Source organism: Anabrus simplex, chromosome 6, assembly GCF_040414725.1.
Source record: "Anabrus simplex isolate iqAnaSimp1 chromosome 6, ASM4041472v1, whole genome shotgun sequence".
Lineage (NCBI taxonomy): Eukaryota > Metazoa > Arthropoda > Insecta > Orthoptera > Tettigoniidae > Anabrus > Anabrus simplex.
The window spans coordinates 251,709,098-251,781,186 of NC_090270.1; positions in this window are offsets into that span (position 1 = coordinate 251,709,098).

Genomic DNA, 72,089 nt, shown 5'->3' on the forward strand with positions numbered 1-72,089 from the left:
GTTGGCCGGCAGAGTAGGGGAGGTGGTGATATACAATTTCTAATCACTAGATTGTGTGCAAAAAGCCTGGATTAAATTCCCCTCTCCACAGTGCTCATAAGGAGTGAGGGTATCTGACACTGTTGATGGTGATTCGTCCGTGGGGTGGAGCCTTGAGCAGACCGCTTGGTGCTATTCGGCAAGAGTAAGCTATGTGCCGGCACCAGGTTTCACCCTCTCCCTTCCTACTGTCTTACATCACGTCATTCGTTTCATCTCATTAACTCCTCTGATGAAGTTGATGTCAGGAAGGGCATCCGGTCATAAAAACCCGCCATGGCAGATTCATCTCACCTCACACCCGACCCCGCAGAGAAACGGGACAAAGTGGGACAAACAATTATTATTATTATTATTATTATTATTATTATTATTATTATTATTATTATTATTATTATTATTATTAGCGTATGGCTTCTTTAGTGCCGGGAATGTTCGAGGAAATGATGGCTCTCCTGGTGCAGGTCTGGGTGTAGGACGAAGATGAAAATGAGTTAGGGAGAGGTGAAACCCGGTGACGTCACATAGCCTACTCCTGTCGAAAAACACCAAGGGATCTGCTCAAGGCTTAACCTCCCCATCCAACGGACGATTCCCCATCAACAGCGTCAAACGCTCTTACTCCATAAGAACACTGCGGAGAAGTTTGGAATTGAATCCATGCTTTTGGAACGTAATCTGGTGGTTACAAATTGTATACCACCACCTCTCCCACTCTGCCGGCCAACATTCTAATGGCGAAAAAAAAAATCCAGCAAAGGTCTTGAATCGAGCGAGTTGGTTACGCGATTTGGGTCACGTACAATGATGTAGGTTACGTAGCTATGAGCTTGTATTTGGGAGATAGTGGGTTCAAACCCCACTGTCGGCAGCCGTGAAGATGGTTTACCGTGGTTTCCCGTTTTCACACTCGGTAAATGCTGGGGCTGCACCTTAATTAAGGCCACGGCCGCTTCCTTCGCACTCCTAGCCATTTCGTGTCCCATCATCGCCATAAGACCTATCTGTGTCGGTGCGAAGTAAAGCAAATTGCAAAAAAGAAAAAACTTAGTTTGTATATGTATACTATGTTTTTAATTTGTTTGACAATATAATGAAATGGCGTATGGCTTTTAGTGACGGGAGTGTACGAGGACAAGTTCGGCTCACCAGATGCAGGTCTTTTGATTTGACTCCCGTAGGCGACCAGCGCGTCTTGATGAGGATGAAATGACGATGAAGATGACACGTACACCCAGCCCCCATGCCAGCGAAATTAACCAATAAAGGTTAAAATTCCCGACCCTGCTGGGAATCGAACCCGAGACCCCTATGGCCAAAGGCCAGCACGCTAACCACCTAGCTATGGAGCCGGACTTTGACAATGTATATTGTATGTAACACACTTAATGACTTATTAAATGATATTCTGTTCTGTATGGGAAGGTACATTAAAATTGCGTGGTTAAGAATAAGACACGCGGTGACATTTAAAGTAATATAAATGTTAAATAAATCGATGGGACAGAAATGATGTCGCTCAAGGAAAATGAGCTCATGGTATTGTAGGGTCCTCGAATTTAATATTTTATCAGACTTATTTTTAATGTATAGGTTCCCTCTCCACTTCTTTGCAAGTTTATATATAACAAATAATACAGGAATTTGGAAAGGGAATTACAATCCAAGGACAGGAAATTAAAATACTTAGATTTGCCGGTGTTGTAATTTTACATCAGACTGCAGAAGATCTGGAGACACTGTTGAATGATATGGACACACTCTTGAGGAAGGAGTACAAGATGAAAATAAATAAGTCCAAAACAAAATGTAATGGAGTGAAATCGAACAAAATCCGGTGATGCAGGTAATATTAGATTAGGAAATGATTATAATAATGCTATTAGCTTTAGGTCCCGCTAACTACTTTTACGGCTTACGGAGACACCGCGGTGCCGGAATTTAGTCCCGTAGAAGTTCTTTTACTGCCAGTAAATCTACCGACATGAGGCTGACGTATCGAGCACCTTCAAATACCACCGGACTGAGCCAGGATTGAACCTGCCAAGTTGGGGTCAGAAGGCCAGCGCCTCAACCGTCTGAACCACTCAGCGCGGCTAATACGTTAGGAAAATGAAGTCTTAAAGGAAGTAGATGATTATTGTTACTTGGGTAGTAAAATAACTAACGATGGCAGAAGTAAGGAGGACATAAAATGGAGACTAGCACAAGCAAAGAAAGTCTTTCTTATGAAAAGAAATTTGCTCACTTCGAAAATTGATATAGGAATTAGAAAGGTGTTTTTGAAGACTTTCGGCTGGAGCGTGGCATTATATGGAAGTGAAACATGGATAATAACTAACTCAGAAAGAAAGATAATAGAAGAGTTTGAAACGTGGTGTTGCAGAAGAATGCTGAAGGTAAGTTGGATAGATCGAATCACGAATGAAGAGATACTGAATCGAATTAGTGAGAGGAGAAGAAGAGATAGAATGATTGAGCACATCTTAAGACATCCAGGACTTGTTCAGTTGGTTTTTGAGGGAGGTCTAGGTGGTAAGAACGGTAGGGGTAGACCAAGGTAGGAATATGACAAGCAGATTAGATTAGATGAAGGATGCAGTAGTTACGTAGAAGTGAAAAGTTTAGTACAGGATAGGGTGGCATGGAGCGCTGCATCAAACCAGTTTATGGACGAATGACTTAAACAAATAAATAGGTATAATTCAGCTCCCAGGGGGATAAAAACCCTGTAGATACACCCGACAAATGTTCTACGTATAGGTTCAAAATGTTTGTGAGGAAAGCACCCGACAATGTTCTACGTATAGGTTCAAAATGTTTGTGAGGAAAGTGCGCCCTCGGGGAGCTTATACAGGTACAATTAGAGGTACAATAGTTCAGGGATGACAAACTTTACCGACCACCGTTTTTATTTAAGGTCTTGTTTATTACCTTCATTGTCTAGCATGCCATCGGTTATTTTCTTAAAAAATCATCACGGAAACCCCTTATTTGACTTCATCTAAGTATTGGATTGTATTGCATATAAATCCATTCAACTGGATGTTTCTAGATTTTATTTTTAAACATCACTTTAACGTTACATTTTTTTAAACAGGCAAATGTTAAGAATAAGGTATATTTCTTATTTAACCTAATGCCGATACATTTTGTAAAAAATATGGCCTTAGAATTAATTGAGATTACATCTTTATTAAAGTGTAATGTTAAAATATGCCATGTTGCTAGGTTTTAGACTTTTTTATTACACGTTAAAAACATTAAAATATGTCAGTATGTTGTGCGGCGTGTCGCAGGAGACGTCATCCCTGCAATAATCTTATCATGTACTCATTTTTTGAGCTACTGTTCATTATTTTAAGGAATGTTTATTTGAGGAATCCGATGCACCACTCCCACCTGTTTACTGATATTATTATGTTATATGGTCCATTCCGTTACAATTTAACATTTTTCTTACAACATTTTGCGAGGGATATGTGTAGCTTTCGAATCTCACCGTCGGCAGCCCTGAAGATAGATGGTTTTTCATGGCTTCCCATTTTCACACCATCGTATGTTAGGTATTCAGCCCGAAGGCTGGTTTGATCCTCATAGCTCTGCCAACAGCTATAATGATAGCCTAGACATCACTGACGAGGCAGTGAAATGAGGGGTGGGTTAGTTTCCCGTTGCTTTCCCCCACCAAGCTAGAAGTTGCTATTACATATGAGTCTGCCAAGCCCACTGAAATGCATACACCAACTGACCCTCTGAGCGATATTTTCACACCATTCATAACAGGGTCTAGTTGTATTACCAGCATCGCTCATACCTCGGCCACTTTCATACTGTCAAAGCCAAAGATGAGACTGAGGCAGGTCAATGAAAGTAAGAACTTTATTCTAGCCCGTAACAGAAGATATATCGCACTGTAAACACTACATCTCGCTAGCAAAGGCATTTCACACCATCACACCAGGCAAATGCTGGGGGCTGTTCTTTAATCGAGGTTACAGTCACTAGCTTCTCAATCTTAGCCCTGGAGTTACCTTTTGTCCGTCTTTCGCCCGTGACTTTCCCTTTCAGAAGGGTTTCTATTGGCGTTCCGCAAAGGTATGGAACTCGCTGTCAGGAACTTGTCACTTCCAAAATTTCAAATGTATATAAAGAAAAATGTAATTTAATGGAACTGCCTCCTGTGCCTGTGAGTGTGTGAATGATCGATAGAGTGAAAGGAAGTATGCGAGCACATGAATGATTGAATGAATAAATTAATGAATGAATTAATGAATGAATGAATGAATGAATGAATGAATGAATGATCAGCTAACTATCGATAGACAGAATGGACGAATAGTAAGAAATATATATCTTCCACAGTACTATTTAAATATATTGTAAACTGTGTAGTCCGCCTCTGTGGTGTAGTGGTTAGCGTGATTAGCTGCCACTCCCGGAGATCCGGGTTCGATTCCCGCTCTGCCACGAAATTTGAAAAGTGGTACGAGGGCTAGAACGGGGTCCAATCAGCCTCGGGAGGAGTTTTCCGTGGTTTCCCACTTCTCCTCCAGGCAAATGGTACCTAACTTAAGGCCACGGCCGCTTCCTTCCCTCTTCCTTGCCTGTCCCATTCAATATTCCCATCCCTCCACAAGGCCCCGTCAACATAGCAGGTGAGGCCGCCTGGGCGAGGTACTGGTCATTCTTCCCAGTTGTATCCCCCGACCCAATGTCTGAAGAGGCGGGATCCCTCGCTGAGTCCGAGGGAAAAAAACAGACCTTGGAAGGTAAACAGATTAAGAAGGAGAAGATGAAAAAGAAGAAGAAGAAGAAGAAGTGAACTGTGTAAATAATATCACATCATAAACAACAATAATAATAATAATAATAATAATAATAATAATAATAATAATTATTATTATTATTATTATTATTTTGAGCAGCTATTTCTAGCCGGGTGCAGCCCTTGTAAGGCAGACCCTCCGATGAGGGTGGGTGGCATATGCCATGTGTAGGTAACTGCGTGTTATTGTGGTGGAGGATAGTGTTATGTCTGGTGTGTGAGTTGCAGGGATGTTGGGGACAGCACGAACACCCATTCCCCGAGCCAAGGGAATTAACCATTTAAGGTTAAAATCTCCGACCCGGCCGGGAATCGAACCCGGGGCCATCTGAACCGAAGACAACTGCGCTAGGTCTAGGGAATATTTTATATGTGCATGGGGGCTCACCCTTTTTCTATAAACCTTCCATATTTCTGAACAGAATTGTGGTAAATAAATAATACTGGTACAAGCTCTTTCCCATTTCTGTGTCGCCGAAAACCTTCGATGTGTTAGTGCGAAGTTAAACCACTAGCAAAAACAGTACGTGTAGCGAGGCGTCCATGTACAGCTAGTTCTCTACTCTTCTACACTCTAACTACGCAACAGGGAACGTTGTGGCTTCGAAACAAACAAGGGAAATTTTCCATGGTTATGTCGCTAGGACATTAAATTCAAGAGAAACGTAACACTTTCAGTATCTGTGGATTTAAACTTTTACTTGCGATCTATCTCTGGCTCAGGTGGGAGCGCGCCGGCCTCTCATCACTCGGTTCCATGGTTCAAACCCGGTCAATCCATGTGCGATTTGTGCTGGATAAAGAGGAGGTGGGACAGGTTTTTCTCCGGGTACTTCGGTTTTCCCTGTCGTATTCCATTCCAGCAACACTCTCCATTAACATTTCATTTCATCTGTCATTTATTTATCAGTGCCCCAGAGGAGTGCGACAGGCTTCGGCAGCCGGCACATTTCCCATCCTCGCCACTAGATGGGGGCATCATTCATTCCATTCCTGACCCGGTCGCATGACTGGAAACAGGTTGTGGATTTTCATTTTCACTCTGGTTTTCCCTGTCATATTTCATCCTAGCAAAACTCTCCAATGCCATTTAATTTAATCTCTCAGTCATTAATCAGTGCCCCAGGAGTGCGACAGACTTCGGCAGCTGGCACAATTTCTATCCTCGCCGCTAGATTCCTTCCATCCCTGACTCAGTCGAATGACTGGAAACAGGCTGTGGATTTTCACTTGCGGTCTGTTTTAGAAACACGCTGAGGAATGTACTACACTCTCAAATAGCAACACCTGCTTCAACCCTTCGGGTCATGCCAAGGTCAAACCTACAGTTACATCCCTTCGTCCCTTCCAAAGCTATTATAGGACAGTCTGCTACAGTGATGGGTCCAGAGACGGTTATGTTAAGCTCCTGGACAAAAACCCAATCCCTAATTATTGTTGGATTTACCAACATAGACACCTGCAAGAAGTTCAGTGGTCTTACCGGGCAGGTACACACCTCATTATTTCTGTTTCGCTAAATCTGAAACAATTCACAACGGGAAACCTGTTCACAAAGAGAAAACTAAATATAGGAAATATCTCGAGAAGAATCCACAAAAATACGGTACAAGTCTCCACAGATTACAAGAAGTTAAGTTTCTTTCTTCAGCGAATCCAAATATTAACACTTATAGGACAACTGGAAATGAAGCGTCCTACTCAAAAGTCTGGACACAAAAGAGATAATAATAATAATAATAATAATAATAATAATAATAATAATAATAATAACACCGGGCGAGATGGCCGTGCGGTTAGAGGCGTGCGGCTGTGAGCTTGCATCCGGGAGATAGTGGGTTCGAATCCCACTGTTGGCAGCCCTGAAGATGGTTTTCCGTGGTTTCCCATTTTCACACCAGGCAAATGCCGGGGCTCTACCTTAACTAAGGCCACGGCCGCTTCCTTCCAACTCCTAGGCCTTTCCTCTCCCATCGTCGCCATAAGACCTATCTGTGTCGGTGCGACGTAAAGCCACTAGCAAAGATAATAATAATAATAATAATAATAATAATAATAATAATAATAATAATAATAATAATAATAATAATAATAGACAGAGGGAGTAAGGATGAAAAGGAAATCTCATGAAATTTATTGCCATACTGAAAAAAAATCTCAGATAATATCAGGAAAAGGAGGTTGAAATTCTATGGTCACATTCTCAGAATGTTGTTTGTTTTTTGTTTTTTTTAGCTACTGGCTTTACGTCGCACCGACACAGATAGGACTTATGGCGACGATGGAACAGGAAAGCGCTAGGCCTAGGACTGGGAAGGAAGCGGTCGTGGCCTTAATTAAGGTACAGCCCAGCATTTGCCTGGTGTGAAAATAGAAACCAAGGAAAACCATCTTCAGGGCTGCCGACAGTGGGGTTCGAACCCACTATCTCCCGAATACTGGAGTCTCAGAATGAACAATGATGGACTGACCAAAAGGATTCTAAATCTTGCCCTCACACTGAAAGTAAAGAACAACTGGCTAAATGAAATAGAATCAGATCTTCAGGAAATCAACATCAACCAGAAAACTGTGAAGAACCGATCTGCTTTCAGAACACTAATCATTGTTTCGCGGAGCCAAAAGCTAGAACTAATAAAACCTGGACAGAAGAACGTAAGAAGAATTTCAGTGAGAGGATGAAGAAATTTTGGGAAGAGAAGAAGGCAAAATCATCAGCTGAATAAGTTCAAGCGTGCTCGTCAGTTGGGCATAACGATGAAATAATAATAATAATAATAATAATAATAATAATAATAATAATAATAATAATAATAATAATAATAATAATAATAATAATAATAATAATAATGTGATACAATTGGCATCAACAATTATAGATGTATCTCCTTGGTATCAGTTGCCTACAAAATTTCCTCCAAGACTTGAAAGACAAACAGATCACCTCATCGGAGAATACCAGGCAGGTTTCAGAAAGGGCAGATCATGCACAGAACAAATACTCAATCTCACAACTATCTTACAAATGCCCAAAACTAGACAAACAGTGATCACCTTCGCAGACTACTCTACTGACCGACAGACACTTTTCAAAGTACTCAAAGTATTTAAAGTAGACAGAAATACAAGAGAATTGATCAGAAAAAACATTAACTGACACTACTTCCAGAGTTAAATTCTTAGGAGAAATATCTGAGCGTTTTGATGTCAACACAGGGGTTCGACAAGGAGATGGACTGTCATCTCTCTTGTTCAATCTTGTTTTAGAAAAAGTAATCAGAACCTGGGAAATAGAAATTAAAGGAATAACTCTTGGTAGACGGCAGGACCTAGTGTTTACAGTGCACTATGTCTTCTGGTATAGGCTAGAGCAATTTTGTTACTTTCATTGATCTGTCTCTGTCTTATCCTTGGCTTTGACAATATAAAAGTGACTGAGGTATGAGCGATGCTAGTAATGCCATTCCTTGTGCAGCCAGTCCCTGCTATGAATGGTGTGAAAGTGTTGCTCATAGGGTCGGTTGGTGCAGACATTTCAGTGGGCTTGGCAGACTGATATGTGATAGCAACTTCTGGCTCGGTGAGGAAAGCAACGGGAAACTACGTCACACCTCATTTCCCTAGTACGCCTCTTCAGTGATGCCTAGGCCATCTATGACAGCTGATGGCAGAGCTGTTGAGGATCCAACCAGCCTTAGGGCTGAGGACTGAACACAGACAACTGAAAACCCGAATTCACGTGCAGTGTCTAGCTTTTGCAGACGACCTGGCAATTATTTCTAATAATAGGCAAGAAGCATTCCACTCCCTCGAAAACCTACATGAAATTGCAGCCAAAACCGGACTTCAAAAAAACGTGTACATGGAAGGAGCCTCTCGATTTCTAGATGGGCAAGCTATGAGGACTAAATTTGGATGAATTTCCCAAGTAAATAAATTCAATTAACTTACCTTGGAGAAATTATTCAACCTTCTGGATTAAATCGTGAAGCAAATAAGGAGAGAATTAGTAAATTACAGAAAGCATATCGAATCACTTGAAACACATGTATAACAAAAAATAATTATCTCGGAAAACAAAACTAAGACATAATACAGTAGTAAAACCTGAAGCATTGTACGCATCGGAAACCTTAATCATTGGCGGTAGATCACTCATAAAAGATAGAGAAAAGCAAGAAAGAAAAATGTTACGGAAAATTTTCGGCCCAGTCTGCACAAGAGGGAGTATGGATGAAAAGGAAACCTCATGAAATTGATTGCCATACCGTACTGAAAAAATCTCAGACACTATGAAGGAAAAGGAGGTTGATATTCTATGGTCACATTCTCGGAATGAACAATGATAGACTGACCAATAGGGTTCTAAATCTTGCCCTCACACTGAAAGCCAAGAACAACTGGAAAAATGAAATAGAATCATATCTTCAGGAAATCAACATCAACCAGGAAACTGTGAAGAACCGTTCTGCTTTCAGAACACTAATCATTGTTTCGCGGAGCCAAAAGCTAGAACTAATAAAACCTGGACAGAAGAACGTAAGAAGAATTTCAGTGAGAGAATGAAGATATTTTGGGAAGAGAAGAAGGCAAAATCATCAGCTGAATAAGTTGTGCTCCTCAGTAGGGCATAACGATGTGAAAAATGATAATAATAATGATGATGATAATAATAATGTTGATAATAATAAATGTCATATGGCGTCGACTACTAAGGACAGGTAGTTTAATTAATTTGATGCCATCTGTCTGCTTGCTCGTCAATTTCGATGTTCCGTTTTACTCTAGGCCTACTAGAGGGCAGAGTAAACTGAAATTCTCTTGGGCGTCTGGGGCTGAGTTGTAATGTGTTATGTCGCGTAAACACCAAATGTGTCATCAGAGATCTTTTACATTGCTGGATGCTATGGACACAGTCTTGGGAAAGTAGTACAAGATGAAAATAAATAAGTCCAAAACAAAAGTAATGGAGTGTAATCGATCGAAGTCAGGTGATGCAGGAATTATTAGATTAGGAAATGAAGTCTTAAAGGAAGCAGATGAATATTGTTACTTGGGTTGTAAAATAACTAACGATGGCAGAAGTAAGGAGAACATAAAATGCAGACTAGCACAAGCAAGGAAGGCTTTCTTCAGAAAAGAAATTTTCTCACTTCGATCATTGATATAGGAATTAGAAGGATGGTGTTGAAGACTTTAGTCTGGAGCGTGGCATTGTACGGAAGTGAAACATGGACGATAACTAGTTCAGAAAGAAAGAGAATAGAAACTTTGGAAATGTGGTGTTACAGAAGAATGGTGAAGGTGAGATGGGTAGATATAATCATGAATGAAGAGGTACTGAATAGACCTGCATCGATGTGGCTTAATTTGGAGAGAAGGAAGAATGAAAGGACACATCTGCTGTGAATTCTTAATTTCTCATTGAACACGGTCAGCTGAAATATAACATTTATTGTAAAGTTTATATTACAGAGAACAATAATTATAAATAATACTTGTTCAGTTGACTTTTGATGGAAGTGTCTAACTCCATGGCTAAATGGTTAGCGTGCTGGCCTTTGGTCACAGGGTTCCCGCGTTCGATTCCCGGCAGGGTCGGGAATTTTAACCATCATTGGTATGTCGTCTTCATCATCATTTCATCCTCATCACGATGCGCAGGTTGACTATGGGAGTCAAATCAAAAAACCTGCACCTGGTGAGCCGAACATGTCCTCGGACACTCCCGGCACTAAAAGCCATACGCCATTTCGTTTCATTTGATGGAAGTGTAGATGGTAAGAACGGTAGTGGTATACCAAGGTATGAATATGACTAGCAGATTAGAGCAGATGTAGGATGCGGTAGTTACGTAGAAATGAAAAGGTTAGCTCAGGATAGGGTGACATGGAGAGCTGCATCAAACCAGTCCATGGACTAATGACTCAGACAACATCGTACAACATGGAGCGTCGAATAGACTTTTTCTCGCCCTTCAAAAATCTGACTACTTCGGTTTGAATCCGCTATCTTGCGATCCAAAGGCCAGCACTCTCCCACTGATCCACAGATAATAATAATAATAATAATAATAATGATAATAATAATAATAATAATGTCCGCCTCTGTGGTGTAGTGGTTAGTGTGATGAGGTGCACGCCCCAAGGCTCGAATTCGATTCCCGGCTCTGCCACGCAATTTGAAAAGAGGTACGAGGGCAGGGACGGGGTGCACTCAGCCTCGGGAGGTCAACTGAGTCGAGGGCCTCGATTTCCTTCTCAACCATCCTCGAAGTGGTTGTCCGTGGATTCCCACTTCTTCTCCAGGCAAATGCCGTGATGGTACCTAATTTACGTTCCAGGACACTGCACTTGTGGCGATAGAGGTGGGATATCTCGCTGAGTGCGAGGTTAAAACCAACCCTGGAGAGTAAATAAATAAATAAATAAATAAATAAATAAATAAATAAATAAATAAATAAATAAATAAAACAATGGTTTACAATAACTACTAACTTTTAATGATTTTCAGAGTCCCACGCGAATACTTTTACGTGTCAATAAATCTGTCAACACGAGAGTGGCGTATTTGAGCCCTTTCAAATACCAGCGGACCGAGCCGGGATCGAAGCCAGCTACCTGAGTGGAATGCCTACGGAGCTACTCAACCCAGCAAGTTGATAGATAAAAGCGCAGTTTTAATAGCAATCATGTTATTGGCTTTACGTTCCACCAACCACTTTTAAGTTTTTCGGAGACGCCGAGTTGTCGAAATTTAGTCCCTCTTACTTGCCAGTAAATCTACCAATTCGAGGCTGACGTAATTAAGCACCTTCAAATACCACCTGTCTGAGTCAGGATGGAACCTGCCAAGTTGGTATCAGAAGGCCAGCGTCTTAACCGTCTGAACCATTCAGCCCGGTAAAAGCGCAGTTTTCTCATACCGTATATGTACAAGAGCACTTTCGCACAGAAGGATGTACTGCCAGGAAGTCGAGGAGTTTAGAAAAATAATCCACATTCTAGTGACTTTCGTTGCCCAGGGATTCCACTCAGCCTTCAACAGAAATGAGTACCAGGTAGGTTCCTGGAGAAGAAAGGCATTCGGAATGACAAGTAAGAGCGCTATCCTGTCTGGTAAGGCAGACAAGGACTGTGGAATTAATTTTTCATCTTTGCAGGTTCCTTTGTGGCCTGGAGTGACCATCTTTCACACAGAACTTAAGGGAGGTTTTAACATGATCACATTGGCATGCTTTATTTATTTATTTATTTATTTATTTATTTATTTATTTACCAGGTGGAGTGTTGCCCGTGTTAACGTGCTGCGGCTATGGAGCCAAGTTCTGAATTCGTGAGACGCGTGGATTCGAAATCCACCGTGGGCTGTCCTGAGAATTGTTTGTCATGGTTTCCCATTTTACTTCCAGGCAAATGCCAGGACAGTTAATATTCGTAGTCTACAACCGATTCCTTCCACCTCCTTACCCAATTTCATTCACCGTCATGTCATATCCATTAGCTCGTCAACTGCGGTTGGCGTCAGAACACGCATCCGGCCGTTAAAACATGCTGTAGAAATTCATCTCACCACATCGCCGACCACGTCTCAAGGAACAGGACTATCGAGTAGATAAACACCAAGATTTATTTATTTTTATTTACAGCTCATCTGCATCGCCCAGGTAGCAGATTCCCTGTCAATTATTCACCTAGTTCTTTTTAAATAAATACGAAAACCTTGGATTATTCCAGTCTCTATTATTTTGTCTTCCTATGAACGAATACTTGCTCCAATTTGTCCTCTTGAATTCAAACTTGATCTTCATATTATGATCTTTCCTACGTTTAATTAAAAAGCTCCACTCAAGCTTTTTCGTCTGCTAAATGGCATTACACGCTAGGGTTGCCACCTGTCTCGTATTGTACGGGACATCCCGTATTTGAGGTGAAAATTTTGGGTCCCGTATTATGAACTGTTTTCCCGTAAAAACGATCGTTTGTCTTTTTTGTCACTAAATATTTTAAAATTCGTATTTGATTTGATCGCCTTTGAAGTTCAAAGTAGCTCCATCATTTTTTTCTCTTTGGAGCCTCAGAAGAAGGAAATCTCGTGATGTCTCCCCATTTGCTGGTAAGGTTGAGCATGCTGGGTTTATTTGCCTCGTCTTCTGTCGCGTCCTTCCGTACGACTTCCTTTCCAATTTCTAACGTGATTGTTCGTGCTGTTTGAGACTAAATCTACGTAGGCCTAAATTGTGAAATTATCAAAGCTCATCGGAGATATCAGTGTTACGATGTCAGATGCATTGTACTGTATGTACTGCTAAAAGAGTGTTAGTTTATTTTACGAATTTCAATAATTGTATTATTCTGTTAATGGAACGAATTATAATCTAATTGAAATTGATACCTAACGTTTGATTTTCCAGTATTTATGAACTGTCCCTTATTTTTGTGAAAAATCCCGTATTTTTAGGTAAATGTTCCTTATTTCTTATATCAAAAAGTGGCAACCCTATTCCACGCCATCTCCCCGCTGACATCCCGGAACATACCGCTTAGTCGAGCAGCTCGTCTCCTTACTCCCAAATCTTCCCAGTTCAAAAGATTGTAACATTTTTGTAACACTATTCGTTTGTCTGAAATCGCCCAGAGCAAATCGTGCTGCTTTTCTTTCTATCACTTCCAGTTCTCGAACCAAGTAATCATGATGTGGGTCCATACACTGGAACCCAAGGGCGTTGGGGGGGGATACTGGGGTTAAAACCCTTCCCCCCCATGGAATTTTTAGAAAGGAAAATAAAGAGAAAGTGATAATAAATAAGTTACAGTCGACTCTTTTGAACTTTCGCAGAGACATAATTGCAAAGAACAACAGATCTGTTGAATATATTTTCTGAGAAGCATAGAAAGTTACATTTTAGACTGTAACTTGAACATACCATTCCTTGTAAAACTGTTCACCTTGATCATACTGTTCCTGTTCTTCATTTTAATGTAAGATTTTGTAGTGTACTGCAATCTGAATATCAACATAATTTACTTGAATCATTGTCATTATAATGACACTCACACATGCACTCACCACACACGCGTAAGCACCTTCATCATTTTCGATGATCATTTTATAACACCCCCATCGGTCGATTCTGGCAACGCTAACGCTGGAGGCATACTCTAATTGGGGTCTTACTAGAGACATACGCCCCCTCTTTTAATCCTAACTACATCTCCTCAATACCTGCATATCCATATGAAGAGAACTGTAACCTTTATTTGCAACATTGTTAATATAATTACCCCAATGAAGATCTTTCCTTTAATTCATACTTACCGGTACGTACTTACAGCAGTTGCATGATGTATATTCAGTAGCGACGATTAGGGGGGAAGGGGCGAGGGGGGCAGTCGCACCCCCCCCCCCCACTTTGTGGAGAAAATATCACGTTTTTATTCCATTCTAGCCGGCTGAAACTAGGAATTATAGGAATTACTTTAAAGAGCAATGTTTACAGGCACTTATGTCTTATCGCATAATTCTTTCCTTTATTTTACTTTATTATTATCAAAATTATTAGCGGAAATATGCACAAAATTATGTTCGTCGGGGATATAAATGATTTTAATTGTATATTCACACCGTACTCCTATTTAATTGTAATACAACTCTAAACTTGTTCCTATTGTGAAAGTTTTATTGTAGCCTATAGTAACCAAACCAAACCAAACCCCATGGCACTACAGCCCTTGAAGGGCCTTGGCCTACCAAGCGACCGCTGCTCAGCCCGAAGGCCTGCAGATTACGAGCTGTCGTGTGGTCAGCACGACGAATCCTCTCGGCCGTTATTTTTGGCTTTCTGAACCAGGGCCACTATCTCACCGTCAGATAGCTACCTACTCAATTCTAACCACGTAGGCTGAGTGGACCTCGAACCAGCCCTCAGGTCCAGGTAAAAATCCCTGACCTGGCCGGGAATCGAACCCGGGACCTCCGGGTAAGAGGCAGGCACGCTACCCCTACACCACGGGGCCGGTTTTATTGTATAGCATTGAATCAATATCTCAAGAAAACTATTATTACCGCACAAAAGTAGATAGACTGTCAATTTTCACCTCTCTGACGAAATTCGCTCAGAGACCATCAAAGAACTTACATTTTGTAGCCTTTTAATTATTTCAGTTTTGATGTAAATACACCGCCCACTATATCCCACAAGCCCGGGTACTTCTTGTTGTCTGTACATTTATTGCCCTCTCACTTCTAATTCCCAATCGCCGCTACTGGGTATAATCACTCCATCAATACAGTGATTAAGGGTTCTTGGGCGGTATGATCTGTCGACAACACAGGAGGGCAAGAGGCGAGGAGATACACTACACAGCACGCATCGCTTCTTCGTCTCATCCTTTATTTTTGATCGGCCGAGGGGACGCCACATCTATACTTCGTCCTTCGCCGAGCTAATTAGCATATCGGCTGTCCCCAAGTTGGGTTGACGGCCATCCCCAGCCATGTATACTCTCCTAGTCAGTGATGTTGACCCAGCTCTATCGGTTGAAGACATTGCTACTGAACTTCGCCCGCTCGGTGTCTTCAGTGTCACTCGTCTTTATTACGGCTCTGTTCCCGCACCGGAGATACTTCTTCACTTCCACTCTGCCAGTACATGCAACTCTGTCCAAACTATCGGCGTGGTTATCCAGCGCAGACGTCATCGAGTATCGCCTGCCCCAGCAAACATCAGCGCTCAAACACCTGCTCCACCTGCCACTCGCTTGCCTCCTCCATATAATCCACCCCCACTTCCATCGCCTTCTTGTTGCCTCACTACCATTTCTCCCAACATTTCGCCTACCGTACCGGTCCCTACCACGACAACTCCCACTATCACTGTTACTTCTACGCAACTTTATCCCATCATTTCTATTACTACTACTACCTCGTCCCATCCATCTCCTCTCCTGACCTCTCTTCCTCTCCCTCCCAACTCTGAGCAGACAAGTCACCAGGAAACGTCTCAACCACCATCTACCGAGGGAACTTCTACCGATCCTTCTGAAAATGCGGCACATCCATCTTCGCCATTACCGCCATCTGATCGTACCTCAACTTACAGCTGTGTTCTGCGCGGTATGGACCCTAACGTACCGCCTGCTGCCATCACACGTGCACTTCGCCAGGCAGGAGTACCTGTCAAGCAAGCATCCCGTATTTATAACTCCGACGGTCCCACATTTCTGGTGAGACTCCAGCTGCCGACGCACGCCGACGTTCAGCGCCTCATCGATCAAGGAATCCACATCTATGGCCGCTATCATCGGGTTGAACCCTCCCATTCTTCTCCACTCCCTTCGCACCGTATGCCCACGCCACGCGGCCGTCCTCGGCCCGTTCCATCACCCCAATCTCCTCGTCCTCATCTCACCACTCCACCACCTCTCAACTACTTTACGCCTCCCTTACCCAACCCGGACCTTTTCACCCTTATCCTCACTTCCCTTCTTAACTTCTCCTCTTTTTACAATCTTCTAGCCCTCCATCTTTTCCGTCACACCGTCATGTAAAGCTCTGTATCTAATATATTGTATATTTGTCAATAAAGCACAGCAAATGCAAATCTGCCAATAAAGCGCTAGAGAACCTACACTTCCTTTATCCCATCTCCTTTACTATTTCAAACCACCTTTTCCCCATCTCCCTCTTTTTTCACTCCTTCTCAACCCCGTCATCTCTCCTGGCCAGAGAGAGGGCGACACCCTCTAGGTGGCCCGCCCCACCCCTTCAGGGTGGGGAATGAAAACATTGAAGCAGCAGCAGCAGTGATTAAAACTGAAGGCAGTTGTCCTGTTGGTGAAACTTACAACCTGACTTTTCACCCTGATTACCAACATATCATCATTGTCTGCCACCCATCTCACTACTTCGTCAATGTCGTTTTGGAGTCGCCCACAATCATGTAAATTATTTATTGCTCTAACATCATCTGCAAAAAAGCCTTACTTGCGATTCCAGTTCCTTACTCATCACTCATGACATTTATGCATATAAGAAAATATAAAGGTCCAATAACACTGCCTTGCGGAACCCCATTTCCTCTTAAAACATTACTTGGTGATATAATGCTTTACCTACTTTCCCTAGAAATGTAGCCACCATTTCAATCATTCTTTTCTGTAATCCAAAAGCCCTCATTTTCGTCAGTAGTCTCCCATGATTTTCCCTATCGAGGGCTCATGGAGATGCTAAACAAAGGAATCAAAAATATACAGAATCACAATACATTAGAAGAATTTGCAAAATTAACATGGTTCTTAGTGGCGGTGTTTTAAGAGAAAACGGTTAGATCGAGCTCCATCATCTTCAGCATTGAGTGTGGTTTTCCGTGGTTTCCCATTTTCACACCACGCAAATGCTAAGGCTGTATCTGAAAGCCATTTCCGCTACCTTCTCAGTCCTAGTTCTTTCCTATCCCCTCACCATCGAAAACCTGCCTGAGTTACCTAGACGTTAAATTACTTGCATAATAATAATAATAATAATAATAATAATAATAATAATACGTCTCTTTTACCACTTTTCACAGAACCTTATGCAGTGGCAAACTCCTTATTAGACAACGGAGTAATTCGACCTGAAGCTCTGCACGCAGCAATGAATGCCTCACAATGAATAAGAAAGGTCTGGCAGAACTACTATAGGAAGGCAAAAAAGGAAGATTATAAGGAAGATGTTGGGCCCAGTAACGGAAAATACAGAATATATGAGAAGGCACAATCATGAAGTATGGAGAAAAGAAGTATTTCTTTGTATGGTCACTTAAGACGAATGAGTCCAGAAAGACTGTTCCTCCGGGCTGAGTGGCTCAGACGGTTAAGGCGCTGGCCTTCTGACCCCAACTTGGCAGGGTCGATCCTGGCTCAGTCCGGTGGTATTTGAAGGTGCTCAAATACGTCAGCCTCGTATCGGTAGATTTACTGGCACGCAAAAGAACTCCTGCGGGACTAAATTCCGGCACCTCGGCGTCTCCGAAAACCGTAAAAGAGTAGTTAGTGGGACGTAAAACAAATAGCATTATTATTATTAAAGACTGTTCACTCGATCTTTGCCTACTTTTTGAATAAGAAAACTAAAGGTGGTTCACGGAGGTGGAAAACGATTTACAAGAATTGGGATCTTACGTGATGACATCTTGCAACTTGACCCTTTAAAGAAGAAACTTGAAGGTCTACAGAGTTTTTGAACAAAACCTAAAATGAAGACAGGCAAGACGTAGAGCGAAGAACGGAGGTAAGCTCACAGAAGAAGGATGCGGGAGTGCTGGGCGTATTCAAGTTCAAGGCAGAAAATGGTTCAAATTGCGTGGTCCATAGCTGGCTGAAACGAAATAATAATAATAATAATAATAATAATAATAATAATAATAATAATAATAATAATAATAATAATAATAATAATAATAATAATAATAATAATAATAATAATAATTGCTACTATAAACTATGACTGAATTCATTCTATTGTGCATGGATTTCTTTGATGTTGGTGCTCAAAAGTCTGAGATGCTTAGAAAAAAGGATCTTGTTAAGATGTATAACTTTAATGTTAAGATTCTTTCTTAAATCACTCCTTATATCACCCAACTTTGTTCTTTACTTCTTGTTTTTACCACTTTTGACAGCACCAGCTCAAAGTGTTCTGGGTTCGATTTCCAGCCGGGTTGGAGATTTTAATCCTGTTAATTCCCTTCGATCGGGACTGGGTGTTTGTGCTGATAACAAAATCTCTGCAACTCATATATCACACCAAAATAACACACAATTTTTCATACAGCAGATGACACACCCCCCTATTTCGAAGTGTGAGCCTTAGAATGGCTGCGCCAGTGCGGCGATAGCCTTACGAATATTTTTTTTTAAAGTTGCTTTACGTCGCACCGACACAGATAGACCTTACGGCGAGGATGGGATAGGAAAGAACTAGGAGTGGGAAGGAAGAGGCCGTAGCCTCAATTACGGTACAGCCCCAGCATTTGCCTGGTGTGAAAATTGGAAACCATGGAAAACCATCTTGAGGTCATACGTAATTAATTAAATGTGTTGTTTGGAATGGCATATAATGTAAATTTTGGATTACTGATCCTTAATGAAACAAAGAGAGGGATAAAAGATCAATGCACAAACAAGGAGGATCTAAAAATGGTATAACAATCAATCAATCAATCAATCAATCAATCAATCAATCAATCAATCAATCAATCAATCAATTATCAGCGTTTACGGCTATCGCTCGCGTGGTAGATTCCCTATCAATTGTTTCTCTAGCTCTTTCTTAATCGTTTTGAAATAAGAAATTTATCGAACATTTCCCTTGAAAAATTATTCCAATCCTTTACTTCTCATCCTAAAAATGAATATATGCCCCAATTTGTCCTCTTGAAATCCAACCTTATCTTCACATCTTTCCTACGCAAGCTTATTCGTCGTCTAATGTCATTTCAGATATGACACGATATCCCAACACATAGCATATAATATATCCCTAGAAACCTTATCATCTCAGCTGCTTTTTTCTAGCTTTCAACTTTTGTATCTGTTTTTAAATGTCTTTATTAACATAGGTAAATTTCAGTAGTATGCCAGTATTAATCGCTTCCTGTATCTGGACATTATCTTTATATCGAGATTCCTGTACATACTGCTGATTGAATATTTCTGCCTTCTGTAAATTTAATAATAGTAATAATAATAATAATAATAATAATAATAATAATAATAATAATAATAATAATAATAATAATAATAATAATAATAATAATAATAATCATAATAATAAAATGTTATTGGTTTTACGTCCCATTAATTACTTTGACGGGTTTCGGAGACGCCGAGGTGCCGGAATTTTGTACCTCAGGATTTCTTTTACGTGCCAGTACATCTACCGAAGGTTGACGTAATTGAGTACCTTTAAATATACCACCGGACTGAGCCAGGACCGAACCTGCCAAGTTGGGCTCAGAAGACCAGCGTTCTACGTCTGAGCTACTCAGCCCGGCTTCTGTAAGTTCTCACATATGCACTCCCCTTGTTCTTTAATGATCCCTGGAATGTCCTTCCTGGAACCTGTTTCTGCCTGAAAGTATTTATGCATATCCTTATATTGCTCCCTGAAATTCATATGACTGCCAATTATGTTTGCCATCGTGTTACCCTAGGCTGAATTTTTTCGATAAATTCAATTTCCCAGTGTAGTGTATGTAGAATTACTTAATTACGGTTGCCAAGTGATATTCTGTTTATGTTTTCGTCCTATTGTTTTTACTCCGTACCTCGTTCTCATTAAAGAAGTTATGTAAAGAAGGTTGTTATTGATATCGGTATTACATGTGGTGATCAGAATAAAAAAATATTTTATTCTGATGAATTTTAGATGCACTGAAACTATACTGCACCAAGTATGACTTCACCAGTTGGAAACGCGGAAACTGAGATTGTGGACGATCGTGGACACACGTCAAGTGTCATGCTTGTTTCAGGTAACTGTATTAGCCCCTTATCTCAATATCACTGCAAAGATGATTGGAATACCTACCAGGAAAGAATGGAACAGTATTTTATAGCGAATTATGTTAATGACGATCGGTGAGTAGCAGTATTGCTAACACTAGTTGAGGAGGAGGCGTATAAAGTATTGAAGGATTTGTGTGATCCGACACTCTCTAAAGATAAAACATAATAATAATAATAATAATAATAATAATAATAATAATAATAATAATAATAATAATAATAATAATAATAATAATAATTATTTAATTAGAATAATAGCCTGTTGGCCTGTTGGGTGGTTTTATAACCCTGCGAGATTTTGACAATGCGTTACGCAGACGAGTTCCATTAGTCTTCGCAGCACCCTTTCTCCGCTTTTCGTCCTTCATTTGCGGATTAACTGGTGTCTTAAATTCGAAGGCACACTGATCAGATTATTAGAATAGAAAAATTTTGCAGTGATGTTAAACTGCCAAATAAAGGTGATGATGATGATAACGGTAATCCAAAGGGCGCTGGAATTGCTGAAGTGGGTACAAAAGGTCATTACCATTCCTTATCACTTTTAAAGGTACATATTATATGTTTTCACACTCCTTAAATTAACAATTGCTGTAAACCCTTCCCGTAAGCTGTTTACATTTTTATTTACCATTTTCCATTGACCACAATTTCGTTTAAAAAAATTTCCACATACTACTCTCGTCAACCATACGGTATTGCCTAATAGTCCTACTTTTGCTACGTTCGTTTATAACACATTTATTTTTAACTCCGACACAGGAGTTTCCAGTTAATACGGAAGAGTTGGTTACCTTATCTGTACGTTGGCTACATTATATGGCTTTGTTCCACGTACCGAGCTCGATAGCTGCAGTCGCTTAAGTGCGGGCAGTATCCAGTATTCGGGAGATAGTAGGTTCGAACCCCACTGTCGGCAGCCCTGAAGATGGTTTTCCGTGGTTTCCCATTTTCACACCAGGCAAATGCGGGGCTGTACCTTAATTAAGGCCACGGCCGCTTCCTTCCCACTCCTAGCCCTTTCCTGTCCCATCGTCGCCGTAAGACCTATCTGTGTCGGTGCGACGTAAAAAACAACTAGCAAAAAAAATGTTCCACGTTGATTACGAATTTACAATCTCAGCTCCAGCAGTATGGACGGATTATCACTATTTGAAACTGTGGTGACGAGACATAACCTGGCTAAGAGATAAGGATATGTCTTTCGGTTCCATAATTTGGTTTAGGAAGATGTGCAAAATGGAACAAGGTGAAGATGACATCACACTACTAGCGTCACCAACTCAGCTGCCTTTCGGCCATCAATACCTCGTCGCATCACAGCGGAATAAACATTCTCGCAAGTGTTTAAGATAAGTGGCTGATTGCATTTGGACAGAATTAGTACTTGGAAGTAAATATTTTAGTCTTATGATTTGTAAGGAAAGCAATCATATGTTACTAGGAAGGTGAGGACTTAAAAAATAAATGAATATAAGCCTTTACTGTACGTCGCGGATTATATTTGCATATGATCTGCATTCAGGGATGTCTCCCAGGTGGCAGATTACTTATGAAGTGTTTACCTAACATTTTCTTATTAATTTTAAATAATTTTTAAATTAACAAACATATTCTTTAGTAAAATATTCCAATCCTTAGTTTCTCTTCCTATGCACCTGAACTTTCCCCAGTTAGTCCTCTTGAAATCCAACTTTATTTTCATACTTTCCTACTTTTAAAACCTCCACTCCTTTTCTAATGCCGTTCCACGCCATCTCTCCACCGACAGCCCAGAACATACCACGTAAGGAGTCGAACAGCTCGTCTCCTTATTCTAGGCGTTACCATATTACCCGTTTTGACCAAGGTCCACCCATTTTTTAGACCCTTCCCCAGTATCCCGCTCAGTTTTGCTATATTACCGGTTTCTTCGCCTACAATAAAATTATTTAATATATTTATGATTGTAAGTTATGTTGATACCTGGCAGTCAATACAGGGGAATACAACTACTGTAGCTACGGTCATCTAGCCTTCTAGGTAATTCTTCACACTATGTATTTTACTCTACCCAAGAACGGCGATCGTGTTTTAACAATTTGGATGTGAATTCCTGCAGATTTTAAACTTTAGAGTGTAAGTGTTGATTGTTTCATTTTGAAATATGGTAATCGTACCTTATTCCCGATCTTACCAGCCCAAAGAAAGATTTTCGTCACACCTGTTTCCTTTGGGTCTTTTCCAGTTGTCGAATCAAGTAATCCTGGTGAGGCTCTTATACATTGGAACCATACTCTAATTGGGGTCTTACCAGAGACTTACATGCCTTCTCTCTTACATCGTTAGTATAGTCCCTAAATACTTTCATAACCATATGAAGAGATATGTAACATTCGTTTACAACTTTAACGTGATTACCCCAATGAAGATCTTCCTAGGTACTGTTACCTTTCTTTGATGATAATAATAAATAAAATCATAATAAAATAAATCATGAATAAAAATATATAAATAAAATTACTCAAAAACTTAATAAAATTAATAAGCATAATTAACCGAAATGTCCGTAGTATGGGCGCCAGAGTTCACCAGAATGGATCCCTCGAATTTAGATAAGAGCATGATAAACTGTATATCCCAGGGCGTGTACATAATGCTGCGTACTGGTACATCTGCTGCAGGCCTTACCTAACCTCCTGAAAACGACTAATTAGGTAGGAACTGCACCTAGGTTCATCAATAACACTGATTCTAAAATAGCTAACTATATTCTTAACAAATTCCGTGCATGAGCACGTCATCAACATACAACATTATACATATAATACACACATAAAATATTGCTGGAAGACTCCATATTTACAACAACAACAATAATGAAAACCGTGGGAAAACGAAAGCGAGAACTAAGCTACCATTTGTAGATGGTCCAATGAACAATGTACATGTATGAAGATAAATACCCTTCACTGTCTCTATATCAATTCGACTTACCGATTCTCATAATCGGCAGTTATCACATCACACAAATACTGTACCTTGTACTACTGTGTTCACATATTTTAACACTTGTTGTAAAGATATATACACACGTCTGTCGATCCTCAACATAAATTATGGAAAGTCTGAGATAGCTTTCACCAACATATAATGCTAGGCCGCCACAAGTGCTACAATACTTAATGCGCAAGCACTCTCCACAATCGTCCACTTTCTACGAACATAACAAGACTACGCTCCACAAACGTTTGAAGTCCAGTCAATTGCAGCCGTGTCACTCCAGTACCGTGTATCAGCACCACTTCCTTCCCGTACAGTGCGTCAGTTGTAGTTGTAGTTATCTTCCTTCTCGTTCCTTTACAATCACCTCTACAATCACCTTTACAATGTCCCTTACAATGTCCTTGGTTGCCGCCGTATCATCAACCTTTATAGACATCAACACCCCCCTCCTCTCAGATGATACGTCTGGATTGGTGCTTGCCAGCCAATCATGAGTAAACCTCTTCTTTCTCCCAAGTTATAAACAAACACTCGGGAGTTTTACATGAATCATCAAATTTCCCTGGTACAACAACGAGCTCATCTCATCAGGCTGGGATATATACTTGACTAATGGAATTTCCTGACACAAGTACATCAACAAACACTGGGGTAGCCAGATGACTCATTCAAATTACCAGAGTTATTAAAGCAATGTTTTCCCACTCGTGCAAAACAAATTACTCATACCTACATATGTGGATATCTTCCAGCTTACCAATATAAATGGCAAAATATATAAATGAAATAATAATAATAATAATAATAATAATAATAATAATAATAATAATAATAATAAATCGAATACTGACAATAATATCTCTAACTTCTACATATAATTCGGGGGTGTGATATATGTACTATCACAGTACTTACAGCATTCCCCGTGAGGTAGGCTACACTCACTCCATCAACACTGTAATTTTGATGTAGAGATACAATAATTGTTTACTGCGACATCGCTTTTAACGACGTATTGGATATAACGGCAAAATCTACCGGTCCGGTCTAATCACTGTATTTAAAAAAATCGCTTATTGCGACATGTCATGTAAAACAGCGTAATTTTATCACATTTTCTGAAAAATGCATCCACTATAGAGGCTCTGCGCGGATGCGAATGCGGATATCCACGGATGTATCCTCTACTACTACTAAAATGTTGTCATTCCTCCCCTGAGGGGGAGGCGGGCCTCTTAGACGGTGACGCCGTCTCTCAGGCCGGGAGATTTGTTACGGTGAAGGAGATACACGGGGAATGTGAGAGGTTTGGCGGCCGTGTCCTATACTGGGAACTGTCCCGGCATTCACCTTAGTGCAGGAGAATGGAAAACCATTCTCAGGACAGTCGACGGTTGGGGCCAGACGTGAGGTCCAGCCTTGTCCCGTCTTCCGAATGCAGAGGCGTAGAGCCACAGTAGAACTGTGGCCACCCCTCCTCTGCTCTTGTACTACAGACCAACCGTGGCCACATGAGGCCGAGACCCGCTCTGCATCTATACCGACCATTTATCCTCGGATATCCGCGGAGTTAGTATCTTGGCGGATGCAAACTGTATGGCAGTGCGGATAATGTACAAATAATGAAGTTTATTGAATTTTACTCAGGTATACTCTTATTTTTGCTTGTGGTCAGGTGACCTTGAAAGTGGTATGAAAGAATGGTTATATATAAATAGCCATAAAGACATAAAGCTGTAAATCTGACCTAAGCCCAAACGGCTCCTGCCCGGAATTAATGTCAGGAAGGAACAAAGACAGTTGTCGCAAGAGAAAATCCCTCATGAACCTGTGACTGTAGGGGTTCTGGTGCCAGGTAACAGGTCTAATGTATTGTGTTAACAGATCTATTCGTTTCAATACCTTGGGTGTAGTATAGTGCAGTTAAATATTTACAATATCTAACTAACCCCAGCCGTGAAGGGCGTTGGCCTACCAAGCGACCGCTACTCAGCCCGAAGGCCTGCAGATTACGAGGTGTCGTGTGGTCAGCACGACGAGTCCTCTCGGCCGTTATTCTTGGATTTCTAGACACGGGCCGCTATCTCACCGTCAGATAGCTCTTCAAATCTAATCACGTAGGCTGAGTGGACCTCGAACGAGCCCTCAGATCCAGGTAAAAATCTCTGACCTGGCCGGGAATCGAACGCGGCGCCTGCGTGTAAGAGGCAGGCACGCTACCCCTACACCACGGGGCCGGCTCATTTACAATATCCGCGGATACACATTTGCTAATAGTGCTAATCTTTACGCGACGGCGGTGGACCTTATGGCGAGAAAACATGCCATGTCATTTTCATCTCACCTCATCCTTGACCCCGTATCAGAAAACGGGGTGCACTTAGGAGAGAAATGCAGGTAATATATAGCAGGAATAATATTTTTTCTTTTACAATATTGACTTTTGCTTGTTACTCATTTGGGAATTGCTGACAACAATGTTAAGCTTATTTTCAAAATGTTCTTTTCTGTAGATTGTAGATTTCAAATCAGTCTGTCTTTTAAATACAGTACAGTAGTTAAGGCAAGCGCCGCTTTTTTTTTTTACGTCGTACCGTCACAGATAGGTCTTATGGCGACAATTGGAAAGGAAAGGGCTAGGAGTGGGAAGGAAGCGACCGTGGCCTTACTTAAGGTTCAGTCCCAGCAATTTCCTGGTGTGAAAATGGGAAACCACGGAAAATCATCTTCAGGGCTGCCGACAGTGGGGTTCGAACCCACTATCTCCCGAATGTAAGCTCACAGCTGCGCGCCCCTAACCGCACGGCCAATCGCTTGGAAAGCGTCGCTGTGAAGATATCGCAAAAGATGGGGAAAGTGTTTAATACTGAAGAAAAATCACAAATACGATGGCGATTTCAACGTCAGCGACACTTAGGGATTGGGAGTATCATACTCAAGGAAGGGCAGAGACAACATCTGATTCATTACCCAAGACCGTGTGCGACATTATTGATCAATTTACATTCTTGCTACTTCCTTCTTTCTTCCTTAATCTGTTTACCCTCCAGGGTTGGTTTCTCCCTCGGACTCAGCGAGGGTTCCCACCTCTACCCCCTCAAGGGCAGTGTCCTGGACCTTCAGACTCTGGGTCGAGGGATACAACTGGGGACGATGATCAGTACCTCGCCCAGGCGGCCTCACCTGCCATGCTGAACAGGAACCTTGGTGGGAGACAGGAAGACTGGAAGGGATAGACAAGGAAGCGGTAAGGAAGCGGCCGTGGCATTAAGTTAGGTACCATCCCATCATTTGCCTGGAGGAGAAGTGGGAAACCACGGAAAACCACTTCCAGGATGGCTGAAGTGGGAATCGAACCCATCCCTATTCAGATGACCTCCCAAGGTTGAGTGGACCCCGTTCCAGCTCTCGTACCACTATTCAAATTTCGTGGCAGAGTCGGGAATTGAATCCGGGCCTCCGGGGGTGGCAGCTAATCACACTAACCACTAGACAACAGAGGCGGACTGCTACTTCCTTCCTCACTTATTATTTTATATTTTGCTGACATGTTACTGCTGTACGCACTCATCGTCAGTCCCACTCCACAAATACAGTACTTGTTTCACTTTTGCTGTTCGACTCTTGGCTGAATAGTCAGCGTACTGGCCTTCGGTTCAGAGGGTCCCAGGTTCGATTCGCGGCCGGGTCAGGGATTTTAAACTTCATTGGTTTATTCCAATGGCCCGGGGGCTGGGTGTTTGTGCTGTCCCCAACATCCCTGCAACTCACACACCACACTTAACACTATCCTCCACCACAATAACACGCAGTTACCTACACATGACAGATGCCGCCCACCCTCATCGGAGGGTCTGCCTTACAAGGGCTGCACTCGGCTAGAAATAGCCACACGAAATTAAAAACTATGCTTTGTGAAGTTTGAACTTTATTCTGTGCAAGCTAAAACTCACAGATTTTACTCGTACACTTTTAGAAACAAAAACAAAATAACAGTGTGCGACTGTTGCCTATAACGACCGTTAATTGGCGGTCTTTATAACAGCTTTCGACTCTATAAGTATTATTTTATTTACCACAATTCTGCACAGAAATATTAAAGGTCTAGAGGAAAGGGCAAGTCCCATGTACACATAAAATGTTCCCTAGACCTATGCTTAAAATTGTGCCAGACGGCTAACGAGCGCCGTACTTTTTACTTATAAATGTCCCGCATGCACGAGTGATGAATGGGATATCTAACAACTGATTTTCACAGGGGTACTGCTGCCAGCAGGTAGGTTACGTCCGATTATGAAGAGATAACAACCGGATGGTCGCTCGCAGCATGTTTCTCAGAGCAACCCGTCTAATGCAACCCCTTGGATTAGTAAACCTCATTTACAAACGCATAGTACTATACTGAACCCTTAACTTACCATTCCATCGTTGGTCGGCCACAGCTGCTACAGCAGAGCAATATTGAACTCTTAAATCTTGGGGTCGTTGCGGGAAGAAATTCGGTCACGATCTTAACCAAACGATGGGGTTCAGAAGAGAGCCTAACTACTTGAAATGAGGAGCAAATATGTGCTTGCCAACTTTTACTGAAACATTAATTGCACACAAAAAAATATATAAATCCTTGACCAAAAATTAATTATTAATTATTAAATGTGTCAAACGCAGTCACATTGCATAGCGTTAATTTTCTTTTACAATATCGAAGAATTTTCTTCGGGGAAAGTAGGAACCTCATAAATTAGTGGACAGCGAAATTGAAAAAGTGAAAGAAAACCTGAAAATCGGGCACCTATTGATCCAAACGATAACTGAGAATTAATCCACACGATCCGTGGAAAATCTGACCTTCAACAAGTAGATTGCCTGATTTACTCTGAATTAAGGTTATCCACCAGTCGAATACCCTTTCGGATATGGAAACACCCGCCGAATGTACCCTTAATCGAACCAAATTGACTATCAGTTGCTTTGGATAGGTTGCGAAATATTATTGGAAAGCATTGTGTTCACTACCAGTTAGCAGCATTCACAATTGAAACAAAAATTCCACCATGGATTGTCATTTCATGACACCCTTAAGTTATACAATAATCCCGATGCTAAACGTGCATCACCCCAAACAGCTGTTCAGAAGGAACCAACAACCACACGATCCGAGAGGACCTTACGTTACGTCGTTCTGAAGGAACAAAACTGCGAAATGCAGGAAACACTTATTCATCACGCATTTAGAAGAAATGCCAAACACTGAATTTAATTAAAAAGTGGTAAATCACTTGAAAATATTATTATAAAACCGACTTTCAGGTTATAAATGGTTACGTTACGCTTAATAAAATTACAAGTCTACATGGTAAAATAAAATAAAATTATAGAATTATTTCCTATTTGACAATGACTACCATCGCAGATCCATCTACTTATTGTTTGTCCCAACACACTACCTACAAAGTTATCAATTTGACCAAACTCAACTACGTGTAAAATGAAAGAACGACAAAAATTGAAAATAAAATGTATTACCGGCTGACGAATCGAACTCGCATTCGTAGCTCAAGTCTCACACTAATACGCTGAGTGTCAGCACGCACACTGCCAAAGCAAAAATGGACGTCATAACGACAGAACAATTAAGTCCGTAAAATAAAATAAAATAAAATACTGAAGTTCATTGAACTCAAACATGCATGGCGAACTGCAGTAAATATTCAATCACCGCTAGCTCAGTACCCAATATTGGACAACCCTCATGTTCAAGCTATTAGTGATTCCATAATCTTAAGTAAACACCTTCCAGCTGTTGAGGGCTGCACGCAAGGTTGGCCTCATTATTACTGAGCTAACACTCTTCACATTGCATACACTACTGCAGACACTACCATCGCTCAAGTCACTTCGCAAAAACATCTAATCTAAGACTTGAGTATGTACAGCTGACATCCCAGACCTATCGTCGGGCCAACCTAATGTCTACACACCCTAGCACTAACCTCTATGTACACATACCTTCCTAACCCTATCGTTGAGTGTGAACTAGGACGTCTCTTCATCAATATACTCCTAGGAAAACATGTGACGTCCTAAATCTATTGTCGAGCGGAAATTGGGTCGTATACGCTTCCTCTAGCATATCAGGCGAAATCGTAATTTCTAACACACTCTTAGATATTTCGGCTGTAAACCTGGTCGAAACTAATAACACACAACGAAACAAATCTTGCCACAAAATGAACGCAAGTCGGGAAATGCAACTAAGTCCCTATCTTGTTACTAAACGTGAAATTGAAAATAATTAACCCGTGGTGAGCAATCCACAACTCAAACACGATCCCAGCATGCGCAATGAAGTTTGGAAAAATAATATTGACTTCCAACACACGTCTAACACTACTTGACTATCGCCCAACAATAATAATCATCACCACCGCAAAAATCCACACTGTAATTTTAGGGTGAAGCCCTCAAATCGCCTACCGTCATTTTTCCAAATATTTATATCGATGACTATCTAGTGAAACGCAATTCAATAAATTTACACAGCCAAACATATCGCTTTAATAACGTCCAATATCTCATCCCACAATGTTTCCGATTTAATGATAAATTACCGCCTTGTAATTTATCAACTTTACTGATTGGAAACTCGTCATTACAGTCAAACAACACCAAATGCGTATTCAGAATGCTCTTCTATCCTTGAGATCATATTACTCTAATATTCATTATACTAACTTTACGTAACTAGTCACTTGATTTTTACTACCAAGATTTGCAATCTTCACCAGAAATCGTTTTTCACTTGGGATCTTACTTGAAATTTACTGTGCCTCACACAATAACCATCTCAAACCAACCTTCTCCAGGTCTCAGTTTTCGGATTGTTAGCGGAATATACTACAGCCTGCCACATAAATCTCATATTTAATATACAGCCTGTCTCAAAAATTCTTCGCTCTCGGCAAATATAGCCTGTCTCAAAAATTCATTCTAATCGCCTTCTCATGGCGGTATTATATGAAATATACAGGCTTCCTCTGCCTTCAACATCTCTACAACTCTTATTTCCACATATATAAATTCTTCACCCTCAATCCATTTTCTTATATTTCAAGACTTTTCCAACCTCAATCCTCTCGTGACAAACAACTTCTATAAAAATATACCTTTTTATTTTATTGTTACTACAACATTCGGACCTCAAGAATACAACAACACACCGTGACTTTCCATATCATCGACATACACGATGTCACAAAATTTTACTTCCCATGAACAAAACATTATCAGATTTCACTGGAATTTTCTAGACACCCACAAACCTTGTAGAACATACCTGTAAAATCCACTTTTAACATAGAAAATTTTATCTTGCGGTAAATATTATTATTATTATTATTATTTCGACAAAAAATTCTGAATTCGAACGATATTCGAAATTTAAGACATTCACCACGACTACGTTATCACCTTCCTAATTTTTCTCAATTCGGACAATATCTCAAAGAATATTAACACAATATTTAAACTTCGCATTTTACAGTTTCTTGACGCAAATTTTACAACACTGAAGAGTTTCACACGATGACCAGAAATATAATACCTTCGCCTGATCATTACTAAATATCAACCCGACATACGCGATGAAATTTGGTTGGGACAAACAATAATCTAACTACAACATTGATACAAAATATTCACAGACCTGAAATAGTAGCCACCATCCTGGATTTCTGGCTGCATCTAGCCAGCAGACCTCGCGTCTAGCCTTCCATGGCTACATTTACCATCATCTTCTCATACATATAACTTAAATTACTCAACACTTTACAACGCACTTTCAAAACGTTTAACAGGCGACAAGCACTCTGCTCAAATGACCACTGCGTTCGCAAGACCTCTGCTTCCTCTCACCCTACTAAAGTCCAGGTGTTCCAACAGATAAGAAACCAGACCCCGCAGCTAAGTTCCAGACTCCTCTTTAACAAACACACACTGAATACCGAGAGAAATTCAATTACTTTTCACCCACATATCTAAACTTTCGAAGTTCCCATTAGCAGCAGCTCAGCAAATTTCTATCATCTTCCACTTTAAAAGTATATTTGAACCATAGACACAGACATGTAATAAGTTACTGGGAGAACAAATCTCCACACTTTTCTGCTGACGAGTGACGCGGGCTTCGCTGCTCCAGCAACCAGACAGAGAATGTGAAATATACGGAGGGAGATTTTTTAATACCCTATGGGATGACGCTACTCACACCATGAAGCTTGGTTGTGTAATATGCTAATTCCGCATCCAATAGACCAATTTTCCTGAAATTTGTTCCTTAACTTCGGACACACTTACGATTTATTACGGTGTTAATCTCATAATTTTCCCATACTCGCAACAGGCGAAATAAATTATTTCTGCCCGGGCGTTTCGCGGGTTTTCTTCATCTATCGGCCTTGGCACGTGTCGCTAGTTCGGGAGCCGGGCGCAAATTCTTCTCTAGGCTTAAATGCATTTATTTTTACCCTGGGGGTTCTGTCTTCCCATAGGGTTTAAGAATAATTTAGATTCTTTATTTCTGGATTGACTATGTCACCAAAATCTCTCGTTACGAAGAATTCCTTGAATTTGAAAAATTTTTCAATATTCGAAGTCCACCGAAGTGTCCCGGTATTTTACGAGCTTGCGGCTCGCTCGACACCGGGAGCTCGTTCCCACGAGACAGCCAGCCTCATGAAATGCAAACATGGCTGCTCTCAAAAAGTAGTTTGTAGCTGAAATAAATATTGGGAAATAAAAAAAATAATTTTCTCATCGTAGAATTATGGGTTCAATACCTCTAATAACGAAAGTTGAGGTCTGACGTTTCTTAGAGGGGGGGTCCGTTTACTGCCTGCCGTGGCGGGATAAAGGGGGTGGGGGTATTGGTGCCATGGAAATGAGGATGGGGCGACTGCGGTTGCCATGGAGATAAATCTTCTGGGCAACTCATCTTGCTGGGAGTTGCCAAACCTCTCACTTCACTTCTGAGTTAGATCGTGTCGCAAGCAGTTCAGTGTGAGTGGCATTCTATTTGAGATCACTTTAAAATTATGAGCAGCCTGTCAGGGTTTTCCAACGTCAATGCAGCAAGGGGACTGCTAATTAGGGCGTACTCCACACAACTGTGTGATAAGGATTCTCCCAACGCGTACCCTGTCTCTTGAACGTTTTTTTTATGTAATATTAGTCCATGCATTTTAACATACTGTAATTATTCCAGCTGTAGACATCCATCGTTGACGTAGCTTTTGTTATTGTGCTATCCGCGTGCTTACTTACGACATGCAGGTCAATGAGATGAAAAAAGGCAAGCCTTATGCTTTATATAAAGGATACTCTTAGAGAAATTTACGGAAAAGTCTGGGATGTTTGGTGACATGGGCTTGTTTTACCGCTGGATTTACGTCGCAGCAACACAAATAGGTCTTGTGGCGACAATGGGATAGGAAAGGGCTTGGAGTGGGGAGGAAACGGCCGTGGCCTTAATTAAGGTACAGCCCCAGCATTTGCTTGTTATGAAAATAGGAAACCACGGAAAACCATCTTCAGGGCTACTGACAATGGGATTCGAACTCACTATTTTCAGAAATTAATATAATCTTTTCTTGCTATCATTTTTTCAACTTATTTTAATCTAAACATTTTCTTAACATTAAGTTCTGGAATCTTGTACATCTAATCCGAGCGCACAGATAAAAATTATAATTTTATTTATATAGGTGAAAGTAGGCTGAGTGGCCGCACGTTTTAACGCGCTACGACTATGGAGCCAAGCTCTGCATTCGGGAAACGCGTGGGTTTGGGTTCGAATCCCACCGTCGGCTGTTCTCAGAATAGTTTTATGTGGTTTAATATTTTGACTTCCAGGCAAATGCCGGTACAACTCCTATCCATAGGCCAGAGCTGAGTCCTCGCACCCCTCACCGAATTTCATTCACCATAACACATTTCGTCTTCATTAGCTCCTCAACTGAGGGTTGGTGCCAGGAAGGCCATCCGGCCGTAGAAACATGCTGTATAAATTAATCTCATCTCATCCCGACCCGTTATTAAGAAACGAGACTGAGGGGTAGACATACAGTACATGCAGACAGAAGAAAGTAGGCTAATTATATTTTGAGCACCTGCTTACTTAACGTCTCAGTATGAATATTTGAACAGTTTGAGCATTATGTAAGCATTCATTTAATATTAATATTTGCCCCTATTGTATAAGAAAGTGTAAGTTAACTGTTAAGTATGAGATGAGCTACAATTGCTTCAAAAAGGGTAGCATTGTCGAAGAAGTTAAGTGTTACAGCAAAATCCTTTGTTTTGAAATCGGAAAGTGTAAAATTCAACGGTTATAATACGCCCATCTTTGTCCTACTTCTTAAAACTCCTTTAACTGTCTTTACACCCACAACTATCTGCTAACTCTAAATAAAAGGTTTATTTTAGTCCTGTTTATTCTATGTCAGTCCCTATATAAACTCATCAGTCTCAAACGGTAAATATAAGTAATTTAATGAGTTTCAACATACGATTCGTAAGAATTCCAGTTTCGCCAGTTACTTGAGGGATGTCTTCCTGTAGCAGTCCTTTAGTAAGGAATTCCCTCACAGCAACCTGACTGTTTATATGTCACTGATAAGAGTGATCACAAATGGGACGACACCGCCTGGCCAGGTAGTCTACAACAGATCACAGCGGTCAGAATGAACGGGGGAGCAAGTGAGCCGGAAGCGAGGGGTGAGAGAAAGGAATGATGGAATGTGGCATCCAAACCTAGGTGTCAGACATCAACTTTAGTTATTAGAGGTATAGGCTGGTGTATGTACTAGTGTACAGCAGCACTACATTTGCTGTCTGCATATGGAGAATGGCTAGTATGTTCAGCAGCGACGAATACACAGACATCATTCTAATCTATGGAGAATTTGGTGAGAATGCAACCGAAGTTCCAAACAGACGTCTGACTTCTACACACGTATTTCGCCGAACAGTATTAGTTTTGTTTCATACAAACAACTATTTTAGAGAGTGAAATGTCTACACGTATATAAATGAATAAGTTATTAAATTTACTTTTCTGCACCTTTGGCGTATTTACAAATGCACCCTGTTATGAAACGTGTGCAGTAAAACGACTGCTATTTGTTTCACAACATCCACAATACTGCACGTTGTAGCACTCCTTCGAAAACAAGTGATTAGGCATCCCATGCATCACTAGTGCATGCGGGACAATTGTAAGTAGAAAGTACGGCGCTCGTGATCCACCTGGTATAGTAATGATTACAATATTTACATGGTTTAGAAAATAATGCACAAGTATACATGCACGTATCATTTCTCATTGCTCATTCATATTTTCTATCGACAGTTAGTTTAAACACCCATTTGTTCACTCATTGCTGTGGTAGAGATGTTAAACTTTCTAGCAGTGAAAATGTCGAAAATACTCACAATTTATATGTTAAAACATAAAAGAAGATACAAAAACGTCATTAAACCCAGAATATAACATGATTCCTCCAATCAAGTGAGGAACGTGGATTCACTTCCACGTCAGGAAGTAAAAAGATTTAGAAACGAAATTTCCATTTCCGGAGAGGCACATGCGAGGTTCGCATAGCGGAAGCCCTCAGAGTCTTTCATGGCCCCTACAAGATGGCTTCATTTTGTTCCCTATATATGTAAAATTATTAAGTCTGCCTGTTGGTTTTGACAGGAAATTGGTTTTTCCAAGCGTTTAGGGTTATTCTGTAACAACTGATACAATGTCTTGCAAACCTATCGAAGTCAGCAGATACAGCAATTGACGGGCTGAGTGGCTCAGACGGTTGAGGCGCTGAACTTCTGACCCCAACTTGGCAGTTTCGATCCTGGCTCAGTCCGGTGGTATTTGAAGGTGCTCGTGTCGGTAGATTTACTGGCGCGTAAAATAACTCCTGCAGAACTAAATTCCGAGGTGTGTCCCTTTTCCCTCCATTTGCAAGAACAGTATCATATCAAAGTGGCTTCTTTAATCGTTCTGCTTGGCTGTGGAATGAACTCCCACCACAGATGAAAGAACTACCTCCAGATAAATTTTGTAAAGAGGTAAAAAGGATGTATATATAATGAAACCTTCTGTACATAATATAATTTTTCTACTGTGTGAATTTTCAGTATGAGTGAGAGGACGGATGAAAGTGAGTATGAGTGAGCCGGCCTAGCTAAAGTATATGTCGTGATTCGAGAGAGAGAGAGAGAGAGAGAGAGAGAGAGAGAGAGAGTGTGTGTCGAATTACTTGAATGTTAACCATGTCTTGTGAGTAGTATGTAAATATGCCTGTAATACGGTAACCGTATATAAGCACACTATGTAGAATGTAATAATTGTATATTTGAATATTGTAATTTTAGTGGTGATGGAGGCACTTTCGTGTATGTGGGGCCATGCCCTTTCTCCATTTACCATACATAAATTGTACCTACAATTAATGGAAAATAAATAAATAATAATAATAATAATAATAATAATAATAATAATAATAATAATAATAATAATAATAATAATAATAATAATAATAATAATAATAATCTCGGCGCCTCCGAATACCGTAACACAGTAGTTGTTAGAGCGTAAAGCTATTATTATTATTATTATTATTATTATTATTATTATTATTATTATTATTATTATTATTATTATTAGATACAACAATTATTTAAGTGATTCTGCACCATTTCCTCCGCTAATCTGGACATCCGAGTAACACAGTCTCAAACGATTACAAATGCTTTCGAGGCCTTTCTTTCTAAACTCAGTAAGAATTTTAACAGCGCATATCTAAACACATTTACATTTGTGGTATTATAAAAGGACTATAGACTCAGGTGTATATCACTACAAGAAACTACATCGCCGAAACGAAACCGCTCGACGAAATATTAAAAAACGCGATATTTTGACAGATGCATTGTTAAAATATTAGAGAGGAGTCATTTTTAGATTAGATTTTTTTAAAATGCTATTTGTTCGGGGGTCGACCTAGAAAGATCTTTTGCCCCTACTTGCACCATATGTGAGGAACCTGCGTGTATTTTGTGAATGGCGGAAGTGTAAAGTGTTGAATATGAGGAAAGGAACGTTAAGGACGACACAAACACCCAGTCCTCAGGCAGGGGTATTTAATCATTTACAATTAATAACCCCTGACCCGGCCGGAATCGAACTCGGGGCCGCCGGGTGACAGGCGGACGCGTTGCCCCCTACAGCGCGGGGCCGGACTCGATTAGATTAAATAAGACGAGCAGCCTGTCAATGCAAATATATTTTAATAAGAGCAGGTAAAGGATTTTAATATTTTGGTCGATATTGTTAACCATACCCCAGCATCGATAAATCAGTCATTCGTGCGTAGTAAGTCTGTAGAAAATGGGACAGAAAATGCATTCACTTCTTTGTACTCAATTGCAATGAGTGATTTCAAGTTGTTTCTTTCTGTTCAAATAATAAATTTAGAATTTTCATGTATCTTGCGCCGATATTTTAAAGACAGTTACGAATTCAACGCTGAACTTCACCATAAAACCATTGGTCAATGACATCAATCAGGCGGACTGAACAGTGCACTACAAGTCCGCGCTACCTATCACTTCTTAAACCCATGTGAAGGAGGCAACTGCGCCAGTAATGACGACAGTAGTAGAAAGTCCTTGCAAAGGTTGTGCACCTGTCACGTCTCCTTTACAGAGTCCTAGGTAATAATCCCTGAAACAATGCTTGACGGCTCTCAGCTGCTAGTGCATTAGGCAAGGCCTATTCCCGAGCTACAGTCGTGAAAAAGTTTATTGCATCACGTTCGAAATTCATTACAATCCTCGAATAACTGTGATAAATTGGCTTTGTTTTCGAATGTATTACAGTATTATCGTCCGCCTCGGTAGCGGAACGGTTAGCATTACGTGTGGCGTGGAGTTGCAAGGGTAGATGAATAAGGACATGAACGAAGAACGAGGATAAGGCGATGAGGCGTAATAACCAACTGTACGATATGCATAGTGTAACAATAAGGTTCAGGACACAGTCAATATTGTGCCCTTGCAAAGGCACCAAAAGTGCGGTGATCTTCTTTCTTCATATGTGCGCCGGCTGCTCCTGTAAATAATTACATTTTAAAAAACTCACCGCTGCATGTAGACTATTCTTCCTCAGTCGTGGTGCGTCCAAAAATATCCCACGGGTTGATGGGCCACACGTCGATCGGGGAATGAGGAAATGAAAAGAATGGGGTAAACTAAACTATAAATGACGGTACCCAAAGACTGAATTAAAATTTAAATAAATAAACTGATTTATTGAACAAAGTGCAAAGTGTAAAAAAAGAAAATAAACTCGTGAAAAATAAAACAAAGTGAAATGAAGTTGAACTTTAACAAAAAAAAAAATAAAGATCATATTACAATAACTCAATTATCTGCCTAATAAATTGACTGAAGGTCGATCAAATTTAAATTATACCAGATTACGTCGACACTGTCTCCAAGACGATGACGTGAATAAATTCAAAACTCTGGTCAAAATACCACCTCATTGAAATACTGAATTGTAATACATTGAAAAATGCCTATCAAAATAAACTTGCGTAGTTGAATAATTAATTGGTTAAGTCATCAAATCAACAATGACTCAGAGGTGTTTATCAAATATTTAACACATGTGACTCAGTTGGGAAACACCCAACTCTAAAATAATCATGGACTGCACTAACCATGTATAACAAATAAGAGGAAAAGAAAACAAAACAACTATGAACATTGTACTTCATCTACCACATAACCATTGCCACATTTTAAACTACTCGTGGTTGAAACAAGAAATTATTGAAACATGAACCTGAGTGTTACAATCACTCATTTAATTATTCAAATCTCACTTGCATGACTGTGATAGCCTGGACCTCTTAAAATATAAAAATTAATTAGGCCAAGTGCCTCATGTTTACATCTCAAATGAAAGCGATCCTTTTACATTATTAATTCTACTTAATTTGCCGCTGCCTGCATTTCCATTACGACTTCCTATTTGTGGTACTACCACTAGATGGAGGCAGATCCCATCTCATTTACATAATTCATTTGCGGCACTTATGATACAACTGGTTATTAAAGATCGCTTCATTTTCCTAATTGAAATGTAGTGGATTTCTAAGGCTTGGTAATTACTGAATGTCTGGTATGAGCATACCACTACTATGGATTTGACTATGAACTAATCGATGATCTCTTATCCTAACACATGAAATCTTATTTACATAAATGAACCTGTTAATGGAGACACTGCTCCAACAAAAAAAAAACTGAAATCAAAACTAACCTAACTACACCTACTTATTTACATCACTCAAATACAAATAATTCACGTATGATCAGATTCTACAAATAAACGGTGATAAAAGATACACAAAGAAAGGATATTAACAAAAATCTAGATCCCAAACATCGCTGCCTGCTGAAAGTTAAAAAAATAAATAAAATGCGCAAATACCGGAGTCTAAAGAAAATTTACCCAGCTACAAGTAACAAAATATTGTGAATTTGTTGGCAATCTTCTAACCTCAGACGAAAAAAATGTCTGGCTATGACACTATTCAGCCTTTATGGACAATAATTACTGGTATTACATGTCATCCATGATTCTACATGACTATCAAAATACACATTGATTCGTCGCTCTGCTCACATATTACCTCGTGCATTAACTCGCATATTTGCCGAGCATCTACTTTCCCTGGAAACTATTTGAAACAAAACAGGCTTCTGCCTACAACCATTTCCCATGTCGTCATATATTTAACATACTCGGTTAAATTATTCATCTCTCAATCCTATTTATTCATCATTATTCTCGACGTAGTAACTCATAATGCGGCCTCGCTCGTATCCGGCGGGCGAAATATCTGTCGTTCACATCTCTATTTCTTACGACACTGTTCATGACATGGTCCAAATATCACATTTCCATTATCAACGCAGATCATCAGGGATATTATTCACTTAGCTCGATCTTTCGATCATCCTTCGCATCACATATTACATATCAGAGCTGACTTATCAATGGCTTCCTGTCACTGACTATTACTACGAATGACGAGATTGCCTCTCAAAAACACGGCTATTGAAAATGTGTGACCGCATTACACACAGAAATAAAACACTCGCGTGTCAACCAAATCGTCGCGAAAATACACGGTATAAGAGCTACCGGAAACGGTCATCTGAATGATGATTACATCAACATGAAATAATCTGAATGCGCAAGTAGCAAAAGTAAACATTAAAAATCAACAAGGCGGCATCTACAAAATCAACGTCAACAAAATATCGCTCATAACCACCGTTAAAAACATTATTATTATTATTATTATTATTATTATTATTATTATTATTATTATTATTATTATTATTATTACAAATCTGCATTACACTTATTTAAATCTCATAAGATAGCATTCTAATCTGTCAAAGTGACTTACTGCAAAATGATCCAGAAATAATATGCAAACACATCTACGTAAAGAGTAATACGCAAATAACACTAGCTCACACTTATTTTTATAATAATAATAATAATAATAATAATAATAATAATAATAATAATAATTATTATTATTATTATTATTATTATTATTATTATTATTATTATTATTATTATTATTATTATTATTATTACTTGAATTATTTACAATCCTATCTAACAGTCTCAGCTACATTTGATCATCGATTGGTTCATAGTCCTACATAGTTATTTATACATTTTGTTGCTCATTACCTTAGTGCTGGAGGCAGGTTGGATCACCCTCCGGGCTCTGTCATGATGAATTAGAATTCCATCTTGAAGCTGATGTGGTAATCCGAAATATCACACGCACATGCTTGATACATTTTTATAAAGGCGTTACACACGTTCACATTTACATAAACACTCGCATTTCTAGCACTTCAATGAAGATTATACAATAACACTGCATTAAACACCTGACGTGAAGTCGAAAGTCTTCTCTCCGCTACCTGCCTGGCGTCGTGCTGTGCCTCACACCCCTCTCAGTTTGTTTGTTTAAGGCTTACCGGTTGTTCACCTCTTCGGTACATAACAGTGTACTCAAGGTCTTAACACCGCGGCCTTCCATTAGTGAAATAAAGTCATTCTCCTCCCTGTAACTGCTTTAACTAATTTCTCCCCCGTAACATCTCGCTTGCCATAACAGTTCATTGAAAGTGATGAAAACAAGCTAAAAGTACTGTTTCCAATGATGTGTGGAGAAATTTTTATACTAATCGTCCTCCAAAATAAAAAAATAAAATGACCTTTCAACAAATATCCAAACTACACGTGGATTAGAAAAATTTTATGCAGTTACGTGTTGCGACATGGTCCATTGTCCCTCTCGGTTGGTTGTGTAAGTTCATCTAAGGCAAGTGTTGAAAAGTGTAGCTATTGCCTGATTATCTCTGCATAAATTCAAATAAAAATAAAAGTTTGTTAAAGTGTTCATTTCTCCTGAAATATTACTCTCACAAGTGAATACATGGCTCACTCGGATGCCAACAAGTGTCTCTGATCGCGTTCCTACCAGACTCAGAATTCACACAACTGATTGAACTAACTCCGTACTAGACTTCGTATAAGAACTCCTTACAAGACTGAATTAGACACTAACTGCTCCGCACAAGACTGAATTTGAAAGCTGACTGCAAATTCACCACACTGCTCGTTGGTTTTGTAAACAGTTCTCCCCCCACTTCGAAAATAGTCCTGTGGAAAGGATGTGGCGTAGTAATCTTGCACTTGGGACCGCTTTATCATACGTCCGTAGGTTAAAGCTTTAAGAAATATGTTCAAAATCTTCTCAATTTCGGTCCGACTTACTTGTTATATTGCGCCGTGGGAAACAATCACAGGGTAATCCATACGACGGCGCGCGTCACCGGCGTTATTTTCTTCCTGAGGATGGTCTCTTCCCGCTATGATAGTTCGCTTCCTGGGCGATACCACCCTTCCATGTAAAGTTAAAATGTTCTTAATTAACCACTAGTTAATCACACATTTGCACCGATAAATTTTCAAAATTGTTAGGAAGTCAGGACACCGTTTTTCCACAACTACTCCGGGCTCCAAATCGCGAAATACTGGCTGTAGATTCCCGCTATGACAAAACATTTAAATTTGCAATTTTGTGATTGGCTGAGACGTTCGCGCTCTCCGCAGCATGGATGCTTCCATTTTCTGCCAAGGGTTGACGGGTATTATTGTTTTCTCTCTTGCACTTCTAAGTAGGTCAAGTTCCAACGCGTGATTTTCCCATGAGAACCGAGTAGAAAGTTCCCACTTCCTGTCGGCACCATAAACTTTATTGCATGTACCACTTAGGCCAGCTATCTGCTGTTCGTGCCTTAGGAAAAGTTCTGCGGATCTACTTGCCGTCAAAACGGCGCCAGAATGTTGCTTTGTGACTGCCAGCTTTCACAGCCTACTGCTGTATTCCAATATGCGAATTATTCAACTTTTAATTCATACATTAATTACGCAAATTCGCTTATGGGTGCAATATACAAGTCATGCCAAAAGTTTAAGGACATCTGCATATTTCATGAACATGATTCCTGTCAAACGTTTGGTCTCTCTGCACTGAACTAGTACATATTTAGGGGAACATTAACTGAAATTTTCATTAAAATATCCCTCTTTGTTTTGAAATTACGAATGTTTTGGTTTATAATAATTAGACGGAAAATAGCTTTTTTTAAATTCGTGAGGAGATCTGGACAGTACAATACGGACACTACATTAATAATTCTTCTTATGGAGAAACACAGATACCTGTGGAATATTTATAATTGTCATAAAACCAAACCAAAACCAAACCCCATGGCACTACAGCCCTTGAAGGGCCTTGGCCTACCAAGCGACCGCTGCTCAGCCCGAAAGCCTGCAGATTACGAGGTGTCGTGTGGTCAGCACGACGAATCCTCTCGGCCGTTATTCTTGGTTTTCTAGACCGGGGCCGCCATCTCACCGTCAGATAGCTCCTCAATTCTAATCACGTAGGCTGAGTGAACCTCGAACCAGCCCTCAGGTCAAGGTAAAAAACCCTGACCTGGCCGGGAATCGAACCCGGGGCCTCCGGGTAAGAGGCAGGCACGCTACCCTTACACCACGGGGCCGGCTTATAATTGTCATAGAGCTACAAAAATATGTTTCCATTTAAATAATCTCCCTCCCCACCACCCCCGTTTTATATTTCGCAATAGAGCAACAGAAAGCGGTCATAAAACAAACATTGCTTGACCTTGGCTGGGTAGGAGACCCCTCAAGCTACCGAGATAATTTGTACTACAACGTAACGGAAATTTCGTGTAAATTAAAAATTAACACATAAACGATCTGTTGCGATCTATTAAACGGGGAACTTTTTTAATAGAAATATATTCTGTTGCTCTGTTAGAATTATAAATATTCTACATAGCAAAAATTATTAATGTAATCCCCATATTGTATTGACCAGATCTCCTCAAAAGTTGAAAAACGCTACTTTCTTTCCAAGTATTATAAACAAAAGTCCGCCTCTGTGGTGTAGTGGTTAACGTGATTAGCTGCCACCCCCGGAGGTCCGGGTTCGATTCCCGGCTCTGCCACGAAATTTTAAAAGTGGTACGAGGGCTGGAACGGGGTCCACTCAGCCTCGGGAGGTCAACTAAGTAGAGGTGGGTTCGATTCCCACCTCAGCCATCCTGGAAGTGGTTTTCCATGGTTTCCCACTTCTCCTCCAGGCGAATGCCGGGATGGTACCTAACTTAAGGCCACGGCCGCTTCCTTCCCTCTTCCTTGCCTATCCCTTCCAATCTTCCCATCCCTCCACAAGGCCCCTGTTCAGCATAGCAGGTGAGGCCGCCTGGGCGAGGTACTGGTCATTCTCCCCAGTTGTATCCCCCGACCAAGAGTCTGAAGCTCCAGGACACTGCCCTTGAGGCGGTAGAGGTGGGATCCCTCGCTGAGTCCGAGGGAAAAGCCGAACCTGGAGAGTAAACAGATGATGATGATGATGATTATAAACAAACAATTTAGCAACTTCAAAAAAGTTATATTTAAATGAAAATTTCAGCAAATGTTCTAAAAATACACTAGTTCTCTGCAAAATATCGTATGCCTGAGACCAAAAGTTTAAAGACAGGAATCATGTTTATGAAATATGCAGATATCCTTAAACTTTTGATAGGATCTGTACGTAGAAGAAGAAAATTGTTACTGTACATGAACATTGGTCTGGAAACGCTTTGTTTCCATATTATAACTGCTGCCATTTCTTGATGGATACAGTACTTTTGTGTCCATCTCTTGGCACAGGCCAGAGTAAAGTGTAGCTTCCAGTCTCATCCATGGCTGTGACAATATGGAAGCTGCTGGGGTATGGGTGGTGCTGAGTAATGACATTCAGAGCACAACTAGTGCATCTGAGTGTTATGAAAGGTGTTGCTCATAGGGTCAGTCGTGCTGCAATAGTACTTTCTGACCCAGTGAGGAAAGCAATGGCAAACTACCTCATTCCTCGTCTTGCCTAGTACGCCTCATTTTGGTGCTGCCATTGGTTTTTGCGGTTTCCTTATAACCGCATAACCTTTGGTGGTGCTATTTGAGGATCCAACCAGCCTCTGGGCTGATGACCTAACAGACACACAGACAACTCAGTAGCAGCGACTGGGAGTTAGAGGCCGTGGGGGGGGGGGGGCACACACAAGTTTATAGACAGCAAAATGTACCCGGGTTTAAGGACTAGAGCATAAGGTCATAAAAATTTTAAAAAATATAGCGACAAAATAGTAAGCCTTTTTAATGCTCCCTGAGAGAATTTCGAAAGGGCGTAAATGTTGAGTCTAACAGCGTTCGTGCTGAAATAATAATACCATTACAGTACTTTTGCATCCATGACTTGGCACACACCAGTGCAGAGTGTAGCTTCCACCGCGGAAGTTGCTGGGGTATGAGTGGTGCTGAGTAATGACATTCGGAGCATAACCAGTGCGTCTGAGGGTCATGAAATGTGTTGCTCATACGGTTAATTGTGTTACAACAGTACTTTCTGGCCCAGTAAGAGAAGATACCTCACTCCTCGTCTTGCCTAGTACGCCTCATTTTGCTACTGCCATTGATTTTTGTGGTCTTCCTGTAACTGCATAGCCTTTGGTGGTACTGTTTGAGGATCCAACCATCCTCTGGGCTGATGACCTGACAAACAGTAAAACGTTTACCAAAGGGACAATAATTACACATTTAATACAATTAAATAGAAGTCCGGCATGATTATACAATTACAATGTCATTTAGTGTTTGACTGCACACTAACAAAGCAAGACCAACTACAATTACATCAGACCGTAATCCAGGAAAAACATGGCGGACATCGGTGGGCGATATGAGAGGTTGAGAGTAAGGTTATGCATGTTTATTCAGAGTCACCTAAAGAAAAGATCACAAGTCGAACGTCATAAAATACAACTCATTAACTCGAAATATGAATAATTAAACACCAAAAGTAGCGTAATGCGTATTGTAAGCCTAAATGTAATTTCAGAGGGGAAAATAATAACGAAGGGAGAATTATTGTATCAACGTCAGGTTGAAAAAGACACAGAGTAGGGCCTACTGTATAAAAAATATTTCACATATGAATCTCCGGTCAGCAAATAGGATATATAGATGTCAACAAAGCATTATTATCCTTACATGAAATACTATGACACCACCATTAACCACAGCCCACGCAAACAAATTTCTCCAACAATATTTCAACCCTCCAAAATCCACCTGTATTGTTGAGTAGGTACAAGCGATATTTGTATGATACACTTGACCATCTAAAGTACTCGTCACCTTAAAACTCACCAGAATTGATGGCATAATTGTATATTATATAAAAAAAGAACATAATCCTCATGTTCACTCACGGGAAATGGGGTTAGGTTTAGTTTACGCACGTTCATTGTAAAACGTTGAAAATTAATTACATCATTCTTGCACCACCGTTTAAGATTAATTTCGTCTCTAAGTCATAAATCTTGATCATGATTTTCCGGATCTTTCTGGGACTGATTTAATTTTTTTTGTAGTAAGATACGTTGGCTGATAGGGCATCATTAGTTTAAACTTCGGAAGTTTGAGCGGCACTCGAATTAGATCATCACCTTCTATGGGTATTGATTTCAAAAATGATAAAATGATTAATGCACAGAACGTTATTAGGCCTATGATTTGGTTCGAAGTTTTCCTTACGAATGCTCTTAACCCAACTTTGCCTTAATACTAGGTATTTTGGAAACGGGAACGCTGAAACTCTTATACTCACATCCAGGCATACAGCACATTAAACTATACACATCGATACACATATTGCATAGGTAACTAAAAATGAAGAAAATACTTTCAGAGAACAACACGAGAATGAGCATTAACCTAATCACTACCGATATTGTTGGAATAAATAACCTCTTTGAGAACAAACAACTTCTTACGGCACTGCAAGAGGATCTATAACCTTCTTAAGACTATAAATAAATATAATGAACGATTAATAATATTCAAATTTCCGTAAATATTTGGTAACAACACGACTTTCACAAATCAAAACAAACGCATGCTAGCACTCCAGCTGCCGCCATTATGGACAGTTTCGATAGGTCGGTTAAGGTCTGAGATATTGTAGTTGGTCTTCAACAAAGTTACAGACACTAGACAGAACTACAAAGATATGTACTGAGAGCGAGACTGCCCCAGTATGACGAATGCGAGCGGCAAGAGGGTGAATCATACCTGTGTCCATGCCATACCCCGCTACTGGCAGCACGTGCTACACGATGATGCGCTGTGAGCCTCAACGAACGTCATTTTGTGACTATTTCCGCTAAGGATTTGTCTTAATAATTAAAGAAATTAACGGAAGGGATTAGCCGAAAAAATAGTAGGGATTGTACACATTGCTTTTTTATATAATTTCTAGTTTCAGATGATCTTTTAAATAACTCTTAGGCTCTTCAGCCCGTCCAAAGTTAACGAAAATATTCAGGTGGTTAAAATGAATTTTTAAAAAAAATTCTCCGCCCCCCCCCCCCCCAATCGCCGCTACTGTTAGAACTCATTTTCTACAACTCTGGTCATTTCGCCAAATTGTTCTATCTACCAATTTCACATTCAGCATTCTGCAATAACACCACTTTTTTCTTTCTTTCTGAGCTAGATATAGTCCATGTTTCACTTTCGTATAATGACAACCTCCAGAAGAAAGTCTTATCGGTACTTACAGTATATTATAATATACTACTTTTCGGTCTATTATCTCTGATTAGCATTATTATGCATCACTGAAGGAACACTTCTGCAAAATGCCCAGTGCTCAATCTCCATGTACTATTCAATTCAATGAGGCATTCTCCTGTTGTACTGTTTCCGTTCGCTGCTAAGGTCGTGGATATTTCCGCTACCACACTGATGAGTCATTCAAGTGGAGGAATTTTCCACCAGGACGTAGCCTACGTGTCTACAGACTTGTACCACGTGTCAAGCAGTGTTGTCACATTTCATTTCGTCGTGGTAGGTCAATTTAATCTGATGTTTCCACAACCAGAAATCTATAGTAATTCATTCACCTGATATCCAAAAGATATATTCTGCAAGGTTCTAACCTGATAATGAAATGAAATGGCGTATGGCTTTTAGTGCCGGGAGTGTCCGAGGACATGTTCGGCTCGCCAGGTGCAGGTCTATTGATTTGACTCCCGTATGCGACCTGCACATCGTGATGAGGATAACTGATGATGAAGACGACACATACACCCAGTCCCCGTGCCAGCGAAATTAACCAATGATGGTAAAAATTCCCGACCCTGCCGGGAATCGAACCCGGGACCCCTGTGACCAAAGGCCAGCACGCTAACCATTTAGCCATGGAGCCAGACACCTGATAATGAGAAAGCCAGAATTTTGAATCTCCGAAAGATGTTCAAATTGCGCCTTACTATAAGTAAAGGTTTCCACTGCTCGGCGCCAACATAATTATGTTAGCTCTGTTCCCGGCCATCTGCGCCACAGGGCAGTGCTGCCAGATTCGAAAAAATAATTTCCGAATTTCGACCCCAAAATTTCAGAAGTTTTAGTAAAAATTTCGGATGATGTACAAAAGTTGTATAAGTCAATGTCTTCTTCTTCTTCTTCTTCTTTATCTGTTTACCCTCCAGGGTCGGTTTTTCCCTCGGACTCAGCGAGGGATCCCACCTCTACCGCCTCAAGGGCAGTGTCCTGGAGCTTCAGACTCTTGGTCGGGGGATACAACTGGGGAGTATGACCAGTACCTCGCCCAGGCGGCCTCACCTGCTATGCTGAACAGGGGCCTTGTGGAGGGATGGGAAGATTGGAAGAGATAGACAAGGAAGAGGGAAGGAAGCGGCCGTGGCCTTAAGTCAGGAACCATCCCGGCAGTTGCCTGGAGGAGAAGTGGGAAACCACGGAAAATCACTTCCAAGATGGCTGAGGTGGTAATCGAACCCAACTCCACTCAGTTGACCTCCCGAGGCTGAGTGGACCCCATTCCAGCCCTCGTGCCACTTTTCAAATTTTGTGGCAGAGTCGCGAATCGAATTCGGACCTCCGGAGGAGGCTAATCACACTACTACACCACAGAGGCGGACATATGCCAATTTCACTCCCGTTTTTCTCTAAAGGTAGACATGCAAAAGTAAATCTATTTCAGTAATTCAAATAATTGCGTCAGTCTAGCGCACACCCCATAATATGTACCGTATTATAAATACAGTTCCAATTTAAGTCTATTTAAAAAAATAATTTTGTCTTGTATTTATAATCATGATCATCATCATCTGTTTACCCTCCAGGTTCGGTTTTTCCCTCGGACTTAGCGAGGGATCCCACCTCTACCGCCTCAAGGGCAGTGTCCTGGAGCTTCAGACTCTTGGTCGGGGGATACAAGTGGGGAGTATGATCAGTACCTCGCCCAGGTGGCCCCACCTGCTATGCTTAACAGGGGCCTTGGGGGGGGATGGGAAGATTGGAAGGGATACACAAGGAAGACGGAAGGAAGCGGTCGTGGCCTTAAGTTAGGAATCATCCCGGCTTTTGCCTGGAGAAGTGGGAAACCACGGAAAACCACTTCCAGAATGGGTGAGGTGGGAATCGAACCCACCTCTACTCAGGTGACCGCCCGAGGCTGAGTGGACCCCGTTCCAGCCCTCGTACCACTTTTCAAATATCGTGGCAGAGCCGGGAATCGAACCCAGGCCTCGGGGGATGGCAGCTAATCACGCTAACCACTACACCACAGGGGCGGACCATTATTTTGTTATTTTGTTACTAAAAATTATTGACACATTATCTATGACATAAAATCTGTCATCAATTAAGTAGTTTAGGAGAAAATCTTCCTTATATGGCAAAAAAGTAAACTTGTCGGAAATGAGGTTCAAAATTTAGCTAACTTTCTAGAGGAGCCCTGCACTATAAGACGGGTTTTCACTGTCAGTAGACATCTCCTCATCTAGCCTTCTTTTTTATATCTTTCATTCTTTATCTGGCGTACTTCGCACACTCCTTTTCTCTCCTTTCACCATTCCGTTTCCTCTCATTGTCTATCGACATCATAGAAGTGACCATGTATATTCCGAGCATCATTCCCATCTTCTGCAGCACACCAGACTTTATAATATTACCTTCGTTGTATGTATCGCTTGGCATTTAGTGACATAGATCATTTTGCAACATTCATGACAGTGAATTATCAGTCACATTTTATAGCAGTAAAATGTCAATTCATTTGTTCACATTATCGTCATTACAATGTTCCAATAAATTGGAGTCTTTTTTCAGTTGATCCATGCAACTTCTTGCTTGTGCTAGCGACAGAATAGGTATCACTTCTGCATAACCTCACTATTTGCAGAATCGGGCGAGTTGGCCGTGCGGTTAGGGGTGCGCAGCTGTGAGCTTGCATGCGGGTGATACTGGGTTCGAACCTCACTGTTGGCAGCCCTGAAGATGGTTTTCCGTGGTTTCCCATTTTAACACCAGGCAAATGCTGGGGCTGTACATTAATTAAGGCCACGGCCTCTTCCTTACCACTCCTAGGCCTTTCCTATCCCATCGTCGCCATAAGACATATCTGTGTCGGTGCGACGTAAAGGCAATTGCAAAGAAAGAAAACTATGTGCAGAATCAATTCCTACGGTACGAGAAATTGTCTAAGTTTCACTAGTATATCTCTAAGGAGGCGCTTTCGTCTTATAGACTCTATTACTAAATCGAAGCATGGATAGGTAGTAGTTAGACAATATCACTTGACTTTTAGTGACATAGATCATTTTGCAACATTCATTACAGTGAATTATCTATCACCTTTTATAGCAATAAAATGTTAATTATTTTGTTCATATTGACATCATTAGAATGTTCCAATAAATTGGAGATGCAATACAAATCTTGAACTAAACACCAAATGACTCAGTGTAGCCGGGCTGAGTGGCTCAGACGGTTAAGGCGCTGGCCTTCTAACCCCAACTTGGCAGGTTCGATCCTGGCTCAGTCCGGTGGTATTTGAAGGTGCTCAAATACGACAGGCCCGTGTCGGTAGATTTACTGGCACGTAAAAAGAACTCCTGCGGGACTAAATTCCGGCACCTCGGCGTCTCCGAAGACCTTAAAAAGTAGTTAGTGGGACGTAAAGCAAATAACATTAATTATGACTCAATGTAAACAACGATATCCAAGGAATACAGCAATGCTAAGCAATCAAAACAATAACCTGTCAAATCAAGAAGCCAACACAAGAAATTTGCCCTACATATGATGTCTTTGGAAAGACCGGGGAATTTGAATAAGGATGTTTTCACTCAACGCGTGTCCATGGAAATTGTACGTGATGATGATGATGATGATGATGCTTGTTGTTTAAATGGGCCTAACATCTAGGTCATCGGCCCCTAATGGTACGAAATGTAATGACAAATTAAAAGTTCAAAATCATCCACTGACTAGAATAAAAAATGTCATGAAGAATGAATGGAAATGAATTTAAAACAATCAGTGGATCCGACCCAAAAACAATCATAAAAATAACATTACTGACCAAGGGACCACTTCTAAAGCACAATCTTGAATCGAGGATGCTTGTAATCTAAAGGGGTCCAAAATCCTGGTCAACGGCCCCTCATAATGGTACTTATCGCTAGTAAAGTAGAACCATAGTATTTGTCATGTTGGGGTACTAATCAGAAGTAGCGTAGACTCGCGGTATTCCACACATGATGGTACAACTCAGAAGTATTGTACGTCGCACAGGTAACGCAGACCTATGGTGTTTCTCACATAATGGCGCCACTCATAGGCAACGCAAACCGATGGTGTTCCTCACCTACGTGTACTAATCACGGACGCAAGTATTCCCGTGGTGTTCCTCTTATAATGGTACTAATCACAGGCAACGCCCAGACCCGTGGTGTTTCACACAATGGTGCTAATCACGGGTACTGGAAACCCACAGTGAACACTCTCTGCTGCTACTAATCACAGACCTATTGTGTACCTAATATAGTGGTACTACTCGCAAGTAAATGCGGCCCATGGTGTTCCCCGCGTGATGGTACTAATCAAAAGTAGTTTCATGTTTCTAATACAAGCATCTCTTGTTCGCCCCTGTTAGTCGCCTCTCACGACATGCAGGGGATACCGTGGGTGTATTTTTCGTCTGCATCCCCCACCCACAGGGGGTAGACAGAGAGAAAAAAGAAGGGATCCGTCACTTCGAAAAAGGAAGTAACGGACGAAGACAAGGGGCACGAAGGGCGTGAAAATGAAAGACTCCCTAGGCCTTGAATACTCTGATACCATGCGGGTCGGAAAAGAACAAGAGTTGACCAAGGGAGGTCGGACAGAATATACGAAAGTGAGGAGGCTGGCACAGGTAATTGGAAGCAATGCCAGGACTCAGCTAAGGGCCCCTTGGTCGCCAACCCACATTCCCAAGTTGAGAGCCCCTTGGGCCCCTGTTAGTCGCCTCTTACGCAGGGGATACCGTGGGTGTATTCTTCTTCTGCGTCCCCCATCCACACGGGGTGAAATTGCATGTGGTGACACACTCAGTACAGCACATTATTTAAAAAATATTTTTTAATACTTAGAGTTGAGTTACTGGGAAAATTAATATGTCGTTGTAAAGAGGAAAAGCTGTAGTATTTTATTTCATAATAAACTGAAAATCCAAAATTTCATCATGTTCACACAGGAACAGAACGTACCATCATACCACACGAAATGTTCAAAATACACTCCGTTAGCATCACCCCGCCTCGCATTGAATTGGTCCCTGAAAGGAAAATACGGAAGACCTAGAAAATACACATCATCGGTGTCAATTTAAATAGAAATGTATGAAAATCACCAAATATGACAAAAAAACCCGAATAAACAGTATTTCAACGCAAATATTACTTTTTCAAAAGCAGGGTTGCCAATTTAGTTACTATGTGGCTACCTGGATAGATCTGGTCATTTCGAGTATTAAGTTAGCCACAAATTTTCGAAAAAGCCACGGCATTTGGCCACTTTATTTTCTTAGCTTGGACATTTAGAGCCGTATTTACTTTGGACGTTTTAAAGATGTTCATATTTCTGGTTTGAACATTTTGTGAAATAATGCTTATATTAATGATAAGTTAACAAAATTAACTGAACATCCCTGTTTCATAAATTACCACAAACATTTTCGATTCGACCTTTCTCAAAAATTCGTCTCCCTCATCTTGGTTATTCAGTTGAGAATGAAATGAAAAATTCCAGTTTGTCACACGACACCAACGAAAATATAAGGGAGAGATGTGAACGATTTGCAAAAAAAGAAACAAGTTATAGAAATTCAACATTAGCTGCCTAACAACATAGAAATGCTCTGGAAAGTATCATTAGTGTGAATGAAGTCATAAAAAGAGTTACAAATCCCATGTATCGCATATTAAGATTTAGAATTTGAAAGGAATATTGACAAAACTGAAAATCAATGAAGGAATATTTTTCAGAAGTGGGCAAATAGGTGCTTGACGACTGAATTCTGGCTAGAATTCAATCAGTGTATAGACGCTGCAGTAGAAATCTCGTTTGTTCTTTCGGCCCTAAAAGCTGCCAGGATTACACTTCGTCACACATTTTGTGACGTCAACTTTCGTAACGCAATTTTTTCAGATGACCCCCAGTCAGAACATGTCAAACATTTTGCAGCCTTCGGTGACGTTACCCTGCGTAAAGGGTCTTTGCTGTGACTAGACGAAACGCCAAAGACAGTGGAAATTCGTTTAAAACACGGTGCCATTTGCACCTAATGTATAGAATGGTATTACACTATCAAAGAAATTTGTCAAAGATCTTTTGTGGAATATTTTGTGCAAGTTAAATTTTATAAAAGATAGTAACATACAGCCATTGCACCAGTACACTAGGCCTATATAAAATATTTTGTCACCGTTCAGCAAAAATGGATGAAGAACAGTTGTGTACATGCCGGCTAATTATTCGATTTTACTTGTACTGTTAATGACAAACATTATCGTAAAAAGGAACCAGTATGTTTTAAATTCAATCACAACTGATCTACATTCAGGGCGGTCGCCCAGGTGGCAGATTCTCTATCTGTTGTTTTCCTAGCTTTTTCTTAAATGATTGCAAATAATTTGGAAATTTATTGAACATCACCCTTGGTAAGTTATTTCAATCCCTAACTCCCCTTCCTATAAACGAATATTTTCCGCAATTTTTCCTCTTGAATTCCAACTTTATCTTCATATTATGATCTTTCCTACTTTTAAAGACATCACTCAAAATGATTCGTCTACTAATGTCATGCCACATCATTTCTCCACTGACACCTAAGAACATACCACGTAGTCGAGCAGCTCGTTTACTTTCTCCCAAGTCTTCCCAGCCCAAACTTTGCAACATTTTCGTAACGCTACTCTTTTGTCGGAAATCACCAGAACAAATCGAGCTGCTTTTCTCTGGATTTTTTCCAGTTCTCGAATCAAGTAATCCTGGTGAGGGTCTCATCACTGGAACCATACCCTACTTGGGGTCTTTACCAGAGACATACAGTATATACCCTATCCTACTGTAGTTGTGGTCTTACCAAAGAGTTATATGTCCTCTCCTTTACATCCTTACTACAACTCCTAAATACCCCCAGAACCATGTGCAGAGACCTGTACCCTTTACTTACAATCCCATTTATGTGATTACTCCAATGAGGACCTTTCCTTATATTATCACCTAGGTACTGTCCAGCTCCATGGCTAAATGGTTAGCGTGCTGGTCTTTGGTCACAGGGGTCCCGGGTTCGATTTCCGGCAGGGTCGGGAATTTTAACCATAATTGGTTATTTTCTCTGACACTGGGGCTGGGTGTATGTATCGTCTTCATCATCATTTCATCCTCATCACGACGCGCAGGTCGCCTACGGGAGTCAAATTATAAGACCTGCCATCTGGCGAGCCGAAAATGTCCTCGGACACTCCCGGCACTAAAAGCCATATGCCATTTCAATTTTTTCTAGGTACTGTAACGGTTCAAATCCCGTTACAAGATAATATCTGTATTTTATTATTATTATTATTATTATTATTATTATTATTATTATTATTATTATTATTATTATTATTATTATTATTATTATTGCATCCGTATTACTATTATTATTATTGTATTATTATTATTATTATTATGTCCGTATTATTATTTTATCTGTGAGATTACTATTATTTTGTTATAATTATTATTCAATTCCATTATGCAATGCTTGTCGCTTGCGTATTTTTTTTGTTTTGTTTCGATTTGCTTTACGTCGCACTGACACAGATAGGTCTTATGGCGACGATGGGATAGGAAAGGCCTAGGAGTTGGAAGGAAGCGGCCGTGGCCTTAATTAAGGTACAGCCATAGCATTTGCCTGGTGTGAAAATGGGAAACCACGGAAAACCATCTTCAGGGCTGCCGACAGTGGGGTTCGAACCTACTATCTCCCGAATACTGGATACTGGCCGCACTTAAGCGACTGCAGCTATCAAGCTCGGTCTTGCGTATTTGTAATTGAGTGTATGCATATATACTGTACCAGGAAAAGTTGTGGGCAAAGGGCATGAGTAGGACCTCAGGGAGTGGAACTGGGTTTTGGAGCCGATACAGAGAAGGATAGTCTCGCAGAGCGAATAATAGATGGTAAATAAATTTTTTTCAAAACAATTTATTAATTTCTCACCCTGCGGTATGATTGTTGACTCAAAATTTATATTGAAATTAAATGTTGAAAATAATCTTCTTGAAAAAAAAATGGCATAAATATCATTGGTTTCAAAGTCTTTCATATGTGTGAATTTCCACCTAAAGTCTTTTTAAACCTAGGCACACTTTTATAATGGTAAATGGATATGAGAAATTATTAAAAGTTTTCAGTTCTCAGTTCGTCAATCTCGTTATACAGCACACTTGAAATCCTACAGTCTTTCTACGAGAAATGAAATTGAAATTAAATTTATCACTTTTGAGAAATTATGGAAATTGTTCACACGCGACACTGAAGTTTCACTGTTCAAAATAAATGAAAAAGTTTAGTCAGTTTGTTACTCACTTATGACAAGAACTGTTGTTACCAAATGTCGAAAGATGGACATCTGGAATGTTCCATGTAGAAGCAGGATCGGCGATGTTGACGTTCCCGATGAGGTGATGACAGCTGGAACTGTTGAGTTTCGCACACGAAAATTCATTTAGTGCGACTGGTTATCACTTACACTGTTGAACACTATTTATGGCGTATGAAGAATCACAGTCCTTTCTGTACTAAATACTATTTACAGTCGTTATTGAAACGTTCTTAATCACACAGTTCACACTTGAAGAAAAAAAAAAGAAAGCAAGTCGATAAGCACAGTCTGTGAACACAGTCATTAAGTTAGATTTTCTGCTAATCCTGTTATATTAACTCAGAAAAGTTCTTACTTTTTCATTCAAAATATTGATGTGACGTGAATAAAGAAATATAATGCAATACTCGAGAAAAAAAATAAGTTCTGGTGATTCTTAAGTATTAGGCTCTGTAGAAGTTTAATGTTACTTGACGTTGCCTAAGTCCACACGTAATGAAATAGTTAATATTTGTACTCCAATAAGTTCACTCGTGTTACAGTCTTAAATGTCTTTTTAGGATTATATTGTAATCGCGACGCGACATACTAACTGCAGTGCGACGTCCTTTATCGGCGATAGAATTTCGCGTTCTGGAGATACGACGAAAGTACTTCTACCGTGACTGCGCGAACATACTGTACGCGGGCCGGTCTCTTCACTATCTCACTCACACAGTTGTCTGCTTGTCCTTGTACGGTACTGTACTGTACTGCACTGTACTGGTTTGCGGGCTATCTGGCCTTGACATATATAGATACCAGCGCAGGGAGGGGTGGCAGCTCTCTCTCGGCCATGTGACCGTAATTACGTAATTTCGTTGAGACTTTAAATTGTTATAACTCAACAACCGTTTGATGAATTAATTTGAAATTTACAGGGATTAACTTTTATGATGTTTGCTATAATTCAGCGTTTGTCCCGTTGAAATTGGTTAAGGTGTTAAAAAGCTGTTAAAAGAAAAATTCTTTCGAGAAATATCTCTAGGGGAGGTGAGCTTCGAGCGACAGGTGACGTCACTTGACTCCGCCTAGCGTACTCGTAGGGTCTGGCACATACTGGAACATTCTTTACATGGATGTTCGTACGTCGGTCGGATCTTTAATGCTGGAAATAACATTTCTTTCAATTAATATGGGCCAGGACCTAGGCCTTCCTGGTACAATACGTATATAAAGATTAACATTAAATACCTGTACAGTGAGAGTTTCGATATATCGGATGTGGATGTGACGTTTTATATGGTGCTATACTACTGGCGATTCTGCCAAGTCATTGCTACATCATGGCTACGTCATCGTGAGTTTTTAGCAATGCGCTCAGAGACTCAGCCGCCCCAGGGGATTTCACCAGTTCATGCGACAGTTTGAGGCGTTGTGGGAGTATGTCATTGTTATTTCTGGAGATTACGTAGCTGTGTCAACCAACGTCTATAAAAGGTGGATGCATATTGTAGCGTCAGTCATTAGTTAAACGGAAGCTGAACAGTGAAGAAGTCTACGAGATGAAGAGGCCTCAGTCGGTCAGTCAACGAGTGTGAACGAGAGATGGAGAAGACTCAGTGAGCCATTAATTATTGGTCATTGAGAGAGTGAGGCCAAAGTTAGTCGGTCACTTAGTTGAAGACACGGACTCAAGGGCTTACCATGGAGTCAGAGAGGGATACCACCTGCCATGAGGTAATACCATATTGACTTACAAAGAAGTCAGATGATATGGAGAAGAAGCAGTCACAAGGATGTATCACCAAGTTAGGCGTGACATCTACAGTAAACACCAGATCAAAGGAATACGTCGTAATTACACTCAAAGTGTTGAGGGTAGAGTCAAGTGAATCAGTGAGGGAAATATTTCGTATAAATTGTTAAATGTCTGGTCAAGAAGAATTTAAATTCATGCCTAGTTTCTTTCAGTTGCAATGTCATAATTTCATATTCTCAATTGTTTTATCGCAACAAGACTATTTTTATATATTATTTAAAGAATATATTTTGTTCTATCAAACGAATTCATAGTTTTATTTCAATGACAGTAAAATATCTTAACCTCAAAATTAATGGGGAAACCGAACGCCAATCTCCTTTTCCCAGAACTTATATGGTATGTTGTCAAAAGTAAGCTTATTACCCCACACCCTGTTAGTTTTAGTATTAAAAATCTTATGAACCCTTTGGTCCATATTGAGGGATACCTACCTTTCTTACCTATCAGCAAAGTTCATGAGATCTGTCTCTTGGGTCGTATCGGGTTCTTCGTCACTTGCTGAGGTAAAGGTAGGGTTCAGTAATTCTAATCTATCTACTGGAATGAAAGGTCTGTTTAAAAGATTCCTATTTATTCAGGAAAATTCTGAAGCAATCTGATATGTCAACGGTATCATAGAAGTCAACTGTGTCCACTGGACACCACAATCATTTTAACATAAAGGTCAGAACACTGGTGTGAGACTTTAACGTAACTGCCTGATGGGCATTCTTACTAGAAACCATTGTCTCAATTATTAATTATTTAGAAAGGAAAGTCTGGAAATCCTTAAATTCGGCTTCCATGTGAGACCACATGTACCATCATAGTGATTCGTTATGGTCCAGCCCTCGTAACACGAACTCTGGACTCTAGGTATAATTAAGGCAGTCCAACTGGGGTATGCCACACAGTGGTTCTACGGCATGGACCCTTAATTGAATCGATGTGACCTGCGTCTATGTCATGGACCGACATCTAATCTTCTAAGTTACTTTAAAGTCATTGTGGATGATGACCGCAAGGAAATGAGGCTACAATGGCATACGGCCCTAATCTAAGTCACTGAGGTTGATGACCCCCTAACCATCCAAGTTTCTAGGCTGAAGGCTAAACACAATTAAGTTACATCGGTTGATGACCAAAGTTTCCACTTTACTATCCCAGCACATTCACTGCTCAATCAATCAAAGTTCAATAATTACAACAATAGCAATGCTCACAAACTTTGTGGCAGTAAAATCCATTTCCTTCGGATATGTCCCCGTAATCGTTACTTTATTTTTTAATATTCCCCAGAAAACAAACTAAAATTTCCAGAATGCATCTCCAAGTTATTCGCTTGATTAAAGTTATTTCAAAATGCGGTTTCACTGAATTTAATAATTTAATAAATTTAAATGATTTAACGAAATGTTAAAGAACAGTAAATTTTATCTCCGCGGACTCTGGTTTCTTCACAAATTCCTACGCAGCTGTGATGTGAATTCAATCTAGTGATATTTATCTGGCTGGAAAAGAATTGTTACATAATTCATGTCCAGTTATATATCTTGTCTCATGATTTCACACTTTAAAATCTAATCTAGTCCTAACCGTTATTAACACTTGGATATCCTATGAATCTACGTACAAACCAAACAACTTGCCATATAATTACGATGTCATCTCTCGTCATACCATTATGAATTTTGCACACCCCTCACAGACAAACCGATCATCACAACCATCGCTCTATATTTTGGACAACCCTGAATTTGGTTACTCTGTTTCTTATACTCAAAGTTCGTGATTTCAAATGTTCATTACGTCCCCACTTACAGTATTTCACAATACTCAGATCATTACCGGCTATGAATTTTAACTAAATCCAGCATTTTAACGTTTTCCCTGGCCGAGAAATACAATCTCAATTGCACGCGTGTCCCGTTATACCACAGCTGAGGCCTCTCGTCCCCCAAGCTCGCTTGGCAGTTACATGAAACACCTGGTTTATTCCAGTTGACTGGCTTCTCAAAATGCTCTCTTTAAACTCTGCCGACAAAATTAAACAAATACGATATTCTGACCAACAAAATGCACAGATTAAGCTTCAAGATGCCCACACTAATTATACGCGTCGCCAATTAATACCGCTATGGATTTCTATGAATTTCTTTCCATTCCCAACATTATAAAATATACCTCGGGCTATCGTGTCCCGGCTTCAATGACAGGACTCTAACCTGATTCGCACATCTCATCTCAACTCATATGAAACATTCCTCGGGCTTCCATGTCCCGGCTTCAATGACAGGTCCAACCTGATTCACAAATCTCATATCAACAAAACTAACCTCTGTTTCCCAGCTCCACAATTATCATCGACAAAGAACTGGAATAAAATCCTCACTAGAAATCTCGACGTCTAATATGGCACAATGCATTAATCATGAATAACTTCGCATAAAGGATATCGTATTTAATAACTTGATTTTCAGTCTAGCTTAAGCCAGTGAGGAGGACGGACGTGTCGTGTGGCGTGCGCCTGCTGAGTGGAGTGGATTAAGAGTGAGGAAGCGGTAAGGTCAAGCGGTCGGCAAGGAGATAGATACGATGAATTGGGTAGACGTAGAGGTTATGAGGAAAGTAGTACGAGAAGTAATACAGGAGGTATGTCCGTTTGAACAATTAAAGAAAATGCTTCAAGAACAAGGCCAGGAGCAAGAAAAGACGAGACAGTGGATCCAGGATTATATGAAGAATACGAAGGCGATGATAGAAGGCAGCGAGAAAGAACTGGTGTCACTAAGAGAGAAAATAAAAAATATGGATGAAGAGATGGTAAACCTGAAGAAAGAAATCGAATTCTGCAGACAGGAGCGCAAGAAGAAATCCATATTTATTTATGGGGTGGAGGAAGACAAGGCAGAATCTAAAGTGGACATTATTTACAAAGTGGTAGATGTTATACAAAAAAAAATGAAAATAAATTTCAGTGAGGTAGATATAGACAATGTGGAGAGAGTTGGCAAGGTGGGAGGGCACAGGCCCATAAAAGTGTCGCTGCTATCTTCATTGATGGCAGACATAGTGATAAGGAACGCTGGTAATCTACAGTGTGAGAACATTAGAATTAAGAGAGATTTCGGAAGAGAAGAGAGTAGAAATTTTAAAATTCTTAAGAAACATCTTGTGAAAGCAAAAATTCAGGGACTGAAAGCGTATATTAGTGGTCAGATACTCGTGGTGAGCGACAGGAATTGGACCCGAAAGTGGACAATATCGAAACTGAAATTAATGGATGAGAGTTTGAGGCAAGAAGAAACTAGCAGGGCTGACAGTTCGAGGCAAGAAGAAACTACCAGGTCTGATGTACATACTGTAAATGAAGGAACACTGAGTAGATGGGGTTCCTGGGAAGAGATCATGAAAAGAGCTGAAGAAAAAGTAAATGCAAGAAGGATGGAAGTAGTCAGGAATTTAATGGACGAATTAGTGTCGGAAGTTTGCGCGAGGGAAGAAAAAGAACCACAGGGGAAGACAAGCGGACAGAATCGGAGCGAGAATAATGGTTTGAGGGAGGAAGCAGAAGTAAGAAGTGCCGGGATCAAAGGGAGAAGCTTGAGTTTGAAGGACCTATGGGACAAAAAAGGAAAAATGGAAGGAATAATTACGAGAAGTAAAAAGTCAAGTAACAGTAGTAAATAACATAGTTTGCCTATGATGGAGGACAGAAGCGTAGTTATGGTGGTGTTTGTATGTGTGTATTTACTCAAGTAATGGTGCCTGTATGTGTAGTATAATTGTAATTGAAGTGATGGTGTCTTTAGGTAGAAGATGGATAGACCAAGTGTATGGTATTTATTCAAGTGATGGCATGACGGAGATCGTATTGGTGAGTGATTTATTAGTTAATGATAAGAGGTATATATGTAAGGATATGTGGTATGGAATTGAAGAGAATGATTGTGGAGTGCGATGGATGGATGATAAGAGAGGTAGTGAAGCTTAGAGGATATTATTCAAGTGAAGAATGATAAGAGGTAGATATGTATTGATGTTTAGAAGTTGGATCAGAGTTTAGATGGATGGATGATAAGAGAGGTAGCGAAGTTTAGATGGTACTTACTCAAGTAATGATGTCTATATGTGTAGTGTAATTGTTACGAGTTTGGAGATATAAAGGAGGTTGGATGGTATCTACTGGAATTGAAGTGTTAAATATGAAAGGTGATGATAATAGATATATGATGGATGAATGATAAGAGAGGTAGCGAGGTGATAAGGTGTTTTTAAGTGTACTGTAATTGTATGGCACTTATTCATATAATGGTGTCTTGAGATATAAGATGGATGGATTGTTGAGTTCGAAGGGCATTGTAATGGTTAAAGTAAAGAAGTGATGGTATCTGCATGTGTATGGTATGATGGATGAATGATAAGAGAGGTAGCGAGGTGATAAGGTGTTTTTAAGTGTACTGTAATTGTATGGTACTTATTCAAGTAATGAGACTTGAGATATAAGATGGATAGATTGTTGAATTCGATGGATGGATGAGAAGAGGGGTAGCGAAGTCTAGATGGTATTTATTCAAGTAAAGATGTCTTAATGTGTATTATAATTGTAAAGTGAATGAGGACTGGAATTGAAGTGTTAAGTATGACGATGATGGATGAATGTTAAGAGAGGTAGCGAAGTTTAAATGGTATTGGTAAGTGATTTATATAGTTAATGGTAAATCGGCAAGCAAAGTTGGTTTTAGATGATTATTTAATTAGATTAAGCATGGTTGAATGAGATGAGCAGGAATAGATAGGTAGTGCAGTGATAAAGTTGCAACATGAGTAGAATACGTAGTAGCAGAATGTGAGTGCAACGGAAGTATGGAATCAGCAACCACAAGGGAGTCAAGTAGAGGAAATGTAGTAGGAATGGAATGTGCTAAGGTTAGCGTGTATGGGGTCTGTGACATTCATAATACCGCTGAAGCATGGAATCAGCAACCCTGAGAGAGACAAGTAGAGGAAATGTAGGAGGAATGGAATGTGCAAAGGTTTGTGTGTATGTTCAGCAGGGGCATGGTGGCGAATGGATGATAAGAAAGATAGCGAAGTTTAGTGGGTATTTATTCTAGTAAAGGTGTCTTTATGATAAGAGGTAGATATGTAATGATATGTGGCATGGAAATGAAGTGAATGATTGTTGAGTTCGATGGATGGATATTAAAAGAGATAGCGAAGTTTAGAGGGTATTTTTTCAAGTGAAGGTGTATTTATGGATATTAGGAAAGATAGCGAAGTTTAGAGGGTATTTATTCAAGTGAAGGTGTATTTATGTGTATTGAGGCAGTATTGGTTTTGATTTATTAGTTAATGATAAGAGGTACTAGGATAGAATTAGTATAGATTTAATGTTGTAATTAGTTATAGGCTTAATTCAGATGTAGGGGGTGCCCTAGCATGTGAGCTGGTCATCCGTCCATGTTAGAGGCAGCTTAGGATAGATTAGTATAGATTTAGAACTAGTATAGATTTAATGTTGTAATTAGTTATAGGCTTAATTTAGACGTAGGGGTGCCCTAGCATGTGAGCTGGTCATCCGTCCATGTTAGAGGCAGCTTAAGATAGATTAGTATAGATTTAATGTTGTAATTAGTTATAGGCTTAATTTAGAGATAGGGGGTGCCCTAGCATGTGAGCCGGTCATCCGTCCATGTTAGAGGCAGCTTAACAGATTTAGCTAGGGGTGGAACCTTGCGTGGTTGTCCGGTATTCCGCCTGTGTAGGGTCCACCAAGTTAGTAGTATGTAATTTGGCTTAGGCTGGACATTGTTATTTTTCTTTATAACGGATCAAAATGGGTATTATTACTGTAGATCTAAAGAAAAATAATAAATCTAAATCTAAAATCTAATAACTTGATTTTTACGAACAAAATGACTGAAACATTCTACTAGATCTTTTTATTGTCAGTCAGACACAGTTTAAAATGGGCCTAGAAAAACGTTTCTCTCCGTGACCAAATTCATCACCCTAGGTTCTCACCCGACAGCGCGCTTCCACTCGATTGAAAATGAGTGACCATGGATTTCTACATTATTAACGTCAAATTGCAGACAGGAAAAATTTACGTCGAATGAACATCTTAATTTGACATCACAAAATATAGGCAGTACACTCACACGGATGACGATCTACATTGGACGTGATATCACTTCGAAACCCTATTCAATAACTTTTTACAACATTATACGGCACTCGCAAGACTTCAAAAATTTATCCAAGTGGAAAATGAAACAAATGACTCTTTTAGTCGTACTCTCACATTTACAAAACTTAGTAGGGGTGACCACTGCGTCGTATATCCCCATTCAAATACTCTTTTAGAGATCATGAGACAAGATATAAGACGTAGTAAGATGGAAAGTCACCTACCTCATGTAGTCACACCATTGTTCGTCATAGGGCTCACCTGCGACCCTGGCATTTTATTTAGCCATTTTTACATTCATGGCTGTACAGATCATTATGTTTCTTCAGGTTTCCTGGAATAAAGCATAAAAAAAGAAAATACCCTTCACTTGTTTGCTGAGCGCACACGATGGACTATAATTATTTCCGCACACGAATTACTTAATCACATTAGAATTTATTCAGTACTTTGACCGTCCTATCTGGTACAATTATTTCACTCAAGAAAACTATCTCCTCATGGAGTCAAGACCTGTCAATAATGGCTAAAATCTGCCGTTGAACTCAGTCTACTTTTGTTGTTTGATTTCGCAGAGCAGCTCAACAATTTTTCGTCCGCTTTGTATCACAAATGCCGGAGAAGGAGACTTCGTCATGGCGTCCCTTCATATTTATAGCAGTTACCCCCTCTCTTCGGATATCTCCCTTTGCCGCCAAGAAAATTTCTATAAATTTTCTGACTTACCTAAACTGTAATTTCAAGAGTTTTGAAAGTGACTACATGCTTGCTACATTTCTGGCGGTAATGCTCATGGACATTTAAAATGTATACGGGTTCGATTTGTGAGATGATTGACCTCCTTTGATAGGCACTATATTTTTTTGACTTGGCTTGGATCACGCCATGTACACGCGCTTTGAAATAGTTCACAAAAATGACTTGAGATTCTTCCGCCGTCGACACGTGTGGCTGACGTCACGTACCCCAGAGCGTGGGACCGAAGGTAATCACCCCCTCGTCACGTGTCAAATCCATGCTATCAAGAATCCAACTTTTAGTTTAATTGTTAATTTATGCATAATGTTCTTAGGGCACAAAGGTCATGGGTTCACTTACAGTACTTACAGTGATCCGCATAGGAACGTTCACCCCATCAACGCAGTAATTAAAACTGGAGGATTTTTCCTATTTATAAAATTCACAACCTGACTTTGAACCCCGTTTATCATCATATCATTTCCTACTGTCGATCTCACAACATTATCGAGGTCGTTTTGGAGTTGCTCACAATCTTGTAACGTATTGGTTACTCTATACAGAATGACATCATTCGCAAAAAGCCTTACCTCTGATTCCAGTTCCTTATTAAACCATCACAGGAGAGTAGACCACAAGTTCTGCATCTGTGTGCTTGTTCATAGGACGAGTTTAAAACCCACATGGTTGTAGGTTAATTCACGTGGCTTATCAGAAAAAGAAAAGGAGATGCTTACAATAATCAAAATTCATGAATGGAGGAAATAGCATTTATAATGTAAATATTATATTCAATTTCAGTTTTCCAGCCAAATACGGGCTACGTAATCCATTCAATTTCTTTCTAACGTGCAAAACTGTTCATTTTCTTGCATGGTCTTTATCGCCTCCGTTACGTTTGAATGCATTCTTTGTCTTAAATTTATATTTTTATATTCCTCCCGTCTTGAGCTGTACAACATTTTATGCTCGGAAATGAGCAGTTTTGTTGTAGCAACATTCCAATTGTACTTACGATCCGACATTTTAAATTCATTAAGTTAAATCTTTTGAAAAAAAAAACCACAACTCACAATGCTCCTACATTTTATTCAATATTTTTTTAAAAGGGCATTTTATAAAACATTCCTCAATTACACTGCCATACATTTTATAACAGATCTTTGTAAAATTTCTTTGATAGTGTAATACCAGTCATATAGAAGGCATAGTTCTGGCACACGATAATAACGTTAAGAAGAAGTTGACAGAAGACTTATGTATATAAATAAAGTTGTAGGGGGTCCTCTGTCTGTAATTTAGTTTGGTTTGCCAATTTTTCAGATTTCTATCCGTTTAGGTCAACTCAAGACCGTATCACTAGTTTTTAGCTTTCATGTCTGTTTGTCCGTCTGTGTGTGTATATCTCCGTCTCTTCCACCACCACGGTAAATGGAAATGGCGTATGGCTTTTAGTGCCAGGAGTGTCCGAGGACATGTTCGGCTCGCCAGGTGCAGGTCTTTTGATGTGACTCCCGTAGGCGACCTGCGCGTCTTGATGAGGGTGAAATGATGAAGAAGAAGAAGACACATAGACCCAGGTCCCGTGCCAGCGAAATTAACCAATGATGGTTAAAATTCCCGACCTTGCCGGGAATCGAATCCGGGAACCCTGTGACCAACGCTAACCATTTAGCCATGGAGCCGGACGACCAAACTTCATATTTAGAGTATACTCACGCAGAAGAAGGTTTAGATATACACATAATTCAAAAAACACTGACCGGACTGGGGGTTTATACGAAAACCAGAACAGTTTCTTTTTTTCAATTTTCTCTTATACTATTTCTTGTCTATAAAATCCGTAGACCGTATATGAAACTAATCTTCATTTTAAACAACTTTTATTTTGCATGTAACTTCGCTTACTCTTCAACTGACGGGGAAAATTACTAGGTATTTTCTCTGGGTTTCATGCTCTGCATTGAGTGACAGACAACGAACCTACCGGTTACCATGGTGACGTCTCTCGCTGCTTTCCAGCAGGAAAGTAAGGTAATACCATATTCGTCATTATTTCTCTAGACTCGTGGTTGTTCCTTATGTAGAAGGCCAGAGAGATGTCAAGCTGCCATTCTGCGGGATATTTGCCAAATACCGTTGGGGTTTACAATCGCCTTCGAACAGCACTAAGGGAGGCTGTTCATAGTTCAACAGTACTGCGGACTGTAGGTCATCACTTCGCACCGTAAGGTGTTTTATGGCATTTGCTATACATTTTACTGTATTTCTCTTCTACTCTCGTTCTCTCCTTTTATGTCTTGCCTCTTTAAGCTTAAACAGTAACACCACAAGTCACCTTCTTATCTAAGATTCCCTGCATCTAAATGAAATGGCGTAAGGCTTTTAGTGCCGGAGTGTCCGAGGACAAGTTCGGCTCGCCAGATGCAGGTCTTTTGATTTGACTCCCGTAGGCGACCTGCGCGTCGTGATGAGGATGAAATTATGATGAAGACGACACATACACCCAGCCCCCGTGCCAGTGAAATTAACCAATTAAGGTTAAAATTCCCGACCCTGCCGGGAATCGAACCCGGGACCCTTGTGACCAAAGGTCAGCACGCTAACCATTTAGCTATGGAGCCGAACCCCTGCGTCTAAATTTCATCTGATACCGCTTTTCCCAAATTCGTAACTCATATTATTGCAATTTAATCAGGGACATTTCCCGACTCATTGGCTGAATTGTCAGCGTTAAGGCCTTCAGTTCAGAGGGCTTCGGGTTCGATTACCGGTCGGGCCGGAGATTTAAATAGCACCCGACTAAGTCTTCTGGCTCGGGGACTGAGTGTTTGTGTTTGTCCCAACACTTTCCTCTCCATATTCAGACAACATTCTACACTACCAACCACCACAGAAACACACAATAGTGAAAACATCCCTCCATATAGGGTTGGCGTCAACAAGGGCATCCGGCCGTAAATCGGGGCCAAATCCACATGTGCCATCCCACAGACGTGGGAAAAGCGGTAGAAGAAGAATTAGGGACATTTCAATTTTCCAATACATCCACTTGGTATTTACCGGCCGTCCTCAGTTATTATCTCATCTTCAATTAATGTCGACTTTCTTAATTGTATTACTTTCTTTCTTAATTTCTCCGTATGTATGCGAGTGCTAATTTTGAAAATTGGACTCTCTTTCCTTTGAGTAAAAATTTCAAGATGCTCAGTTGTGTATCTTTTTGGCACCGAAAAAACATTTAAATATGGAGGCAATTTTAATGACGGTGCAAACCTTCGTTTCGGAGTAATTGGTGGCTAAACGGTAAGTCGTATCACAAAATGGATAGCACAATCGTTGATCAATTTGGAGGGATCTACAACTTTGGTGTTATGACCTTTTGTCGTATCTCTATCCCTTATATGTTAGATAGAGCTGAATTTCCTGATTATAATCAAATCTCTTCAACTCGATTGTGCATGGCATTAGGAACAGGGGCCTGTCTTTATAATGAAAACTCCCAATGTCCACTGTGAATAGCAGTAAGCAAGCGAGCCTGCCGTTATGGTAAAAACTCCCGAACACGATTGTTAATAGCAGTAGGAAACGTTGCCTGCCATTATCATCAAAACTTCCCAGCGCGCGCCGTGCATCTGAAGGAAAGGATGAGGTCCCCCTCCCCCGTGATGTTTCTCGGATAACGCCAAGAGACATGCAATTTAAGATAATCTTTCTCACTGCATGTACAGTAATTTACGTAGAATACCGTAGCGAAGTACGGGTACATTTGTTAGTTACAAATAGAAGACGAACGCTGGTTGCCTGGTTACCACGGTGTCGTCCACACTAATTCCATATGGACCCCTAGACCATGTTAATAATAATTAGTGGTCATAACTAGGTCAGATAACTCGTCTTGATAAGCCTGTCGCGGTCATATTGGTTTGCCTACCCTTTTCAATTGTTTTATGAATATTTAACACCGGTAATGTAGTGCATAACACTTCTTTCCATACAATATTCTCTGTGCTTCAACCGTTCGGTCGTATCTGGATCTTAACATTTTCAAACGATCTTGCCCGAGATAGTGCAACATACATTGGCCGTCGCTGAATACTGGTTCGAGTAAATAGACTACCTACTTTTCCAAGAGTTTGTCCCTGCGCTTTATTAATGGTCATACAGAAGGCTAGTCCCGTATGTACGTAAGTAGACTGTTTTCTTATAGCAGCATGTAAGTTATTAGGAACGTTCTGCCATCTGTTGAGTATATTCAGAAGCTGGTGAAGGTCAGAGAATCAAAGAGTATCTAGCAGAGAATAGTATTCTTCCATCATCAGAGGAAGTGTATACTCTCTAGCTTCACGTTTAATAATCAACGATGTCTGCATGCAGTGACATTAGTAAGGATGAAAATCACATCAGAATATTAATGAAAGTGTTACTTGCTTAGCAACCTGCTAAGTACAGAGTGTATTGCGGGTTAAGGTAAGCCTTCGCTTGCAATTATTGGAGTGAACATTTAATGATTTGATTTTATGATTACTCAAAGTTGGCTAAACTTAGATACCTATCAATGTCTCATGATTCACTGGCAGGTAATTCCAGAGAGAATAAAACAAAAATGAAGCAGATCGGTCCTATAGAACGCACGGACGGATTTACCAAAGCTGTCTTTAGTAAACTCTTTTAATACATAGATAATGATAATCATTGTTAACGTGTTTTTGTGGATCACAGACGTGAAAGAATGTACGGGCATGAATGGGTCTATCAAAGACAACCAGAAGATTGATGTAAAACTTTAAAATGATGGTTATATTTCTTTTTTAGCTATCTTTTTTTTTTCAGAACTAAACTTTACAAAATTCAGGTACAAAGGATCACAAGCTAGGACAACAACCTTGAGCACGAGCTCATTAATTATACATTCTCCAATGAGCGCTACGCTCCTTTCTAAAACAGTCAAGGAATCGACCCTCCCACTTTCTTTGACAGAGTATTCAAAATATACAATGTTACAAGTACTGGCGGCGCGTGACTTTTGTCACTGGGGGTTCAACAGAAGGAAAAATCCCCCCTTCAATATCTCCTCACCCCCCTGTCACCTGTGCCATGACTAAGTTCAAAGAATGGTCATAAAGGTGAACATAATGTGCATGCCTAAAATCTTCCCTGATGAGAACTTGCACCCTGAAAGGTGACCACTCATTACATTTGCTCCACCGTAACCTTGTGAAATCAACTTATCTGGGTAATCCAAAACTTCGCTCAAAGAAAATTTTAAACACTCTGCTATTGTCTTAGCATCATGACTAGAGGGTGAGAGGAAACCCCAGAATCCTTCAACTGGCTTACCGTTGCGAAGAACGATAACAAATTGTGCTGTAGTTGATATATCGGTGTGCTCATCTGTGATTACCGAAATGAAGTGCGCTGTGGTGATTTATTTATTTTTTTCTTTCCTCACGACAGATTCCATACATGCACGAAAGCGAATCATTCTGAATGTCTTTCGAGGTGCCTTTGAAAACAGTAGCTTTGGACAGATGGTCTCTTAATGCAACGTCAATTTCAGAACTAAAATTAACGAGGCCTTGAAATATGCCAGGATTCGATTATTCACTTATTTCTTCATGCCCACGCAGTGCTACCTCCAACGCGCCACAGAACTTTACACAGCACATAACGATCTTTCCGTACTTGATCGTTGTCTCTTTCCACAGACTGCCTGTAAGCACAGTCAAATTACTGACGGTTATCGTGTCTTCCCAGGAGATCGAATTGTAACTGGGCAAGCATATGACATTTAGGACTTTTGCGTTTCTTTACTTTTTTTTGGGACAAATGTCCTAAATGTACCACTCGGACTTTGGTCCAAGTTCCTTCGCCTTCATCACTCATGATTCATAAAAAAGGAAAACAAATCAACATGTTACTAATTTCGCACCCACAGATCCACTCGATCCATTCTGAATTTATGCACGATTTCATTACTTTTACTTTTAGGATGTCCGGCTCCATGGCTAAATGGTTGGCGTGCTGGCCTTTGGTCATAGGGGTCCCGGGTTCGATTCCTGGCAGGGTCAGGAATTTTAACCATGATTGGTTAACTTCCCTGGCACCCGGGATAGGTGTATGTGTAGTCTTCATCATCATTTCATCCTCATTATGACGCGCAGGTCGCCTACGGAAGTCAAATCAAAAGACCTGCACCAGGTCTCCCCAGAGACCACACGCCATTATTTTATTATACTTTTAGGATGCCTCGTTATATCAAGATCAGGCATTGGACGTCCGGCATCCTTAATTTTAATCTTAAGTTTACGCTCAAGAGAGAGAGGGAGAGAGAGAAGAAAAGTTTGTCTTCTTAGGTATCATATCACTGTTCAAACTCATTATGTAGCTCCTTACCTTTCCCTGAAACAAAGATTATGGACGCAACTACAGTGCACAAAAATACACACACGGACAAAATATTGTAACTTCTTTATGTCCTAAAAATTAAGTTTCTGAACGGCACAACAGCGCAGAAAAACACTCACACGCTTCCACAGCGTACACTAATATTACGAATTATGATAACTGTTGCAAACATTTGTAAACACTAGCATCAGACTTGAAAAACACGAGTAAACTTTAGGGATGTATGTTCGCACTATTCACAATGTTGGTAACATAATTTTAAGAACTTCTATGGCTAGGCAGTTACCGTTTTCATTGGTATTACATTCCCGCTACTCTTTGCCTCGGTGATTTTTAAGTTAATTTTCTCTCCAAAAAGTAATTATTCCAAAGAAGGCAAATGAATAGATGTTTAGTAAGTATTGATGTACAGTATTTGGGAAAAGGCATCAATTGGAATTTGGCAGGTTAATGTGACTGATGGTAGTAATGATGCTCTTCAACACTAGCGCTAATTATGTGCACTATTTTCTGCTACGTAGATGAATTCCTTTAAGGGCAACAGATGGCAGGCACATACTTACCCCAACACTCCCGACAACACGACTTGAGAGAGTGGCATATTGCGCATGCGTAAACCACAGATATCTATTTCTGCGATATCCTGGTCTTGCCTACGCGCCGGCCGATGCCCCCCCCCCCCCCGCACGTCGCCACACCCTTCGACCAGGTACGGCCGGAGTGATCGCCTTCCAAGGGGGTTCATTTCAGACAAGTATCCAGCCACGGAACGTGCGCAGTTCACATGAATTGAAAGCCAGTACGAGTATATTACGGATAGATGGGCTAAGCAAGAGCTTCGAGGTTGACAAGGGTGTTATGAATACTAAGTAGTTGAGTACAATTTGATATAAACTGGAGGTTCATTGCTCCATTGCGCTATACCAGAAACCACCACTGGTTACAAGAGCACCTTTTGCTCTGCAAATTTATCTAGAAGTCTAGGAGACTATTCTCCGCCCATTACACCTTTACAGCCTTACAAAGGCATCCTTCAACATTTACATTAATACCCAGAGCGCCTTCGCTCTATAAAATCTGCATTTTCAACAAAATGTCCAGGCCTATTAAAGGCACAACCTAATTTTTACAATCCCAACAGTATTTACTGTCTTAGATGTACAACCGTCTAACATATTTATACAAAATGAAATAGAATTTCACAGGAGTGTGGAATACCCCAAATCTACCGGGAAAGAAAGAAAAACAGGTTAAGTTACCGGACGAAAAATGAAAATGGTGTGGATCGGACACTTGCACTCCTTGAAATTTGCGATTCATAGATTAAAATCCTATTTGGGCTTCTGGCCCGAAGTTACAGAGGCTAAGCCTATACTACTGAGGTAGCTAGATGAAGAAAATTTTACAAACGCTACAGACGGAGAACGGTTACAAAGTCATAGTCACCTCAAAGTCAAGTTGATAGGGAGAGAGTGTCACACTATCTATTCCCGAATTTCGTCTAAGTTTCTTAGGTTTGTTTTGAAGTTTACATTAGAAGATTGAAATTTACATTTTAGGAAAACTGAAGTTACATTGTTAAGTTTTAGAACCTTCCCCTCGAGCTAGCTTCCAGAAACCTCTTAGTTATATAATGGCTGCCATTACCTTAAACTGATGGAATACTCGATGATGGGCGAGACGCCTCCGCTTCCTCTATTAACGCACACTCAGTAAACTCGACGATCAATAAGACAACCTGATCGAAAAACATGCCAGCTTTTATACCCGAGAGGAAGGTTCTAGAGATCTCTGGGCTAAAGCCCCACACACCCC